We start from the raw sequence: 71,752 nt of genomic DNA, 5'->3' as shown, positions 1-71,752 counted from the left end.
GAAGGCTTGAATGATGTATTTCAGATGCATCCTGATTAGCATAAGCCATTCACTTTGCAAAAGAATAGCAAGAATCCCAGAAGTGTAGATAATTTAATAGTTCTGTTGTTCTCTTTATCCTGCCTTTCATCAGCAGCCTGGCCAATCTTTTTGTTTATTTAGAAATAAGGTTGATTGCTTTACTGCCATGTTTTCCTAACCAGGACAGTGAAACTGAGCATTTGCAACCCCCAAGTTCTCGAAGCAGAAATGCTTCTCTCTCTTCTGTCCCTTTCTTTTGTCTCCACTTGAGTGTAATGTGATTATTTTTTAGGGGGTGTTGGTGGTGTTTTTTCATAGAACAACTTGCTCCATTTAATTCTGTGTAGCACCCAGCACAATGATGCCTTGGTCCATGGCTGGAGCTCCCTGTCACTACAATGAATGAACAGCTGAAGTAAAACTTCATCTTGTTAAAGGCTTTATTTTCTTAAGGTGGCATAAAATCTGCTGTAGGTTTTGATTGTTGCTGTATTACTGCGCATATAGAGATAAGTCTTTAATTCTACCATTATCAACAGTCCAAGTGTATGTTCATATATGAACACTTTTAGCTGTGAATGAATTATCTGTTCTTCCCTCTCTTGGGGCAGAACTCTCTGTTGCAATTCTTGCTTTATTCTTACTGACAGCTTTCAAAGAGCTGCAGAACTGTCTGACGGGAAGACAAAGCCAATATAAGAAAGTTCTTACATGTTCAGACTTTGTATTAAACTAAAACCTGGCTCCAAACACCTGTAAATGATGAGATTCTCTGTTCAGTGAAGAACATGGTGTGTGTTAGGTTCTGTTCTGAATTAAAAAGAAAACTATGACCTTGTTCTTGGCAAACAGTCCTTGGATTATTAGATGTTCTCACTTTGGAGCGAAGTAGAAATGCTTTCTGAATACAGTAAGATGCCTTTTTTCCCCCATCTAACTGTGGTTGCACATTCCCATATTTCATGGTATTTCAGACACTCACTTTTGAAGAAGGCTTCTCAAAGGTTTCCTAATTGAAACAGCCCTATGGATTTTTTTTTCTGCTTGCTATTGTGGACGTTATAGTGGGAGTGGAATGTCCTTGGTTGCCAATGTTTGCTGCTAGGTATCCCCCTTCCATGGAGACCAAATGTTTATAATAGTGTGAGAACAGCCATTCTTGGTGATTGGCAATAAGGTTCAAGGCTCTCTTTCTCCTCTTCTATCCACTGAAATACAAGAGAGGACTTGGATCTCTTGGCTCTTCATAGAAGTGTTCCAAGTTGCCTATTGCTGGGGTTATAAAGTTTCAGGAAGCACTAGGGGATTTGTCAAAATGATTTAGTCCATTTTGTTGAATCTGGGCCACAACCGATTTCTGTAAGCTGCTTTTCTGCTTTCAGGAATTCTTTGCTTATCTTACTTTCTGATGAGTAGTTACTTTCTAGATTAGACTTGCATCTACCTCTTGTGCCTGATTTTCTCCGTGTGTGTCCCATATATGGCATCATCATATTGTAGGCTTTAAATCATTGTCTTTATGAAAGAACAGGCACATAGCTGCCCTGTGAGTCCAGTTTGGCCGCAGAAGCTTCTCAGTTGTTAAAACCTTGTAGACAGAGAGTGTATTCCCAAACAGCTCTGGAATGCGGTGCTGGCCACAGGAAGAATTGCATGCTGCAGCCTCCACGCTGTGACCGTACCTTCAGCTTTTGCAAAAGTATTTGATGCTGAAATTGTATCCATGTGAAAATACTGTGCTGTATGGAGAGCTCTAAAGTCAGCAAAGACCCAAATCTTGCGCATTACTTGGCTCTCCAGAGGAGCCTTGAAATGTAATTTTTGAGACAGCAAAAAAATCTCAGCAACTTTGGGGAATAATAATGTAAAGGAGCTCCTAGGAGCAGTTCATTTTTAAATATGCAATATAATATCGGTCTGACTTACCTGCTATGCCTGTAAGTGAAAGCTCTTCAGGGCTGATGAAGTTTGTGCTTACCACAGACTGGTTTGGGTTGGAAGGGACCTTAAAGCTCACCCAGTTCCAACCCCTGCCACAGGCAGGAACACCTTCCTCTAGAGCAGGTCGCTCCAAGCCCCATCCAGCCTGGCCTTGAATGTAATTTTTTAAGTAAGCATATATTTGAAACTCATCTGTGTATAAATGGTCATTCAAGGCAAACCAGACATTGAATATAAGCGGGAGATGGTGAATGCAGAGTGAATAGGTGAATTAATAGGAACTGGAAAGAATTCATGAACAAAACAAGAAACTGAGAACAAAACAAAAAGGCCTGTGGAAACAGAGTTCTCCAAGCCTTAAAATCATGTCTTAATAGAGAGTGGTTATATGAAGGAAGAGCGTGTGTTGGAGTCTCCTGTTGTGCCTGGCAATCATGAGTTGTGGTCGTCCTTGGTGAGGGTTGTCGATGTGTCATGCTGTCTTATGAGCAGCTCCCACACTGGCAGGTTGCTGCTGGAGAAGCGAGTGCTCGCTCTCGTTCCTCATAGCTGGATCATCTCCTGTTTTACTGGCACGCAGTCTGCATTCTTGGTCCTGCAGAAGGGGCTCACAGATAAATACTGCCATTCATACTGGTTGCTTTTCTGCTTTTCCATCCTCTCTCAGAATGACTCTTTTCTAGTTTAGTTATGTCTAAGCTCAAAATAACCTTTTATTAAAAAAGAAAATACTAAATATCTGAAATTCTTTGGGAGTTTGGAGAGGTGTTTGGTCATTTTCCTTGCTATCCGCTGTTGTACTATATAAGGTCCATCAGTATTAGTTAGGATATAGAACCAAGACTTTGTTTAAATCGTGAAGATGTTCACTGATGTAATAAAATTGGTTTTTAAAGGCCTTGCAATTATTTGTATTAGCAAAGCACTTACAGTGTCTAATTGCAGACCAAGATGTTGAGTAGTTCTCTTATATGAGTGTCTATGAATTAAACCAATTTAAATTGTTGTTTAATGAATTAGTTAGTATTTGTAAGGCCTTGTCTAAGAACTGTATCAGGGGAATGTTTACTGTAAAATGCTTTTGTGTCTCTACACATCTTGGTTTTTGAAAGAATTACTTCGTCTTTGAGGATTATTTACTGTAACCCTCAAGGAAAGTAATTCCACATTGCAGCGACTTTGTTCACTTCAGGGTTTGGTGGACTTTTCCTGCTGTTCTAATTTGGGTGGTTCTATGTTCAGCTGAAACACATTTTATTGCTTCATACTAGGACTAACCCCTCTTGTTGTGGGGCTTGGGAAAAACAGGGTGAGAAAACCTATCTTCCTTGTTTACCCATTGTCTTTTGGAAAAGAAACAAAGCTGAAGCCTTCATCTTTCTGGAGAGAGAGAACATAAACCCAGAGTATGATAGCCTGCAGAGGTGCACGAGGAATCCATGACCTGTATTTACTGAAATCATCACAAGTGAGTGCTGATATTTATATTAGGTAAAACCCAATCTGAAACACTTTTTACTGCAGGATGATAAAGGTTGAAGAGACTGAGAGCAATTAAATAGCGTGTTCCACCCTTCCTTTGGGTAGGATCAGGGATCAGGAGAGAGTGGGCTGAAAAGAGTGCTCCAACGTTATATGAAAACCCCAGCTTTTGCTGGTGCCAAGTGGGGATGGGGTGTGGAGCACTCGGATCTTAAAAAAGTAATAAAGCATCTTAGCACCTAAGGGGAAGAGTGGATTTGCTGCCTGGTGAAACACTGGTGTGTGTTTGATTTGGGGAAGGAGGGATGGCAAGAGGAAATGTGTCTGGGAGGCCACAGGCCCTGTCCCAAGCTGCTCAGGTGGCATTTTGAAGGGGTGTTTCCATGGAGCAATCCCAAAGGCTGACGTGGAGCCGGTGCCTGTGGAGGCAGAGGGCTCCGAGGGAGCACTGAGTACGTGTTGCCTTGAGAGGCAGGGGACAGCAGGTTTTCCAGGCGGGTGAGTCCTGGCAGTAATGTTCCTCAGGCTGTGGAGAGCTCGGTACATTTCCTGCTGGCATGGACTACAGCTCTGCAGGAGAGCTGGGCCAGGATTAATGATCTCAGAGTTGTGTTTAAGGAACAATGCGTTACCTGTGGTTTCTGTGTGTGCAGAAATTCATCTTAGCACATCTCAGTGCTTAAGTGGCATAAGATCGTGATGTGTTATTAGTTGCTGACACTGCTTCATCAAAACACGAACATGCAGGTTTCCTTCATGAGGGGAATATTGTGTAGCTCTAACTTTGCATTTCTGCAACTGCTAGGGATTCGTATCTTGCAGAAGTACCTTCTCCAGCTGTGGAAAATACTCAGAAAGTTCCCCTGCCTTCTGGCCTGAGTTCTGGGCTACCGACATCCTCCATCAAAACCATTTTGGCAGGATCTATGCTTAAAATATTTGCTGCTCCAGTTACGATGGAAAATCTTTCTAGTAGTGATGAAGTTTGTATTAGCAAGACGTTTTGCTGGTATGGTTTACACAAGGTTTCCTAAGTCATACACCTAAACCAAATTATTTCCTAGTGTAACTGCAACTGCTTTAGAGTGGTTGCTGGAATAGCTACATTGAAAGAAGTCAATTTGCTGAGTGACATAGTTGTGGCAACAAAAACATAAATGGAGGCCAGGATTTAGCACATCAATGCTGCACTAAAGCAAACGTAGTAGTATCTTCCTCCCAGTGTGGTGATGAGGCTCAGTTAATCATCTTGCAAGTAATTAAAGGTTTCTACAAGGTGCACATGAAAGCCCACGTGGTTATGATAGAAGAACAACACCAAACCCTACTTTTATAGCATCTTTGCTTTCTAAAAATTCAGTGGTCTGGATCTTCTGTTGGGTTTTACCGTTAACAAGATAAAATGCAGATCCGTCTTTTTAACCTGTGCTACCCACTAAGATCCCAAAATGGGCTTGTTTTGCGATACTGAGTTGTCCCAGCACTGCGTTAGGTTTGTTCCCTTCCTTGAGCTACAGTGTCATGGAATGAGCGCTGTTAGGTTGACTATCAAGTGATAAGTTACTTGCATTTCAACTGTTTATAAAGGCAAACAAAAAGCATCCCTTTAAAAAAGAAACCAGAGGGGGGCTGTGCCTGCTTGCTTTGCGTGTTCTGTGACCAGTCCTGTTAAATTCTGTGAAGCTGCTCTCTGAAATAAGGAATACTCCTCCATATGGGAGCTTAAAATAGTTTAAGTTGTGGTAATGCTAGAAAAAGCCAGAAAATTCCATGCTAAAGTTAGGCCTTCGTGATTGTTTTCTTCTCTACACCCTTTCCACCTGCGGTTTGTATTTATGTCAAGATATGTATTTTCAGGATGTCACAATGGGGATAGGAGGCAAAAATACCTTAAGGTAGCATGAAACAGATAATCTGGGGGTTGTATTTCTATTGTTTTCAGGACTTAAGATTTAGGTTTGAATCTGAACTTTTTTTTTAATGCAGATGGTGATTTTAATCTTTTTGTTTATCTCACTAGCAATTAAAACTGCCTGATCCTATCAGTAGGGACAAATGATGCACTGTCAACGTTTTGCTCCCTTCTGATAATGCACATGAAACTGCTTTGCATGTTTGAAGATTACATTTTACTCTCACATGGCTTTCATTATCTGAGAGCCCTGAGGAGAGGCCTGGACTAAATCAGTGAAGGAATGGAGAAACCACACAATGCAATGAAAACGGTGCTGAGGCATACTTGGGATAGTTGAGGGACAGGGGCTGCTGACGACAGAAGCAAGGCGCTGCCTGAGTGCTTGCAGCAGCAAGAAGTGGTGCTTTCTTAAAAGGCAAAACAAAACTTGATGTTGAATTAAAACTGTGGCTTGGACTTACAGCAATTCCCCAGTTCCACAAGGATAATGACTGGAAGTCTGTGAAGTTTGAAGCGAGTCAGTCTTGCTCGGTATGTACTGGGAGATAGTGCTCTGAAATGAGACCTGGTGTGACTGAATGTGGGTAAGCTTGATCTGGTTTTATCAGGAAGACGTCTAAAAGGTGAGTTTGTGGCCTTTATGGAGTTAGTGTTTCATTAACTGTGCAGAAATTGCAGTGCATGCCATGAAAGGGTTGTCTCTGCAGATGTGAGTAGTGCTTGGTTGTGCTGCAGAACGGTTTAGCTGAATGGTGGGATGTGTTCATGTAGAAATATTCCCAATACAAACAGCTGGATGAATACACCTACACTGGTTTTGCTGTTAGACCAGTATATTCAAAGTAAACCCTCCTGCCCCTCTGACTTTTAAAATCCTATGGAGGAACTTGAAATTCCATAGCATTCTTATCAAAATGCTTAAAAGCCATGAAACATTCCTGTTTGTACCAGGCTCTGTAAGTGTTTGTTCTTCTCTTTTTTTTTCCCCTTTGTAATATAAAACCTAAATTATGTTGGTGAAGATTATAGGTACTTCCCTGTGAAGAAATTGATACTTTATAGTGAGGGAGCAGCAATTCAAAGGTCAAGTAAGGTCTTCTCCGTTTTTTCCTTAGAGATGTTATTTAGAGGGGTTCTTCCTATGTTGACGTCTTATTTATCTCAAGCCAGACCAAGTGACTTGCTGCTTTTTCTTCAGGCCTGCAAGGCTTTCTTGTGCCAACACCATGAATGTTTGAGGAGGGTGGCTGGTGGCTCTTGGTGAGACATTCTAGTCCTTGCTGAAAGTGGACTCCGTTTGGCTTGGAGAGTTCTTAGAAGCATGATCAATGTTTGGCTGTTCAGGTGACCTCTCACTATAGTTGCCTGATGATCTAATAGAGTGGGTATGCTCATTGTTTGCACCCCCCAGGTGACATTGTTCTTGTTTTTAGTTAAAAGAAGGAAGTTTTTCTTGTTTGCCTCATGACTCTGTCCTCCTGGTATGAAGATGAGTAATGCTGGCATTGCTCCATGCACCTGATCGCTGCCACCCTCCAGGATCACCTGAGCCACAGTCAGCAGATCTGGGCAAGCAGGGACTGGATGGTTGAATGGGAGCTGGGGAAGTGTTTATGGTTGGAGGCTGAAACCCACTCTTGATCAGAAGCAGGTGCTAAAATGCTGTCACAACTTTGGGATTTGTTGTGTGCCGCCTTGCAGGTTTGGGTGTTGGCACCAGATGTTGGGAACCTTTATTCCTAAGTACTATCCCAGTGTGTATTCACTCCCTTCCTCCTCTTTGGGTAGGACTGAAATGAACCAAAGAGTATTCAGTGATAACCTGCACTATTCATTAAATAATTTTGGACCTCGCCCTTGTGAGTTGTGTTCCTGACCACTTCAAAGTGAGCGTATGTGCACAACAGCCACGTTTCCAGTGGTCTTATGGACACTCATGTGAAGTGAATTTTGCAGGATCAGGCCATCAGCCTGCTGGGTTTTGCATAGGCCACGCAGCAAAGGCATGTTTCTATTAAACAGAGGGTGGCTCAGCATGGGAGCTGGTCTCTGCGATTGCCCAGGGACTTCACAGCCAGCCTTTTCTATGCTATCTCTGTTTTGTGTTCCCTGCCTGTGTTAGAGTGTGCAGGTATGTCTGAAGGTAACTGCACCTAAAAAACAACTGAAGACTTCATCTAACTGATAGCATCCCATCATCACCTGCTGCCAACCAGGATAAGCAGGATTACATGTACATCGCTTAAGTAAACACAGAATAACTTAGCAAAATTCACTGCTTGAGTGTGAAGTCTGCTATTTTCACTGCATTGTTTTGTGTATGACACAAAATTTAGTAGTAAAACTGAAAGTGTTTAACTGTTCTCCAGCCCTTCTGAGGTGGTGAACCTGTTCCCATCCCACCTGATGTGTAAGCTAATTAGCTCCTTGGCTAAGCAGTATTTCTGGGCAAGTAGGTACAGGCTGTCCTCACAGGGACTCTTGCATTCCTTTTCGTTTCACAAGCTCAAGGAAGATGCTTCTCTTTTCTTGTGAGGTTATTATTGCTCCATGCAGGTTAATTGAGCTATAGCATTATAGCCACTCATCAAACAGTGGTGAGTAGCTCACTTGTCTAAGCTTGTTTATTTTTATAATGCTGAAAAGTATTTGCATGCTGTACAGAAATGTGCTGCTTTGGTTCCTTCCAGACTGGCAGTATTATAATTTTAAATTCTTTATTAATCTTTCTTCCTCATGAGGGACTGGCAAGGTTCCTGTGTGTAATTACATGATGTTGAAGACAGAAGCCTCAGCTACTGAATTTTTACACAATGCCCTGCAAACATGGGTCTCTTCTTCCTTAAATAGTACCTATGCTACCTCCCTTTTTGTGCCCATTCTTGATCTCAGCATGGGTACATGCAAGTATTTGCAATTCCTGTGTTAGTTCTACCAGTTCTAGACAAATGTTTTGCTCAAGAACATACAGATGGAAACTTACCATGAATAATTTCAGTCTAGAAGTTAGAAAAAGGTAGTGAGATGATAGAGCTACGGTGCATAGGAACAAGCTGTGAAATCGGTTCAGCCTGGGAAATCTCCCTCACAGTGTTTTCTTGGAACAGAATTGGTCTAAAACTGAATTTTCCACTTGAAAAACAAAGTGTCTGTGGGCTTTGTGGTTATGGAGAGTGCACCATCCAATCCTTAAGCCAGTCCAGTTCTGCAGAGTTGTTGACAGTCTGAATTCAGCCATATCCATCATAAGAGATTTAGGCTAAAACCCCAAATAGGTCTGCTTAAAATACAGAACCTGTTCCGATTTCCTTCCAGCTCTATCATAACTTTTCCAGTGCACCTCACTAATTTCCATCTTTGGCACACTGCGAATTGAAATTGCTGGAAGAGCCTAACACAAATAGAATTTGGTGTCCAAATAAATAACACATGGGCTGCAGTACCGACTGTATTGTTCATTTTTGTGTCTCATTACACAGAAAAGTTAACTCCCTGGTTCTGCCATGCATTTCCAGCTCGCTCAGAAAGCAGATTTCAGGCATGCTGCCACCCAAGTTAGTTGCACAAGATTTTCTTTGTTAATTAGAAATAATGGGATAAAACAAAATAGGCTTAATGTGAACAGTTGGTATATAAAGAAGGTAGGTTTGCTGACCGGAATATCTTCATATTGTATCTCTGTCCACCTTTTGGTTTGGATTGCCAGGCTGATTCCTGCTTTACATCCACACTAAAATTAGTAATATTCAGTTCCAGCAAATACTTTTGGTGTGAACTTGCCCTCCCTTCATCGGTTCAGCAGAATGAGCTTGTACTGCTGTGAAGTGAAATGCTGTGTGTGAAATGGTTGCATACAGAATTACTTCCTCGAACATTTGAAGGAGTTAAACATGCACAGATTGAATCTGTCTGTTGAGGAAAATCTTTAAGGCTGAGAGGCAGAATCTCAAGCTGGGTTGTATCTTTGTATTAAGAAAATAAACACACACACACCACCACCCCCTTAGATTTTTCCAGTTGAGACAAAAGAAATCTTTGGGTGGAAAGGCAGCATCATATTGCATAATAAAAGTCTTTTAATGCTCTAATAAAAAAAGTTGGTTAGGGCAGCTTTGCTTGGAAAAAAAAAGACATTAAGAAGAAGAGTCAGTGATGATGCTGGTATGAGGGGGACAAGGAATCCTCCACGTGTGTTGTGCAACACTGGGAAAAGAGGCTAGAAGTTGCTCTCGTTATCTGGTATCTTAATGCCTGGTTTAAAGGTTCTTTACTGCATATTTGCTGGCAGCTGTTTTCAATATATCCCTCTCGAGCTAAGTCACCAGTTAAGAATTTGACATTAGATGTTTTTTTCAACCACCATCTTGAAGTACCACACCACACAACACAGCCTTGTTCTCTGCTTAGATATTGTTCATGTGCCTTGAAATTGCTGTTGACACCTCAAGTATTTAACTTGCAGATCGGAGATAATTTTTTTGGGGTGTGGATGTGTGCCATAAGAAGGCAGAGACAGAAGTATCCACGTCTGCATTCCTTCACTGCATCTGTTCCCTTTAGTTTTTTTGCAGCATTCCAGGAAATTAAGTTAAATTATCCATCTCAATGAGTATTTTTAATTTCACTAGATCTGCTTTAACTGCCTGCCCTTAGAGTACAAGCACGCTGTATGCACAAGTATGTTCCACTTCTTTTGCATCTTTTGCCTTTTTCGTTAGGACACCTTTAGTAGTTGTTTAACTGCTTCTTGAATAACATGCCTAAATACACGTTTCTCCTGATTCTCCCCTCAATGGTTAAAGTTTCTTCAGTGCTTTATATTCTGAAAGAGAAAAATAACATAATCAAAGAATGCTTTGGGAATTAGAGCTGTGCTCTGCAGTATATTTCTGGCATTCAGTATCCTTTTCTTCCCCTCGCTTTCCCAGTCTGTAAAATAAAGCTAATATTCATACACTGATCATTCTCACAGACATAGGCATAATATGTTGAAGTTTATAAAGCATTTAACCATATCTCTATTCATCAAAGGATTTGTGCTGTTGTAGTTTGAAATCTATGGCACCACTGGAAAAGGAGCCATAAGCACAGGGCATCATCATCTGTGCTGCAGCTTTCATTCTTAGCAAAAAATAAAACAATGGAGTTAAAGAATTAGCGGGTTTTAATCACTGTTTCACTTGGAGGCACAGATGGGACAAAGCATTACTTGGCAACATTTAATCTTGGAGCAGAAATTGTCATGATTAAAGCAGCAGCTGGAGTAGATTGCAGGGACAGGGGGGTGCATTCATTCCAAAGGGACCAAAATTGTTGGGTTCTGGGAGAAAATGAGAAGCTACAAAAGCAAAATCTGAAACATGGGCCAAGGTTTATTATTCCTGGGGTCTCATCTGCTGATTTAAATGATGTTTTCAATGCTTTCCTCAGAATTATTTTGGAAGCGAGGAGAGTGTCAAGTGATCTGGCCTACTGAAGAGGAGACCGAAGCCATCTCTGAGGGGAGATTCTGGACTTGCATGAGGAAGGCTGTGTGTCCCCCCATGTGGGAGAACTGCTGCTCTTTACCAAGGAAGTCAAAGTGAAGGAAATAGGTATGTGCCACTTCAACTAGGATTTGAGAAGAATCACATTAACAGGCCAGTTAACAGGGCCTGAATTCCTAGTTGAGGCAGCCTGGAACGAGGTGGGTTTTGACTTTCTCTTCATTAATGGTTGCAGAAGGGTTCTGTCTGCCTGATGTGTCTGGGCCTTGTATTCACAGGGATAGATTCCTGCAGCAGGCTGGTCCAAGGGAGAAAACTGGGTGGTTGTGGAGACACAGAACAAAGCAGACCCTTCAGGTCTGACTCCTCCAGTCCATCCCTGGTTTTGCCATGGAACCAACTGTTGGGAGCAAGTTACCTTTTGCTAAGGGACAATGTTAAACAGAAAAAAAGGGTTAAAAAAAAAGTGCTAGAATGCCAATATGCACTCTGCTGTTAAGGCAGCACCTCAGCTTAGCCAACAAGTAAAGCATGATCTCTATTCTGAACTGTTCTAGCTCAAAAGTAGCTCTGCTTTTAGTTAAGTGTCTCAGAGGTATCATTAATTTTGGATATTTCATCTCATGCAAGGCCAGCGGGCATGAGTTTCCATGACAAATTCCTGACTCCACTGGGAGACTGAGTGAAGTGAAATCACTGCTGGTCACTGACATAATCTGTACTTAGGATGTGCTTGACATTGGCGCTTTGTATTTCTCTAGTTAATAGACAGTGTTTTTTCCTGCCACTCAGAGGTCTTTTTCTGTTCCTTAGGTCAGACAGCTCTTATTCCTCCTCTTGCATTTGCATGCATTCAGCTGATGATATTTAGATGTGTGAAGATTTGATTGCCTTTGTATAGCAGGAAGTTGTGGAGTCCTCACTTGCACCAGTACGTTGTGTTTTCTGCAGCAGGGAGACTAGGTGCTGATCTCACTTAGGATATTTCATAACTCTAAAAATCTGCTGGCTGACAAGGTATTCATTAATTGCTTTAAACAATCTAAGCTAAGAGGTATCTTTACTTCCTTTGAACCATATACTATCTCAGTGGGCCTCTCTTTTCCCTCCTCCCCACCCCCTTAAAACTGACAAATTGATGATTTCACCCTTTAATCCTTGTCTTGCCTGCAAATACGAGGAATGTATTTCACTGTTGGTAGCCCCAAATGTAAAGCAAACAGGTCTTAGGCGTTTTTACTGTCATCCTGGGAGTTATAGGTCTCCTTTTCTGCCTGAAAGCAGCCTTGCTGTCTGAGGTATTCAGCATACATCCTACAGCTTGCAGTCCATTGATATTCCTATAAACTCTCAAGTCACCTTTCATCACCTTTCGAAGCTTTGCCCCCTGGCATGCAAGTCCTTCTTAGGTCAAGGGCCTTAATGACCCCATTGTTATGGGAACCTTTGGTAATCTAACCTGCTTTTTTTCTCCTGTATTTCAAGCCATTGCTCTTAAATGTCTCTTGCTTGATCCACTCAGGCGCTAATAACCGTGTCTCCTTTCCTTAGGTCAAGGGCAGCTTTTACATTCCACCCAAAAGGCACCACAGTTTGAGATGAGGAATTCAGAAGAGCAAGCAGCTACGACAGTTTTACAACGCCTGCTGCAGGAGCAGCTCAGATACGGAAACCCAAATGACAACCGTAACCTTCTTGCCTTACACCAGCAAGCCACAGGAAATGCCCCCCCTTTCAACAGCACTGGGAGTCCAGCATCTCAGAACGAAGGGCTGAGCTCCCAGGACCACCAGCTTGTGACTCATGCTGCCCGTCAGGAGCCCCAGGGCCAGGAGATACAGGTGGACAACAGCATCATGGAGAAGCAGCTCTCCCCACGACTTCAGAACAGTGAGGATCTCCCAACCTATGAGGAAGCCAAAGTGCAGTCACAGTATTTCAGGGGCCAGCCACATGCTAGCGTCGGGGCAGCGTTCTATGTAACGGGGGTCACCAACCAAAAGATGAGGACTGAAGGGCGGCCCACAGTTCAGCGGGTGAGCCCAGGGAAGGTCCACCAGGATGAAGGACTGAAGGACCTCAAGCAAGGGCACGTCCGCTCCTTGAGCGAGAGGCTGATGCAACTGTCCTTGGCCACCAGTGGCGTCAAGGCCCACGCACCTGTCACGAGCGCGCCGCTCTCTCCCCTCTCCCCGCTTTCTCCTCAGCAGTCCAGCGACCCTTATAAGAATTCTGGCTCCAATGAGTTCTACAAGAACTCAGTGCAGGCCCCTTCCCAGCCCAGCATGAAAGGAATGGAGCAGCGGGGTCCTCCTCCAGAGTATCCATACAAAAATATGTCCACCCCATCTATGAACTGCAAACCTCAGGACTCGGGACATTTCTATAGTGATCATCGCATGAGCCAGCAGGGAAGATCTGATGGGCCAATGATGAGGTATCAGCATCCACCTGAGTATGGGTCGGTCAGGTAAGCAAGATCTTAAAACAAACTCCTTGACAGCCACACACGGAATAACAGGATAAAACTGACTTCATCGCCCTCACTCCTGGGGCAGGTTTTCTTTCAGCACAGATCTCGTGTGTATTATGTGAGATGACATACTGTGTTCAGCTACAGACCCTGTCTGGAAGGACTGTAGCATGTTTCAGTAGCTACCTACAGAGGCCTGACTCTTTATTAAAAAACCCAAAACAAACACAAACTAAAAATACCCCAACAAACAAAACGAGTCAGCTTGAGTTTATGGCATGGGGAAGTTTTAACACTGAGGCTCTGGAGCCTTACAAAAGGTTTGCTACAAAAGCCAAAGTTAGGGTGTGATTCATCGTAGAAACTTGTAGTTACTTATTGCAAGACTTAAGCTGTTACTTAATTACATCTGCCCAGACAAAAGAGGTTTTTTTAGCTTTAAACTGCATCTAAATGCTATGTAGGAAAGGAGAAAGTGACTGAAAGCAACAGTGGTGCAGGTTAACAGCCATCACCTGAGCTTCCTTTGGAGTTTCTCAGATGTTATATTCAGTGGACCAAAGTGTAGGAGTGGGAAATGGAGCTTGCTTTGTGCCTCATCCCAGCTTTGCTAGCTTAGCTTTCACTAATTTTCCTTGCATCATTTGAAATCTCAGCCTGTTCTGGTTTCCTTTAGATAAGGAGCTAGATTTGGCTTAAGCCAACACTGATGTCCATGTGGGTGAAGGTGAAGTTTTATTCAGGTGGGCTAAAAATATGGCTTGGCTTAACCTGTTCCATTACCATCTCATCTCTGTTCAAGTGCAGGTGAGATCTGGTATAACGATTTTGCCCTCATTTTGAAGCTAAAAGGATAATACAAAAGAGCAAGAGGAGAGTGTTGCTACACTGAGTAAATGGTGAGGTCTCTGTGCATTGATATTTGCACATACTGTGTTGTCCTTGGAGGGGAGCACGAAAAAGTAACTGGTCTGTATTTGAGAGCAGAGCCTGAGCTTTGGGGAATTTGAATCTGCTCAGAACCTTCCTAGTCGTATGGGGAGCTATTTTCAGAGTTTGTCCACCATTGTTTGTGATCTGAAATGACTTCAGCATACAAGCCTTATGAAAAGGCCCTTTGATCTGGCTAAATAAATAATAAAGAGGCCAGGAAAAGGGGAAGTAAAGGGTTTGGGGGAGTAATGATTGTAGAAGCTCGTTGCAAATGTTTTTGCAAATGCAAAGGTCTCGAATCTCCGTGCACACAGGAAAGGGAAACAGATCCTTGATGGTTATACTGCATCAGAAATACTCATAATATTACATATAGTGAATCTAAGACGCAGCCTGCTTGCTGTTTAAGGGAGAGGTATTTGAAAGCACGCCAACAGTCAGCTCCTCTAGACAGGGTGATTTTTGTCTGTATTGGATGGATCCTGGCTGCTTTGAAAGAACATGGTGGGGGAAAAGGAGGGGGGAGGAGAAAGGTTCAGCTGGCAAAGTTTCCAGTAGGGGAAGCAACTGAAATTTGTCTTCAAAGCATTGGGAATCTAATGAGGTTACTTTTTAACCTAAATAGCTGCACGGAGGAAAGGTTTCCTTTGCAAGCGAATGCTGAAGCAGTAGAACAATCGCAAGACTAATCCATAAATTACAGAGCAGCGTAGCAAAGGAAGGGAGCAAGTCCTCTCTTCCCCTCCCTCTCCCACACACTTTAAGAGAAACTGTCATTGAGACAAGAAACCTTCTGTGTTACTAAAGGTGCAGCTGGGTGATGGTGTGTGGATTTTAAAGGCCCACAACTTCCAGAAGGACATTTGCGTGGCTCCGGGCACCACTGACCAGTGTCTTTGCAGCCTCGCTGGGGTGATAAAGTGTTTTCCGAGGCTCCAGTTTTCCCAGCTCTGTGTTTATGGGGATTAATTTGGGTTGGTAAATGTGTGCATTTTTTGAACTGTGTGTCAAGGAAACAAAGCCCCTTCTTTCTGCTGGCGAAGCCGCACCCTTTGCTGCGGGTTTTTCCCCTCATTGTTCGGGGGAATTTGAGGGTGACCTAACCGATGCGGTTTAAATAAAACTCGTTGAGCAAGATAAACATTGGGGAATTCACAGCATTCTCATGCTTCACCCTCCCCAGTCTGGGAAAGGAATGGGCTGTGTGGTAAGTTTAAACCAGTCTGCAAACACTTTGCCTCACCTGCTCCTGGGCGGTGTAAGTTTGGGAACACGTATGTGTTGGTAATGATGTTGGTTTAATGTAAATACCGGGCATGCCAGAGGCATCCAGGCTGCTGTTTGGAAATTGTAAAGACAGTTCAGAAGAGGGCAGGCTGTGAGTGAAGCTCCGAAATCTAGTTCTCTCCCTAATAGCTCCACTGCACATTAGCACTGGTGATGAAAACAAACCCGCAAGTCTAAGAGGGGAAGATGGGTGCCTTGGGCTTGGTGTCTGCTGGGGTTGCAGGGTCTCCTGTGGCAGAACAGTGGGAGCTGATGCAGTTTTGGGTGCAGAGGAAGCTCGCTCTCTCTCTCGGATTCAAACGCCGTCCTCTGTTGGGAGCCCAAATGACTGAGCTCCTGCTGTGGTGATTAATCCTGTTGACTTCACAGAAACTTTTTGAGAAAGAGGTCTGTAGAATTTGTCCCATAATTAGTAAATCACTTCTGTGCACTGCATCCCCTCAGCAGCATCAAAGTGAGGGATAATCAGGTATGACTGGGAAGCAGAACAAAAATGCATTGGTTTGATTTCAGCTGCCTAATGAAGTGAAGTCTGCTCCCTCCTGCTGTCAGCGTGTCCCTGTTCATGCGGGGGGCTGTGAAAGAGAGGGGAGCTGCAGCTTCTTGAACATGAAACAGGCAGGAGAAGCTGGGAAGGCAGAAAAAACTTTAACAAGCCAGAGACCTTTCCCGATCTCTTCCCGTTTCTGCCCTCCCCACTTTGCTGCTCTACCTGCAGAAGTGTGTGACTTATGTTTGCAGTCCTGGCAGCTTCAGAACTCCCAATGGCTGGGATTGCTTGCAGAGCTGCCATAGCTCTGTCTTCATGACTTAAAAGCTAACGTGACCCTTGTAGTTGTAGAACCATAAATCCAGGTTTGTACTTGGTGTGTGTTTCTGGGCCGTAAGGGAAGCAGAGATTCTTGTGTGATACAGTCTTCAAAATGAAGAGGCCCTTACAGTTATGTTTTCAGACTTAAAGCCCCGGGGGAATTGTTGCTCTGAGGTTTTTTTTTCCTGCGTTTGGGGTTTTCAGCTCTTCAGGACACTGAGGCAAATGGAAGGAGATTGTGTAATTTTGTTTTCCATGTATTTTGAGAGTCTTTCTGCATTCTTACATGAAGTGGTTAGTTCAGATGGAATTTTGATGACTACTGCAGGGTTACTCAAGGACTGACTCTTTCATGGAGGGAAGTTGCTGCTACCGTGCTATCAGCAATTCTGTCAGGTGACCCCAGTAGTCATTTGGACCTTGAAATGTTGCAGTCTGACTTAAAAATACTGGGAAATCCAGTTGGGTTCATTCCTTTACCTTTTGGAATCTCCCAGTCCGAAAAATTGGTTTACCAGAGAAATAAATTCTGCAATTCTTATGTTAATCTGAGGAATCTCAGAACCAGGTGGTTTGAACCCACAGAATAAGACAAAAAGTGAAGCAGTGGGAATGCTAAAGAGTTCTTTGAACATGTATGTACAAATTTGCATGGAAGATCTTAATGAGGTTGCTAGGATTTTATGTGTTAGGATGTTGTGTTACCTGATTTTGCTGGGAATATAAACACATTTGGGACATTTTGGAAGCTCTAGTGCTTTTGGTAATGCAACAGAACCAGAGGCTCCCAGCTATTCTGTTTTAGCTTGAACCCACAAGATTGGTGTCATTTCAAGACTGTGAGAGGGTTTGGATGTGATAGCCAAGATGCTGGAAATCTTGGAAATGTCTCTTGTTTAGAAATGCTCAGCTATGGTTTCCTAGAGTTGTTCTTCACAATAGGTTTTAAAAAAAGTCATTACCAGGCATGTCAGTACAAAGACTGTCCCTTCAGTATTTAGCTTCTGCTGTCGTTTCCCTTTGGACATCTTTGTGCTCCTTTCGTTAGCTCTCAGGTTCTGCAGAAATGGCAAGATTCTGCCCGTGTGTCTCTGATGAGATGCTTTTAGTCAAATAGCTCAAATTGTTAACTTTGGCATCTAAACAGTCCATCTAAATAGGCTTGTAACACTAACATACCAAGATCAAGTCAGTCTGAGTAACTGCTTCAGGTTGTTTTCAGACTGGAAGAGTATTGGTTCAGAATTGGAAATGTGGTTTGTTGCATCCATGAGGCAGGCTGGCAGTGTATCTCTTTTGATCTAACCTCTGTAGGTCATCAGAGATTAAATGTCACAGCAGGGTTATTCCCTAATTGATTATAACATCAAAACAGATGTGTCAGGTAAAGAATAATCTCAAGGAGATGAGTGGTTTCTGGAGATGCAGTTTTAACTCTGCGCATAACTGGGTGAGCTAGGAAAGGAGCTGGAAACCATCTGAGACAAAGCAGACAACCTTGAGCATGGCATGTGATGAGTTTGCCTCATTCTTCATTATGAGAACTGTCAAATAAGGGTAATGAAGTAAATGCAATGATAAGTAGGGCTGGCCTCCCAGGAGGGGAAAAACCAAAGTGCTGCTGCTGAACTGCACATTCCTGAGGAAATCAATTGCACATCTCTCTTCTGCATCACCCCTGAGATCCTCATGCTGCATAGGGTCATTTCTGGGGAAATACAGCTTCTGAAATAATGTTGCTGGTAGGGGCCACAGTCACCTGAGTGTGAGGAAGAGAGAAACAGTAACTAGAGCAGTAATTATTTGTTTTTTCCTAAGTGACAAGACGAGATTTGTTTCCCCATTAAGGAATTTGAGTGTGAGCTTGGAGGTTTCTGTGCACCTTCGCTGCTGGAAGGCAGGGAAAATGAGACATGAGATGCATGATACTGAAAAGTGAACCCTGTGTTGGGCTGAGAATGTCCAAACTCCTCTGTGCGCTGCCAGCCAGATGTGAGTAACGCAGACATTTCCTCTTTGGATCCCTATGAAGAGTTGATACATTCTTTCTGCAGAGAACAGGAAGGATGATGCTGAGTGAGAAGCCCGTTGTGTAACCCTTGAGTTCCCAGTTCAGCTTCTTGCTTGCTGTTTTCAACTGTTGTGCCATTAATGCTCTTGGTGTGGTGAGAGAGTTGTGCTGTACTGTACATCCAGCACCTCTGCTGCACTCAGCAGAGCAAGCACGTAGGGAACACAGGCAACCATGGGGGTATTCTGTAGCAGCCATGGCCGGGTGGAACAACAGCATGTACTTTCCCAGCTGCAGGGTTGAACTGCATACCACAGAGTGGGGAATTTCATCAGAACAGGAGTATTTCAGAACAGGTTGAACTGCCAGGCTGGGTCTGCATGAGGCTGAGGTCTGTGCTTAAGAAGAACCTGGCTGCAGCATGGAGAGGGAGTGACTTAGGAGTAACTGTTAGAATAAAGAACATCCAGAGAAGTTAAAGGTTGACTATCTTTGGAGGAGGAAGCAAAAACCTGCTTCCTGAGGTCATCCAAGCACAATACATCCACACAAATCTTCTAAGAGAGGTTTCATACTTGGCTAATGCAGCACAAGTTGAGCTGGGGATCCCCAGCGCCTGGGAAATGTGAGCTGGTGTAGCTTGGAGTTAGTTGTGTGATAGACTCAAGCAGGTTTCAGATTCCTAGATCTGTCTTTGATATCCTGCAGAGGCTTTTGTTAGGAGCAGTAAACAAATCAACTGCTTGTTGGTTGAATGAAAGGCCTGGTTCTGGTTCCTAAGTTGGTTTTCAGACCCTTTAACTGTCTCATTTGACCAGGCCGCAGCTTGTTGGTTGATATTTCAGAAAGCTCACATTAGTGGTGCTGGCGTAGAGCTTAGCCATCCCCTTTAACTCTGTATCCTGGATTGCAGAAGAGAATGCATTGTTTTCTTCATGAGAGATGACACATTTCAGGACAAAATGGAAGAGCCCATTCCTAACAGTTTAGTTGTTTTATCCACAAAATGTGGAGAAAAGTTATAAATATAATTTTGGTCAGTAGCTGTTGATGGAGTTTCTTTTAGTGTTTCTGTACACCATAGACCGAAGAGGAAAGACCTTTGTGCATTTATAACATGTGTTCTGATAATGATTTGATTTTGAATTTTTTTTTTAGAACAAACTTAAAAAGATGAAGAAAAGCTCATATATGAATCTTTTGTGTGGGAAGGTCTGTGGAAAGGAGCTACACGGGTCATCCCACACCTTTTCACTGCGTTTGTGCACCATCTTCTGCATGACTTTGATGGAGCTCCTGCTCTCTGTTTTCCAGGCAGAACCCAGATGTGCAGCTGCAGTTACAACAGAGACCGCCTCACCACCACAGCCCAACTTCTTCCTTGACATCCCTGGGATCTTTGACTTTGCTTCAGTCTCCACCGCCATCCAGGCTGTCTCCTTCCCAGCATCAGCAACCTCTGACTCCAAGCCAGGGAGATCCTGGAATTCTGCCACGGACCCAGCAGCCATTCTTGTCAAACCAAGTCCACCAGGGGGACTTGTACCGACTATGCCAGCCCTTCCTAGGCCCGCAGCAGCAGCAAGGAGATTCTTATTCAGTAATGTCCCGGGCTCAGCAGATACCTTCCCCGTATCAGCAGATGCAAGTAGATCCTTTTGCCATAGTTTCCAGGGCCCAGCAGATGGTGGAAATCCTGTCAGAAGAGAACCGGTCTCTACGACAGGAGCTGGATGGATGTTATGAGAAAGTAGCCCGGCTGCAGAAGGTGGGTATTTTGAGATATCAGGCACTTTCCTGTGTCTAGTGTTGTCCATAATTGATTCATCTAATCTGCAACTGTTACATTCCTTGCCTAAGGGATTGATTACCTACTTGAAAGTCTTTTACATGCAGATTGATTAGTCTGTAGCCTGTCCCCTAAGGCAGCAGCTTAACTTTGTCAGAAGATAAAATCAAAGCCCTCAGTTTTATTCTGATAGTTTACTGACCATGCTCAAAAGAGCATCCTCATCAGCTGTCTTGAAGAGGCTGACTGCTTGGCTTGCTTGGTTAAATTAAAGCTAGTGTTCTTACGCCCAGGATAGCAGCAGGCTTCATTTTCCCATCAGTCTAAAAGACTTCAGAGACTGCAGGAAGGGCTTGATTGGAATGACATGAGACCATAGTCACTCAAGGAGGCAACAGGGGACATTGCCACAAAACTGGTTGGCAGGACTCTATGCAAGGCAAGTACAAGGCTGCTATGGCTACGTTAAAGACATTTGGATGGTAGGACTGAAACTAACACTTCTTTTGTTGCCCTCTCAATGCCACACAACTTCTGTGAAAGCTTAATATCTTGGTTTGGATTGACCTATTTGCTACCTTTGGCTTTATGAAACAAGTAGAAAAGGTGGTGCTAAAACGTTTTAAAAGAAATATCCCGGTGAGACCCATCATTAACATGCATGTGTAGAGGTATTTTCATTGTAGCCTCATAGAAATAACTTCTTGATGACCAGTGGTTTAAAACTGGGCAGTAGGTCAGCTTTGCTTGTGCGTTGCAGCTGTGAAGAGGCTGATGCTACTTGCAATTGAGGACTTTGTGGGTCTTGCTCTGCTCTTTGCAGTGAGCAGTCTCCAGGGTCATAAAAATGAGTGGCTGCCTAAAACACTTGTTTGAGTTCAGGTGACCAGTCTGGCTTTTCACACTCATGATTCCCTATGTTACCTCTTTCCAGGGACATATGTTCATTTTGGGTTTTTTGTTTTTTGAAGGTCTTTGGCCAGGAAATGCTTTAGAGAAATGTTTGACAGCTTCCTGGTAATGAAAGAAGGGTAAAAATGCACTTTCCTCCACCCTCCTGTTGATCACTTGCTGTGGAGCGCTGATGGAGTTTGCTGTTACGTGCATCCATGCTTCCATAGCAATGAACCATCTAGTAAGGAGAGTTCGAACTGAATCTCTTTCTGCTCTTAGTGATCAGAGAAGCTTCACGCGAAAGGTTAGAAGGAAGGATAAAACATTTTACTGCAAATGTTGCCCTCCCCCCATTTAGTAAATTGACTATTTAAAAGAACAACTAAGTTGTAGAAGTGTGAACAGCGGACATCAGGAGATTTGATTATGGCTTTTGGGGCCTAACAGTTGCAGAGCTGCAAAGCTCATCAGTAACACAGGATTTGACACTAGTGTTTTTGTAGCATAGTTTTGTCTGCCTTTCTTGTTTTATTTTTCTTACTCACTTAATACCACACTAGCTATTTATATAAATGCTTTTTGCCCAGACTAACAGTAGTGCCAAACTGCCCCTATCTTAGAAAATAATAGATTACCTTTGCACTTCTTCAGTTTGCTTTATCTATGCTTTTGTATTGGGTAAACAGGACTAGAATCTGGAAGGAGAGTCTAGATCTTTGAACCATTGGTGTCCTTTATGCAGAAGGAGCCATCACAAACCTGAGGCTGTTGTTTTACTTAATGTATAGGTGTAGGTTTCTTCAATAAAGAAAACTTGAGAGAAAATGATCTCCTTTCTGAACCTGAATAATCATGAGTGATAAAATAGTAAGTTTTTGTTTTCACTTCCACTGCAGCTGGAAACAGAAATTCAGCAAGTTTCAGAGGCATACAAAAACCTGGAGAAATCATCCTCTAAACGTGACGCCCTGGAAAAGGCCATGAGAAACAAACTGGAAGGAGAAATTCGTAGGCTTCATGATTTCAACAGGGATCTAAGAGGTGAATAAAGTAAAACTTGTCTTCTTCAATGCTGGAATGTTTTTACTGTTGTACTTCCTTGGGACAGTGTTCTGCTGCAGAGTTCACTGTGTCTGTTGACAACTAGACTGTGACAGGATACTCAGGTATGTTCAGCAGCCTGAGATTTTAAGTGCGTGCTGCAAGTATGGAAATGACAGGTTTAGGAGGGTGCTGTAGTCTCTCATTTCCAGCCTGTTTCTCATTGAGAAGAAACATGTGATAAGCCAAATAGTATAAACCAGATGCAAGCCTGGAATTCTCTCTTGTCTTATATCCTAGACACAATTTGTACAATTTGTTCCATTTATACAAATGGAAAGACGTTTTGCTGACTGCCTAATCCCACACCAGGCATGTTCACTTTATTTCCTGTCCAGTGACCTTTTTGCACTGACATACAAACTGCAGACTGCCTGTTCTTCCTGAAGGTCTTGTCAGTTCTTATCAGTGTAGGCATCTGGTTTTTTGGATCTCCCTTCCTTTTCCAGAGTGAGATGTTATTAGTGTCTGGTTCTTGCTAAGAGGCTGAGGCAGTATGATGGCTGACAGTGAAGAGTGATGTTGAATAGTATTTGACCTTAACATGGGTAAAAGTTTTACCATTAGCTTGAAAGGTGAAAACCGTCTGCAATTTGGGGTGTTTAAAGGGAACAGTCAGGTTTCCAAACTAAACTTATTTTTTTTGCAAACACTTTCTGATTGTCCTACATGTCATCTGCTCTCACTGCCCCATGCCTCTTACTGAGACTGTGTTCCCAGAAATTGTTGGGTGACGGAACACTGGAACAGGCTGCCCAGGGAGGTTGTGGAGTCTCCTTCTCTGGAGACATTCAAAACCCGCCTGAACACATTCCTGTGTAACCTTATCTAGGTGTTCCTGCTCTGACAGGGGGATTGGACTAGATGATCTTTTGAGGTCCCTTCCAATCTCTAACATACTGTGATACTGTGACACTGTTCTGCATCCAAGAAGTAAGGCCAGTGCTGTTGAAAGGAACAGTACATGAAGGCCTGCATTATATAATCTTATTCCTAATAAAATACAGCATAAACATTTCATTCTCACTTTCATAGACTGACATAAATTCCTAACAGCCTGCTGCAGCAGAACCAGTAACCTGGCCTTAGGGTTTTCCAGTTTCACCTAAAGTCAAGTAACTGGACAACAGTGATTTAATCTTCTAACTATTCAGATTTTGTGGGAAATTAATAGGGAATCTTTTAATTGCACAGTGAGATTTATTTGGATGGAAAGAATAAGGTGTCTTTATGTTTGTAAGAATTGAAAAAATAGACTTTTTATGTGTTGTAACTGTTTAAAGTAATTTCTTTGGGATTTTATTTAACCTGTTTTGTCTCATTGAGAAGATTTTCTGAAGGACATAGTTGGAAACATTTCAAAAGTGGATGCTAGCTTCTGGTTTTGGCTGTGTAGAATTAGGAGGTCTGTTCCCCTAGTCGGGAATTGCATTGGAAATGTCCTGAACAGATGTGACATAGTCCTTGAAAGTTTTTAATGACTTAGTGTTCCTTCTGTTGAAAACTTCTGCAGAGCGCATGGAGACAGCCAACAAGCAGCTGGCAGAAAAGGAATTTGAGGGGTCTGAAGACAATCGGAAAACCATCTCTCAACTCTTTGCACAAAGTGAGTTATGAGTGAGTTAGTGAGTGGGGTCAGTACCAATGCTCCAGCTATCCTGGGAGGGATAACAATGCAGCAGGTTACAGTAGGTCAGATCTGTCAGTTTTCTACCAGGATAGAAACCAGGGCAGTGACAGTCCAAAACTGGCAGTGGAGAAAGGATTCAGAAATTCCTTTTCTGTCATGTAAAGTCCATTTGATGCCTTTTTTTAGATTTTGAAGCAAACGTAGTTTGCAATTAAACTGCCAGATTAGTGTTTCCCCCATAATATACAGGATAGCTTGGCCACCTATTTTGTCCCCTTTGAAGTTAAACCTTTTTAAGCTGACATGAGTCCTGGCATGAATTAAGGCCAGCGAGACTGGAACCTGGTAGGCCTCCTATCTCTTTCCCCTTTAATTTGCCACTGCACTATCCAGTTCTGCAAACATGAAGGGGATGAATACTGCGTGCAGTATGCTGAGCTGGGTAAGGGTCATGAATTCTGTCCCCAGCAGTGGATTTATCACAAGGCAAACCAAAATGACGGATGTGAAATACTGCTTCTCCTTTGTACTGAAATGTCTTGAGGCTGACGGCGGCGAGCCAGCTTTTCTCTCATCCCATGGTGTACTCCACCCTTCTGACAATGCTCACTTTTCTCCAACTGTTATGTAAAAAGGTAATGAAACAAAATTGCAAAATAGAGATTTTCTGTGGTGTAACACACTGCTTTTACTCTGTTAAATGCTGGTATCCCTCTCTTGTGTTTTATTTAGCTTATTCCTTGTGGATTACATTGCAAGCAAATGGCTGTCATCAGGGTGGGAATTCAAAACTCATGGTAGTGAAAAGTCTATGAGTTTAGTCTCATATTTGAACTGGTTGGGTGGACTTTGTGCTTCACAGATTCACCCAGAGAGATGGGGAGGTCAAAGCTGTGAGGCCTCACACTCAATTGCTCCTTGTGGATGAACATGGAAACCATAGTGCTACATTTCCTTAGTCCCAGCATTTCTATGGGTGCTGTAGGCACCTGTCAAGTGAAGCAGTTCTCATTTGGGGAAAAGTCTGCAGTAAAACCTCCAAAAGCCTCACTACAAGCACTTACAGATGAACAAACAGACTGCAGGCACTGACTGATACCTGCTGGCTTAATGCCACCCTGTCTCATCTCTGCCATTTTCTACAGCACATTTTAGTGTGCTGACACCGTCAACAATTCATTTCCTGGGTGGAGGAGAAATACTGGGAGAGATGGGGAAAAGAATAGGTAGGCAGTGACATTAGCCTTTGTCCTTGTCTCATGTCACAGGCTAGCTCCTAGTTGCAGTCAGGGTTTGAAGAGTTCTGTTGGTGGACAGGTTCATTTTGCAACCTGTGTGTGGGCTGCCTTCATTCCTTAGCAGAAGGGAATCTTTAGCTATTCCATGTTGCTAAAGCTTTGCTTCTGGCTCTCTGCTGGCAGAAGAAAGGGAATAATTGTGGTCCTGTAAATATAGTTAATGCACATGCTTGCACAAACTGTGTATTCCATATGCAATCTGTCCTAACACCCAGGATCTAGTTCCTGTTTTTCAAGCTTTCCACTCCTTGTCCTCATTCCTTTGTCGTGGGATTCTGGTTTCTGGAATGCAGTTTCTCTGATGTCATCAGTGATGGGTGTAGATCACTGCAGGGAGTATTTTGTGGTTATGTATCCAGCAAGGGTGTTAATGTTATCATTATAACTGGTTGGCTTGAGCTGGGAATGACAGCATATACAGAGGACATCAGCTCTGTGTTGTGGCTTTGCTTTACACCCCTGTGTGATAGTTCTCCAGTCCTCAATTATTTTATCATTTTTTTTTTATGAAGCAGTTTCCCTGCTTGTGAAACACAGCAGAACTGCTCCCACTTGATCCAGCTTTCTGCAGAGCAGCAGCAAAGGACTGGCCGCTGTGCTTGGGTGCCTTTAAAGGGTCAGACATGAGCTCTCAGTGCTGGGCAAAAGGCTTTCTTGAGCTACAGGTTTGCTTTAAGCAGCAACAGAACAGATATGTGTGCCTCTGGCCCAGGGGGTCGTTTTTAAGTGCTGTAGAGAAAGACCGAAGAGTTCTCATTTGCTCACTTGCTTTCTGTCTTCTCTGATGGTACTGACAGCAAAGTGGGACAACTGGGTGTTACTTTGAGGAGGACAGCTACCCCAGGCAGAACAGCCTTCATGCTTATGGGGTCAGCCTGAAAAAAAGGAGCACAAGTTTTTCAGGCACAGAAGTCTGCTGTCTCCTCTCTAATCTCTCTGGAATTAAAACCACCCAGTTTGTTTTCTGCTGCTGAAAGGACCTAAAGAGGTGCCAAGTGTCGCTAACCATCTGTGTAATCAGAGCAAATTACCTAACTGTACTGAGCGATGCACCTTCGAGTCCTTCTCACTAGTACTTGAAGGTACCATGCTTGTTTTTCAGGGTTACAAATCTTCCTCTTCCTTGAAAGCCCTGTCCCTGTTTTTTTCCCCACTTAGTACTAGATTTGCATTCTCTCTCTTGTAAGAGGTTCCAGAAGGATCTTTCCTTCACCTCTGGAGTGAAAGACTCCTGAAAACTGGGTAAAGACAAGTGCTAAGTGATAATTCTCACTTTGTTTTCATAGACAAGGAAACACAGCGGGAAAAAGAGAAACTGGAAATAGAACTGGCTGCTGCACGCTCCACCAACGAGGACCAACGGAGACACATTGAGATCCGAGACCAAGCCTTGAACAATGCTCAGGCCAAGGTGGTGAAACTGGAGGAAGAGGTAAGGGTGCTGGGAAAGAGAAATTAGGCTAGCTTCGGTTCCAATTTGCTTGCTTCAAAGCTGTTTGTATCGCTCAGCTTTGTGTTGATTAGCTAAGCCACTGAGCTGTGCACAGGTAAGCCACAAATCTCTATTTCCTTGGAAGGGCTTTCGTCTAAGCAGGCATGTTTTGTTTTCTTTTTGTTTCAACTGATAAAAGTGGGCTGGAACTGAAATCCCAGCCCTGGCAACCTCCTGAACTTGGCAGACATTCAGATCTGGATGGACTTGTAAATAATACCAAATGAATGCAGCTTGTCCCCTTGCCAGGTGTTCCACTTACACCAGGTTATCGTGGAGCACAGTGCAGATCACCGTCTGTGCCCAGCATTTGTAATAAGCTGGGCATGACCTTGGCTGTTTTCTCTCACTTTCCTCCCAGGAGGTGAGAATGCATCTGAGCTGCTTAGTGGGGCAGCTTTCACAGCAGTTTCTTTTGTAGCCACTCACACATGGCTCTCACCTCGCTGCCCTTCTGCGTCACAGTGTCTGTCCTCTTTCCTCCCGCCTACTCCTTTCCTCTCAAGGCTCCATTTCCCTCACCCAGCCTCTGCTTCCTTTACTCCTACTCTTCCTCCATAGAGAGCCTCTGGAGGAAATCTCGTGACCAAGCACACTTCCTCCATTGCAGATTTGTTCTCTCCTCTAATTCTGCCATCTTCTTGCCTACTAGCACTCACCATCACCCTCACTGTGCCTCTGTCCGCCTGCATCTTGTTGGCTTCATCACCAGGCTGTGGTCCATCACTGAGGAACCAGGTTCTGTGCAATACAAACGAGAAAAGTAAAAAAAGAACAGTAAGAGGAATGCTTCAGTGTCAGTGTGCACATTCAGCCTTGCACACAGTTGACAAGTCCATTGATTTCACTAAAATTGCAGCATCACCTGGCAAGGCTGACTGGCACCTTTGTTGCTCAGGGTGATAGGGAGCATTAGGTTATAGGGTAATTTAAATGTGACATGATTCTATTTGGCTCTAGAACCATTTTATCATTTGGTCATTGATGTACTGGATCTCTTTGGCTTTCCTTCAGATTCCAGCAGCTTATTGCACTAAAAGTCTGATGTGTAGCTGATTTTAATTACACAGAATATCCATATGGCTTCCTTGGAACTATTCACATGCATGGCGTCAACATGCGTATTGTGCTGTGTTCAGCCAGTACACACAGCACTTGGCTAGGCTGAACCTCTGTGTAGGTACTACTGTTGGCTCCCTCAAATGAAGTTGAAGCCTTTAGGGGTAATAGTAATTGTACGTTTTCTTTTCAAACATCTCTTGTTTTACTAGAAGAATTGGGTTCAGTGCTGCTGCAAGATATTTCTGCCTAGCCTAGGTAGAGTAGTAAAATAGGTAAGTAACTGTGGGGCTAAGTTGCATGATAGCTTAAAACCCATGCACATGCTGATAGGGAGTGAAATGCCCTGCATGAGGGCTTGTGGTCATTTGCATTCAACCTTTGCTCGAATCCCAGGGTGTGCAGGAAGTGCCACCCTTCCTGTTGTAGATAAATATGGAAGCGTCTCAGTGAGGGAGCAGGAATTAACTCTGCTTTTTCCTAGAGGTGAGATGGTTTAAAGGAAACTGAAGAGGTAAAGAGTCACTTTTGCGGGTTTCCCAAATCACTTTTTAATGAAATGCTTAGGATTATAAAGCATTTTTTGCCTCATTAGTATTAAGTTGTGGGAACTTCTCAAATCCCCAAGCTGTTTGTTGACATGCTTTCCAAAAGACAGCCCAGCAAGCTGTTCAGTGCTCAGGACACCATTTAGAAGGGACTGTAAATGTAAGCCTGGGTTAGTGACGTTCAGTGACCAAGATACATGAACAATTTGTCCATTTTTCATGTTATTCCTGCCAGCTCAATCTGAGTTACCAGTCCCTGTAATTGTCAGGAATTACCAAACTAGTCCTGTAGAGGAGGGTGGAGTTTTTTACACTAAGGTTTGGCAGCCACTCTGGCCCAGGGCCCAGGGGGGGTGCATATTTCAGTTGCTGCATCCTGTAATGTAAGTTTTCAGCTGGGTTTTTTTCCTCTTCCGTTCCGACTTCCTATTAAGCAGAGTTATGCTGCCTTACATGCACCAGATCCTTCATAAAAAGAGTATTTCCATTCTAATGGGAGCTATAAGCCATTAGAATAGCTGAATTTATCACTATATCACTATAGCTGAATTCAAATGTTTCATTGGAATTGGGACTTCCAGATTTTTTTAAAGTCCTTTCCCTGAACTGCCAGTTTGGACAAAACAACCCATTTACAAAATGTAGGTACTTGTCTACTCCTATGTAGCTTTGAGAGCTTTTATGTATGTTAGATTAGAGCTTTCATATATATTGGATTTTAGCATCCAAGTTAGAGGGAACAAAGAGATAAAGGGATACTAAATGGGACAGAGAAAGGAATAATCTTGGAGATACCAAAGTGTGGTGTGAAGCAGTTGGAAGCAAAAGTAGACATTCATAGGATACTTGGCCTTGTTTGATAGCAGGGGTGAAATGACTCTTCAAATTTAGAACAAGCTGACATTAAAGTGTTTAGTAGTGCTAGAAAGAATGAGTGATCATATTTTAAACAAAGTTAAATATGTCTATGAGCAGACTTGATAAGTACGTATATGTTTTATATGTAGTAATTAAACTCTGCTACTTCTCTACTCTAGGTAGATACCCAGTTATTAACCCCTATTTTCACTGCTCCATTTTCATTCTTCCCTTTAGTAGATGTTCCACAGTAATGTGTATCAGCAGTTTGTTGAAATTATTCCTAGTGAAGTATTAATCTGTGTTTTTTAAGGTCAAAGCTTCAGATAATTTTCATTACATGCGACAAATTTGAGATAAATTGAGTAGATTTGAGGTAAAATGCATGTTGGCTTAAAACCATGTCTCACAGTCAGAAATGGTTAGTGATAATGATGCTTGCAGCGAAAGCAATGGAAGGTTCTCATTTTGGAGCATGGATTGCCATGATGGTCTCAATTCTGATGCAGAAGTTTGAATGGCTGCAGTGTGCAGCAGTTTGTAGCTGATGAATGGTCCACACTCTCATGTGTGATGGGCCACAGTCTCGTATGTGAACTTTTGAAACTGTCACATCACCATGATTTAACAACATGTGCTGGCATACACCTTGAGAGCCTGCGGCAAGCAAAACAGATGGTTAAATTTCTCCTTCCTCTGGTCCAGAGACAGAATTACTGGGTTGCAGCAAGGCCCATCCTGACCAAATAGAGACTCTGGGTGAACACTAGCTTATTGTGTCCTTTACCAGGCTTGTAATATTGGAGGAGGGAGTTTGATGTCAAATACTTTATCTAACCACAACTGCTGGATGCATAGGGTGCAATTGCTACTGTTTTTACACTTCACAAAGGAAAAAGAAAAAGGAATTTCCAGAACTTTTCTTGAACTTGGCCATTTCTGCTTACCCTGGTTAATTCATACCATGGAAGACCAAATTTCAACTTAAAAAAGTTAGTGGTTTTTCTTTATAGCAGGGTAACTTGCACTCCTTTGCTGCACCACTTTACAAGCCACTGTTTTAATGAGTGCCTTAAGGAGACAGCTTTGAAAAATAGTGACTACCACAAGGAAGATATAAATATCTCTTCCTTGCCATCTTCATGCACACACCTTGGAATGAAAGGAGGAGCCAGACATCCTTTCTAACGAGTGCAAATTGGGGGCAGAGGGAAGGGAAGAGGTTTGAATGAAACAAGTGGCTTGTATTTAGAAGCTCTAAGATCTTTCAGCCATCAGAATTCAACATAAACCAGGTGTAAGAGCTAAGGTACTGTATTCATTTCCCATTCAGCTATTGTACAGAGCAATAGCACGCTATTTCTGATAACACTGAGGGTTCTGTCTATGGGGAGATACAGAAATGTTCATTTCCAAATGACATCTATTGTAGCTTATATGCTGTGTCTAAAATACCTTCACAACAGAGCTCTGGCTTGTGGGGAAGAGACCCAAAGGAGAGTTTGTGTGATTGAAGCTTGTCTGGTTTCTTCCAGTTGCTTGTCTGGATCTGTAAAAAGATGTTTCCACTCTCCACGGCTTTGTCTCACTTAAATGCTTAGACTCTCAGAGCTACATAACTCCTTTTAGGACAGAGTTGCTTCTGAAGGGGACACTTTTGGGATGGCTTATTGTTCATGGATGGATAGGATGCTAGGTTCCCTGTAACTAGTGTGTGTGTATCTTTAATAACCTGTGTAGCAACACAGAACTGGTTTTTTATTGCCGTGTCGCTACCTCTTAAATGCTGCTTGTTAGTAATTTTCCAGAGGTGGCTTTGGGAATCATAACTTATTTTAACACAAACAATTGGAAAGATGACTTTATAACATTCCCATGCAACAAACAGTATTCCCTAGCAAGAGGATAGTGTTACCAAATTGCTTCAGCATGAGTTCTTGCTGAGGCCAGTGGTGCCTTATCGGGCCCGAATTCAAATGCACTGAGGGTTCAAAGGCATCCTAGAGGAATATATTCCAACTGCAAGAGGGAGAGGTGGTTTAAACGTGCTTGCTGCCTCTTTTTTTTACTGCATTTCTGCCATAGCAGGCAAATTCTTGTGGGGAAACACATTTTCAGCTGCATCTGAATGGATTCAGCTTTAGGATAAACCCAGAACATAATGAAAACAGCCTGAATATATTAAACAAAGGACTTTGAAGACATCAGAAATAGTGGGTGGGAGAGAAGCAGATGCTGACGAGTGTTACCAATTTGCTGAAATGGGAGCTGTCCAAGATGAAGAGGCTAATGGCTGGGTTTGTCAAAATGCCTGGGAGAGTTCGTGAATCATTGCTAGCTATGCAGGAAGTCTTCTTCCCCAGAAAGCTCTTTGCTGAGTAACGCATCTGGAAGCAATGAATCTCTTTTAAAAGATCTTCCTTCCCCCTCACTTGCTATGCCCAGGACTGCTTTTGTCCTGCAGGGACAGCTCCAGTGCAAAGGGTGTTTCAGCCTTTCCCTTGTTTCTAGTGCCTTGACAGTGAAAACTCATTCCTGTATGCCCCTGTTCCCTGTGCTGTGTGAAACCTCCATACCCTCTTCAGAGCCTTTCTTCTTTTGAGGACCACTGAAAGAGATTGCAGGGTTTGTCAAAGCCAAATGAAGGAACAGGATTTGTTTGGCTTTTAGAATGCTAATTCTAATGGCGAGCAGAGCGCAGCAGTTGGCACCAGCAGTTGATGCAGGCAGTTGGTGCAGGCAGGGCAAGCAGGGTGGGGAGCACAATGGTGAGCACTCACCTCAGGGCCTGGTCTGGGTGCTCTGCTCTGGCTGCCCTGGCAATGGTCAGCATCGGCACAAGACAGAGCCGATGAGAGGGGAGGCTTCAGTGCAGAGCTCGAAGTGCAGGAAGTGCCTGTACCGGTCTCTTGAGGTGAGGATGCACAATGGGCAGGGCTGCACTCGGTGGGCCCTGGTGGAGGTCCTCCTGCAGCGGGGGCTGAGCTGCGGGATGCTGTCAATAGGCTAAGAGATACCAGGGAAGCTGAGAGGGAGCTGGAGTGCTTGCTCCAGGCCCAAACTGTGCAGGGACCACAAGTGCCCACTTTAGCACATATAGAAAAGGAGGAGGGCGTTAATCCAGGAAGCTGGGAGCCAGTAACAAAGCTGCAAAAAAAAGGAGGAAGAGGACAATTAGGAGCAAGGGGCTTCTTCCAAAATCTGATGACCCCACCCAGAACTGCTTCACAGCTCTGCTGGGAGCTACTGAGCAAATATACTTGATCAGGAGGCTGGGAAATCTTTCAGGGGTATTTCCTGCATCACACTTTATGTACTAGATTTCTGCAGAGTTCCAAGCCAGTCCTTGCCTTTTCTATTTTTCTTGTCCTCCTGTTGCACAATTCATGTATCATAGCAGTGGATGTGAACTGGAGAGTGGCTGCTCTTGCTTGCAATGGTTTAATTAGAAAGTTGTGTTGATAGAGTTAAAACCTGACTTCTGATACTTGATTAGGGTATTTTCCAAAGCAGTGAGGGATTGACATGGATAAGATATGCACATGATTAAAGTTGTGCCATATGCCATAGGAAATGCTGGGAAGGGATAGAGTCATGCTGAAGTTCTCTGCTGCACTTCCAGACATGCACTGAGGTCATTTGAGATCTTACCCTCTTAAAGAGGTGTTATAATAAAGGTATTATTATGAGAAAATCCTCTGCATTTTCAGAGCACCCTTCAAGGCAAAACAGTTACATTATGGGAGCATGAGCTTGCATCTTACTTAAATGCAGTACCATCAAAAAGAAAATTATTGTCTTGTCAAATGTATTTCAGATTACATACTGAAGAGCATGACAGCATCCTTGTAAAGCTTCAGGAATGAACTCTTATCTAGAGCACGTATTCACTGCCAGGCCTGTTGCAGAACAGAGAATTCCAGTGTCCTTTGATGCCATCTCACCCATGGTGGATGCTCCTGTGGCCCTTGGCACTGAGGAGTCAGTTTTGGTTCTTTGCTGGAAGAGAGAGGGTGGGGAATCCATGGCCAATGACCAAGAACAAGCCTCAGCATGCTGCTTTTTTTTCTTCCTCCCATCTCATTTATGGCTGCAGCACCCTTGAAATACTCAGGAAACTGTTTCCAGTTCCTGTCTTAGGAAAACACAATCATACGCTCAACTTATGGTAATGAAATCCCTCTGTGCTTGGAAGACTTATTCCTGATCCTCTTTACGTTGAGAGGACAGATCAAGTCAGACGGATTTGGGAAAAACCAAATAAAATTAGATTTCAGTGCTTCCACTCCTGGAGAATCCTGGTTCACAGAGAGGTAAATTGCTCCTCACACATAGAGTGTGTGCAGAGGTGGCACAGCTGGAAATGAGTGGAATTGCCAGAATATGCAGTGAGTTGACTTGAGTGCAGCAAATGCATGAAATGAAACAATCTCATATATAAAGGCTAATTATGTTAAAAGACACATTAGGAAAGCTGAGTTGTCTGGAGCACATACATGCCTTTATAGTTTACTAAACATCTGTGTTCCAAAACCCTGAATATTATTTGAAGGATTCCTGAATTAATTCTCATTTTAAACCATTACGAATACACACAACCCCCCAGTTTTCTAACATTCCTAATTCTTCCTGAGCTGGAAGATGAAGTGTATTTTGTGAAGGGGGAATAAAAGTTGTCTTTATGAAAAGCCACAGAACAAGCCATGCCTGTACTTTAGGTCTGGTGCATGAGTTAGTCATGTGCAGGCAGTGCTGGTAAGTTGGGCAACGGCTTGTGTTGCAACATTTCACCTGCAGGTTTGGCTGATGGGAGCACTTTCAAAGTGAATGTTTCAGTGGAATTTCTGTGTCCTAATTCTTTCTTGGCTGGGCTCTTGGTATTCTTTGAATGCAGGCCAACACATTAATCCTCACTTAGGCACACTCTGGTTTATTAATTATGAAACTAGGAAAATGTTGTCGGCGGCTACTTTTGCAAGGAGAATTTTACCTGTGTGTTAAAAAACTATTCAGAAATGTCAATACTTTGGGGTAGGTTAGAAGAGATTAACTATCTGTCTGTCCTGCCTGAGGAGTGGGGAAGGAGAGATGATTTTCCAGAGATTATCATCCATCTCCACGCAGGATATTTCAATGCTAGCGAGTTTATGAGGTTGTTCCTTGCTCTTGTTAGGTCACTAAGCTCATACGCAAAGCAAAGATACCGGGTGCTCTCCGTTTCTAGGTTGTGCTGCTGACTCATGGTTTATCATTTTTGGCTAGTTACAGAACTACTTTGAGCTGCTGTTAATCTAAGTGTAAAACTATAGTGCATTAATTCACGCATTATTGGAGTCTGAGAAAGCTTGAATCAGTGTTTTTAAGCACTGTGATCTGGAATAAAAAAGGTAATTATAACATTTTTATTGATTTCCTGCGGAACAGCAATGGAATATTAAGTTGTATTAAAATGTTCTTGTCCCTCCCATTCCAAACAAGCTTGAAATCTTGAGCAATCAAAGAATAAAAATACCTTTCTACTGTACATGCACTGGTGGGAAGGCCTTTGGCTGGATTACTCACTACTTATTGTAACTTTTATTATAAAATACTAGTTTGGGGAAAATCCTGTAGGGCAGCAACATTCATGCTGTGAGATTAGATGCCTGCTGACTTCATGAAGAGAAGAAAAGGATACCATGTCTGGCATTAATAGTTTGGAGATTTTTCTGTCTGTGCTGTTCACATTGTGCTCTCTGGATTGTCTTAAGGAACAGGAGTGTGAAAAGGGAACATTTGGAAGAAACACATGATAAGACCTTTTTGGGATGAAGGTATGATACAAGAACAGCTCATGTAGTTCAGATCAAAACCCAGCCAGCCCAGTAGCCTGTGTCCACCAAAACTTAGAGCAGATTCCTAGGAATCACTGTCATAACAAACAACACTACTTTCCCAGAATACTTCCCGCTTCCAAGAAGGACTTCCTGAGCCAAAAGTGGTGTCTTTTGTCTTTAATATCCCTCAGTGGACTTTTCTTCCATGAAGCTGTTAGTACCTCTTTGAACTCACATAAGGGAGTCTGTGTTTTGCATTGTGGTGCTGCTCTAGACTTTGGCTCTGATTGTTGGGAAAAGTTGCCTTCTTCCTGCTGTTTTTGGGTTTTGGGGGTTATGACAATCATAACCAAAAAAGCAGTGACCCCAATTTGCCACAGAAGGCCAGCTAATTGTGATTGTTCGTATTTTCCCTAACAGAAAATTATGTCCATAAGTGTGCAGTATCCTGTGTATTAGAGCTGGGCCCTGGGTGTGTATTATTATAATTATTGATGTAGTTATTGTTATTATTATTATTATTAGTTTGGTTTAATTCTGCCTGAACTGTGGATTAACCGTGTGAAGACAGTTGTTGGCAGTCTCAGCATGGTGGCTTTTATTGCTTACTTTGAGGCAGAATAACAGCTTGGTTTGCAGGATGAATGATGGAAGAGGATGAAAGGGCAGGAGCAAGGAACGAAGCAGGACCATGTCATACTGGGCTAAGATTAATGTCCAGATAGCTAGAATAAACCTTGCTGCAGTGTGGAAGGATCATAGGCCATGTCTAGTGTGTGTTTTGATCCTGTTCGTTATTTTATAGGACTGGAACAGGATGCTGCAAGGTTGGATTCAGTTTCTGCTTAATCTCCTAAAAACACTGCTGGCATTTTCCAGTACTGCACTGAAAAGTGTTCCCAACTTGTGGGCCAGCTCTGAATGCTGCCTTTGCTACTTCAGTAACATCTGTCAAGTCACTGAAACACTCTGTTATGAACCCAGATGCCCTTTCTTAGCCCATCAGTACTCTCAGTCATGTGCAACAGATAGTTACCTCAGTTTCCCCATCGTTACCATGAGGTCACTGAGGACAAAAAGAACAAATACACCTAAGAGTGTACAGGAGAAATGGTGGAGACCTGTAACATCCTGAGTGTAGAGTCCAGAGCAGGAGTTTAAGGCACACTGACAGCAGTTGTCTGGAAATGGTTCTTCCTGGCTGGTGCTCCTGTACTTGGCTATGTGTACAGAGCCAGAACTTCATTCACTTGTTCTTATTATTTAACTGATGTTGGATTTTCTTCATTTGTTTCAGCTGAAAAAGAAGCAGGTCTATGTTGAGAAGGTGGAGAAGATGCAGCAGGCCTTGGTTCAGCTGCAGGCAGCGTGCGAGAAACGGGAACAGCTGGAACACAGGCTGCGAACCCGGCTGGAGAGAGAACTGGAATCTCTCCGGATGCAGCAGGTACCTGCTGTTGCCCTGTGCCACACTAGGTTTCTTGTAGGATTGTATATGACACTACACCACACATAAAAGGGCAGTGGTTTCTTCTATCTTGTAATTGGTAGCTAGAATCATGGGTTTGCTGGTTGTTGTATTGCTTTACCTTGACTTAATTTTTCTATTCCAACCAGAAAAGTTAGGTAAAAGAGCAAAGGGGATCCGTCACAGCCATTTAGCTGAGATGGTGTTCTATTTTTAAGTAACCTGGGTATATTTGCCTTTAAATGATTTAAAAGATTTTGCTCACACTTTGAGATTATATATAAAATTAATTAACTGGTCTGAAAAGAGGCCTTTCAAAAAGCTTTTGCATTTAAAAAACCCAAAGAAACCCAAACAGCAAAACCTATTCTGTAAATGCAGTTGAGGGAAATGAATGGGGAGCTTCACTTCGAGCTGTGAGTTAAACTGCCTTTCTTGGGAGCAGTGTTTGATGTCTTATGACATTTGAGTTTCAATATTTGAAAAATAGAAGGAGCCTTTCTTGCATTATATGAGCTTGTTGCCTGGTTTTGACAGAGTAAGGCTGAACTATCCCTGCAGATGTTTCAGATTAAGCTCTAAAGGAGGTGATTACCATCAGCTAGTTTGGCCAGTATGGAATAGGCCACTGCATTTCACTCTGGGGGTTCTTGCCCCAAGCCAGTGGTGCTCTGGACCAGCCTCTGTCCTTCAGACAAAAAGCAAACAAACCAACCCTGAGCCTCACAGATGCATCTTGACACTGCTTTTTCCTTTTCCTTGCTTTTGGAAATCAGCGTCAGGGTACATCTCAGACTGCCAACGTCTCAGAGTACAACGCCACGGCGCTTATGGAACTCCTGCGTGAGAAGGAGGAAAGGATTCTTGCTCTGGAAGCTGACATGACCAAGTGGGAACAGAAGTACCTGGAGGAGAGTGTGATGAGACAGTTTGCTTTGGATGCAGCTGCAACTGTGGCTGCGCAGAGGTAAATAAGGCTTTTCATAGTACTGGGATTATTTTCTTTTTCCAGTTGAATGTCATATTTCCCACCAGGGAATGTTTTCATGCCACCCTCCCATTATACCTCGCCTTGTGGTCTGAGCGGCTTCTCAGACTTCTGCATGCAAGTGGAGCTTGGCTGCTTTTCCTGGGATCTGTGCAATTGCCAACAATTAGAGACTTTTTTTTTTTCCAGGGGAAGATTCCTCCACATGTAGGAGCCATTTTCCAGACTAGAATGGTTCTGAGCCATTCCTATAAGCTGTTGTTTCAAAAATAGGTGTACGAGAAGGGGTTGGTTTGTTTTGGGGAGTTTTTAAACAAGATTCAGTCCTTCTGAAGTCATGTGAGCTCTGGGGTAAGCTTGGTGATTCATAGAACTCACCCTGAATGCCTGACCTGTTCTCCAGCATGTTTTTGCAAATTACTTTGTGGTGTTGTCCTCAACATGGTTATAACCAGAAACATCTACTAGGAAATTCTGCTCCAGACATTCTGCAGTGTATGGAGAGCACTGCTTGTGGGGGTGGAAGGGTGTCTGAAATCTGGTAACAAGCTCACATTCCAAGACAACTGAACAGAAATACTTCCTATGGCTGTAAAGAGGCCCAAGTGCTTCAGCTAGTTGGTAAACAAGAGCTGCTACTGGAACATGACTCTTTAGCATTAGGTGTTGCTTACATATAATTTCATGCCTCACTAGTTTCTGGTTCTTGATGGCAGATTTTGTTTTAGATTGTTTATGAACCTGATTGGAATAGGGATGTTATCACATCTGGCTGCCTCGCTTGTAAGATCATACTAGAATACAGGAGTAAAGCTGCAGATCTGCTGTATTAGTGTTTAAAGAATTACCTTATATTGCTCCGGCAGCAGGCTGTTATTTTAGGGTATTGATGCTTCTTGTGCACTGTTTTCCACCTCCCCAGAGATTCTCTAAGGGCTCTTGCTACTGCTACTGCCTGTCCTTAGAGGCCATGTCATATTTTCAGTGTGTGCTGATAAGTAGGGGTCTGGTCTCTTGTTTATCATGGAATGAGAGGGGATGTGTTAGGCCTGTTCAGGTTTTGTTAAATGAACGGTCAAGAAAGAGCCAGCCTCTTCTAGCTGCTTCTCTTCCAAAGGAGAGTATTCTATTAGTGTCAATACTTCTGTACCTTTATGTTTTGGTTAGTGGACTGAACAACTATCACAGTGTTAACACCAGGCACTGTATGGAATCAGTCTAAAACTGTTTTCAACCCACTCGAGGTTTTTTGGAACAAGCTGGTTAGGGTTGCTTGAGAAACTTCCATGCCTAGTTCTCTTGATACTCAGATTTCCTGTGGATACTGTTGGAATGGGAAGGGGAAAAGCTTTATATCTGAAGCAAAGTTTGTGCTGTTTCAAATGAAGAAATGTGCTTAGTGTTCTATGCCATTCTTCCTCCTCCCTGTGTCCTTGGAATTGCCTCATTGATGGGATTACAATAGCTCAGTGAATCAGTTAGATTATGGACTGTCGTGAGATCGATGGTAGATTGACTATTGCTGTAATGACTTGCATATTTTTGTAATCCTTCTTTCATTAGGACTGAAAGTGGGATTTTTGGAAGACACTGAGCCACTCAAAAAAGTGGATATTATTGCTTGTTACTTTTGAGTAAGAATTTTGTGCTGCTAGGAGGAAAACAGCAAACTTAACTGCTTTTTCATCTGCTCTACTGCTTGTTCTCAGGGACACTACAGTGATCAGCCACTCACCTAACCCTAGCTATGACACCTCGCTGGAAGCTCGCATTCAGAAGGAGGAGGAAGAGATCCTGCTTGCCAACAGGAGGTGTCTCGACATGGAGGGAAGGTAAAATGCAATTTGGTCCTATCTGGCTTCTTTAGGACAGGGATTTTAAATTAATTGTCTGTCTAGACACCTCAGAACCAGAAATTCTTGTGTCTTCACCAATAGCAATGATGTAGGATGCCAGATGCTCCTTTGGCCAGGGAAGTATCTACATGGCCATCCAAAACCTGTCTTGATACTGAGGGCTAATGCAAAAAAGTCTTGTCTCAGATTTTTTGCATTTAGCTTGTTGCTCTTCTCTCTTCAGGGCATCTTCATCAGGCTCCAGCCACATTTTAACAGCCTCATAGAACTATTTTCCCTGGGGTTAGGTCCAGTGCAGACTCCCCAGAGTGTGTTAAGCTTCTTTCTGTTGGTCTCATGTCCTGCCCATAACATTCAGCTTTGTCTCAAAGCCTCTTGCATGGCTCTTTAGAGCAGCTTCCAGTAGCCAAGGGTGGGAGAATATCTCAGTGCTGTTCACTCATGCATGTGTACAGGAAGTCTCATGCATGATCTCCTCTGGTGGGCCAGTGAGCAGCCAGTATTCAGAGCAACAAGTTCACTGGCATCCTCTCTCTGCCTCCCCAAATGCTGAAGGGAGTCCCAGTCCCAGGCATGGGGGCACTGAGGCCTCAGTCCAAGGAGACAGGAGTACAGGTACATTGTTTTTCTTTGCACTTCTCCAAAGGATTAAGACTCTGCATGCTCAGATCATTGAGAAGGATGCCATGATCAAAGTGCTGCAGCAGCGCTCCCGGAAAGAGCCTGGAAAGACAGACCAGCTGTCCTCAATGAGACCTGCCAAGTCACTGATGTCCATTTCGAATGCTGGCTCTGGCTTGCTGTCCCACTCCTCAACACTGAGCAGCACTCCCATCCTGGAGGAGAAGAGAGAGGACAAGAGCTGGAAAGGCAGCCTAGGTAAGTTTTAGATAACAGTGGCAATTCAGATATGCAAGTCACTGCTTAGAGGGGAGACAGGAGCAGCAGAAGGAAGAGGGTGTATTGGATGGACAGATCAGCATGCAGTAAAGCTGACTGCAAGCAAGATGGAACACTTTTATCACAACTGGCTGTTTTAATCACTTTTGGGAAATACGATTTCTGATGTCCAGGTTCTGTCATTCAACTATATAAGCCTTTATGCCTAATTTGATACCTGACTGTAGGGGTATTTGAGTTGTAATTTTCAGAGGTCCCAAGTGCTTGCGTTTGTCTGGCTTGTTTCAGCTATCTGAATATGTAAAGTCTCCTTGAATAGGAGCAAACATACTAATCAGGATTGCTGTCCTGTAGTAACCTGCACTAACCCGGCTCCTGTCTGGAATGGCTCAACACCATTATGCAGAGAAACTGATTTGTTGCAAAGCAAATCTTAGATGATTTTTTTTGTTCTGAGGAGAAGTTAGGCCCAGAGGCCGTCCCTATAAGACTAAAAGACCCTGAAATGTCAACGAGAATCTGTTGCAGCTGATTTCATTGTGCAGATTTACCCTGCCATAGATGGGCCACTGCTTGGAGACAGGGAAATAAGGTGTTAGTGCCCACTTGTGTATCTTCACATGCAGGATGGATGAAGATACTGCTATTCTTCATGTACTTCAGCACCCAGTGATGAAAGATGCTCTAGGAAGGTAAACGAGTACTGTCTCCTGAAGCACAGAGCACTTTCCAGACCCTAGAGCAAGTACTAAGAGGAGTGCAGAACTGATACCAGTTAGTTTTCTGGGGTTGTGACATTTTCTTCCCTTTTTCCACAAAGGTGTTCTGCTGGGAACAGAATATCGCTCTGAATCCATTCCCTCCACCCCCTCTCCTGTCCTTCCTTCCACACCATTGCTGTCAGCCCACTCAAAAACAGGCAGCAGAGACTGCAGCACCCAGACTGACCGGGGCAATGAACAAAGCAAAGCTGCACCTTCCGCTGCAGCCCCCACACCAGGACGACTCCCCAGTACCAACCTGGCCTACAGCGCAGACAAAACAGGTAACAAAGCTCAGCTGCACTCCAGAGGGCCCCTGCCACTGACTTAACCATCAGTTCTGTTCAGTGGCACAGGCTCTGCCATACCTTCTTCCATTCAGGAACACTGGGTTTAGTTTTTGTGAGGACAGAAGGGTTTCAGAGGCAAGTGTGACAATGTTCTGAGGAGCCTCAAATGCTCTGAAGGGAGATAAAAAAGCCTGAAGTGGTAGCATAAGCATGGACACACTGAGTGGAAAGGTAAAGCGAGGTTTAAGAACTGGAGCAGGTATATGCAAATCCCAGGGTAGTCTCCGAGTCATTGTCTACTCTGAAGTAAATTGTGAGTAGCATGAGGGGTTTAAACAGTGTATGAAAATGGACTGTAGAAACTGGCCATTGCATTTCAGTGGGTATTCAAAGCAAAGTAGACTCTCATAAGGGGGAGGAAAGGTAATTATTGTGACAAAACTTTCTCATAATTGTACTGTCCCAGTCTCAGGACTGACCTCAGCATTGGCCCAAGTAGATCCACTTGACAGTGGCTGTCACAGAAGCTGAATTTGCTTCCCACAGAGCTCTGAGCTGGCAAGAGCTGCTCATTTTCCAGCCCACTCTGCCAAATCAATGTAGATTACACAACCGTGCCTCTTCTAGTTACAGACACGTTACAATTATGTTGTTCTTTATGGAAGAGTGAATTTGGCTGGTCTGCTGTGCATTTTGCCCATGCTGAGCTATTTAATGGGTATCAGGCAAGATAGGGGAACAGTTTTTGTGGTGAAAGTCTATGCTGACGACATTAGTTTAAATGCAGTCACTCCATGCCATTGTGTGTCAGTGGGAGATACCCAAAGGAAATTTGATAAAGTATCTTTATCTAGCTACATGCATGAAGAATTGAATGTTTTAAAATGAAATAAGGAGTTATCAGCTATCTTTTGGCCAATGATAGAAGATGACTTTCAACGTGTTAATGTCATTATTTCTGACCTCATTGAAGTTACAGCTTTGATTGTCTAACTCTTGTTTTTCCTCATCACGTAGATGGGCCAATCTTCCACTCCAGCACCCTTGAAAGAAAAGCCCCTGTTCAACCCATGGGGCAGGACCTCCCAGATGGAGAGATGGTAGAATACCTCATCTGAAAGGCTGTACCAGGATCTGAGCTGGGGTACAGTAGCAAGATATTCTTAAAAGACATTTTTATTGGGAAAAATGTAGTACCTGAGTAATAAAAGAACACTCAGCTGTTTGCTCTTGTATATTATGTTTCAAAAGTATGGACAGGTTAATTTATAATTTGTTCTAAATTATAAAAAACCCATAACACTTGTTCTTTGGAAGTTTCCCCATTATTGTTTAAATACTGTATCATGTAACATCTGGAGAAAAAAAACCCAAGAACGTAGGTGCACTACATCAGATATTTCATTTCAGTGTTTAAAGTCTCTTAAACAGAAGTACCTCCTCTCACAGCTGTTGGTTAAATATCTAAATTGATCACAGCAAGGTGAGCATGATGCCCTTCTCATGAGCAGAACCAGGAACTTACTGGTTGTAGAATACAGGTGTGTTCTGAGAAACTTATAAATGTGAGCTGTGATCAAGGGAGATTTCTCTTTACACTCAGTGTAAGAATTCAGAATAGGTATTTCACACCCATAGGCTGGACAGTTTTCCATTTTCTTTTTTTACTTCCCAAACTGTGCTATTTCTTTTTTAGAAGAAGACTCCGGTGATTAATGTCGCATTTCACAAGTTTAGATTCATTGAAAGATTTGCCACTCTTTTCTACTGAAGTACTTTTTCAGTAATTTATGCAGTGGATAGTAAATAATATCTTGCATTTGTGTTTTACATAAATTAAAAAAGGAGAGTTTACAGGCTCAGTCCTGATCTGTTAGATCAGATTTCTGCTATTATAATTCCATTGGCTTTAGTGGAACTACTCCAAATTTACTGTAGTGCAAATGGCAAGCCCTGTTGCTTTTCAGTGTTAGCAACTTAGTCTGCTGCATCTGTGGAGATCTTTCTCCACAGCAGATTTTTCTGTGTTTCAAACGTCCTTTTTATGTCCCTCCTTCTTGAAGAGAGTAAATTCTTATTCACATAGCGAAACCTCAGAGGGAGAGCTTTAGAGAGAAGCTCTGTGTAAAGTTTCAGATAGCAAATTTTCTCCTTCCAAAATGCTTTGTTTCTTCATCTAACTGGAGAGAGCAGCTTAAGGAAAGTCCCAGTGGCATTACAGAAGAAACTTACACATTCAAGTCATTGGGTTCACTTTCAGATTATTGAGAACTAGCACAGATGCAGCAATGCTTTGGTTGCAGATGCTAGAAGGAGATATTAAGACCAATAGAAGTAAATGAGTATTTTTTGTTACCGTCTTTGCATTTTATTAAAACACTTCAATATTAATCTCTGTTTAAAACTACTTTTGTTTACTTGAATGTTAAAATATTTAATTAGCATTGGGAACCTGGCAAGTCTCAGCTTTCTTGTACAGCATTAGAGTAGCCAGAATTTCATTTCAGATCATTTCAACCCAGAAAATAAGGAAAACCAGCAATTAATCATCAGTGAATATCCTCAATTCCTGCTTAGTTGACACTGCTCATATGGTGTCCAACTGAAATGGCCTTACCAGATGAACAGATATACCATGAATTTCACAGTGGATGGTTGGGAGGTGAAAGGAGGTGCCTTCTGTCTCCTGCATAGGTGACTTAGCAGTGCCTAAAGATCAGCCATGAGTTGGATTCTGTTTGTCTTCTAGCGATAATCGCTTAAAACCCAAGGAAAACACTTCCCATCATTTTTAGCAGATTTGCTGCTTGATAGTGTTTTTCGGACAATATTCCTAGACCCACAAAAGCTCAATATGGCAAAATGGTTATGGTAAGATATGAACTAAGCCTAAATAGCTTGGCTTTACCACTGACTAACAGGCAGCACAAACTGTTCTTGCATCACCACTACTTCAGACACTTCAGAGCTGCACTTTGAGGCTTTGACTGTTTCTGCCATATGGGACAACATCTTTCTGGACAGTGCATTAGAGCTTCCTTACTTAAGTGTATCCTAGTGATCTGAATTAGTTCTCCACCCTTCTCTGGACAAACTGTTGACAGCCTCTTCATTCTCATCCCTGAGAATGTCTTACCTTTATTTCTCTTGTCTTAATTCCACCCCAATATATGAAGTAATGACACTCTGGATGATTTGAAGTGATGTCTCTTCCTCTTCCACAGCTGTTGGAAATGCAGGAGGAGCTTTTCTCAGTAGCTCAAGGTGTCCATCTTTCTGCCATTTCTGCATAACCTTCTACATTATACATTGTGGTTTGGCCTTAGAATGAAAAACAAGGGAGATCAAATGCCATTGAGAGGGGGGCAGAGATGTTTGAGGGCTTTTCTCTTCTTTTAATATCAGGCAAAATGACATTCCATCTTCACAAGTACTTCTCAGCAGTGGGGAAAAAAGTTTTGCAACTGTAGGGCTCTAGATAAACAGTTCCAGCTCACTTGCTTCACATTAATTCTAAGTTTGGATCCTCTACAGATAAAATGTGGTTTATAAAAGTGACTTTCCCCAATCAATATTGGCTGTTCAGCTGGGGTAGGTAGGAATAATCGGTTTTTCCTCCTTGCAGCTCATTATTTTCAAACTGACTGCCACTGTAATCTAGTTACCCAGAGGAATAAAGGGTATAAATAGTTTTTTGTGAATAAAACACAGATGATGGACAGCAACTGTCTCCTCCAAAAATGGAAACCAGGAGGTCTTCGACAAGATTGCAGGAGCCTTGGCAGCTCTCTGCCTGTGGAAGAAGATGGTGCAGTTTTACATTGCTTAGGTCAGGTTCTTTACCTTATTTTGTAGTTTTGAACCCCCAAAACTTTTGACATGGAAGTTTGAGGTCATTTTCCTGTGCTGATGAACCAGGAGCCATCAGGAATGTATTCTTTCCCTTGAGCTTCCTCAGAGCCATCCTGATGTGAATCTAAGAGCTGCTTGCTTTGAGGAAGATGTGTACTATAGTCTTCAGTCTCTCTGTACAGATTTGTATTTTGTTTTTAAACAGAAACTGCTTTAAGGAGACAAACTGCACACCTAGTTCCTTTGCCTTCTGTAGAGCTTATTTCTAGTAGAAAGTGATTTTAACACATTGATTGCAATGGCCTTGTTTCCAAACCAAAATCTTAGACTAAGAGTTTTTCTTAAACTCGGGTATTAGAAGCAGAATTGTAGCTTTTATAAAGAAAGCCACATATTCTTCTTTGTAGAACAAAACGAGAAAATCAAGTTTAGTTACTTTTCCTCTTTCCTTTCACTGCTTACAGAATGGCCAAACTCACAAGTCCTTCCCTTGGGCAGTTCCTTTGAGATTTCACAGCACACTGCCTGAGCTTTAGAGGCTTTTGTTCCCATCTGACCTGACGTCATTATGAACTTCAGATAGCTCCTACCTGGCAGCTCTTGTTGGGTCTAGAGCAGCAATTTTCTGCCTGTGGTCTGAGGGCTCATGAGGATCTGCAAGTTGCTCCTCAGGAGTCTCTGAAGGGTGGCTGAGGTCAGCAAGGCCCATCAAGGTGCTGAAATGATTTGATTCATGTGTGGTCTCTGCCTCTGTTGACAAGTGTAGAGTGAGAGCCTGAAAACTGGCATTACCTTTGCTTCATTGTTGAGGCTGCCTGAGGGAGGGGTCCTCTAGAGTTTTAGGCCAGAACCATTTCCAAGGACACCTCCTGCTCCAGGAGCCCACACCGATGACCAGTGGCACATGAGACACGCAACACCTGCATCCTGTGAGCCACGACACCTGTACAGTGAATCCCGACCACCATGGCCAGATGATGTGTGTTTTCCATTGCTTATGGAATGGTGGTGATGCAAACTCAGTGCAGTCAGGGCAAGCAAACCCCTGCTGTGATTTTCCCTCCCTCCCTGTGAGGGCTGGCACAGGATAGCCAGGATTCACTGTGCTCCTTCACGCCACGGCTGATGGTTTTACTCTGTGCCAGGGGCTGGGGGGCTGTGGGGAGGGGGGGTGTCTCTTTTCATGTATTTGTATAGGAACTCTTTTTTAAAAGCTAGCATTTTTATGTCTAGAAAGTAAAAATACATTGTAAAATGTAATTGTACTGTATTTATGAAGAAAATACATTTCTTTTCAAAAAGACCTTATTCTAAGTTGTTTTTAGAGTCTGACTTCCAACACCATCATCTCTAGGCTTCCAGAAGCATTGAAACCCCTCTGGTTTGCACATATACCATTAAGGCTGTGCTAAACTCCTGAAATGGAAGAAAAGGTGACCCTCTGCCATCCCATCTCAAGCAGAACTTATACTGAAGTATTTGAACACTTACGTTTGTTTAGCTTGGGCTCTGCTCAGGATCAGCAATGAAGATGCTGAAATAACTGGAGTCTGGAGCAATGCAGCTTCCAAGCCTTGCCTCTGGGGAGAGTCAGGGAAGCAGCTGCCCCTTTGCTTTGCCTGGAGCAGGGTACATCCGCAGGAGAGGCAGGCTCAGGCCTCCTGTCCCATCACTTGGGTCTCTTGCATGTGTAGAGAATGATGTTTGGGGGACAAATGGTTTCAACCCACGTTCAGCAGGGTTATGGTCTGGAAAGTGAAAAATGAGTCAAGAGAGTGATCTCTCATATATAAATCTATACTGAAGTGAATCATATTTTTTCCTCTATTTAAACCATCAAGTTGGTTTTGTAATTTGTGACAGAGCTGTTTTGCAACTCAGCTGTTGAAACAGCCCTAAAGCCTTTGAAGGTTACAGCAGCTTTAATTCTAGGAAAGAAAACAAAGAAATTAGTGTAAATAGGCACTGAGAGATCTCGTAAATGGCTATTGTTATGCTTGTAGCCAGCTATAAAAATATTTGGTGTGGTTTTAAAGAATGGTTCTTTTGTTTTCATTTTTTCCCCCACTGATTTACTTGCTTTGCAGTCAATTTTCTTAGTATGAAAACCTTATTGGTTGGAAAACAAACCATATGTACACCTTATCTAGTTCTTGTTGCTGCTTGATCTCTAAGTTTTTGACTCCTAATTGCAAGGCAAGGTAATTGTCAGCCTTCCCTTAAGGGAAGTCTTCCCTTAAGCATCATTTTTTATTCTTCCTCCTGCCTCATCCTGCAGCTGCACACAACTCTGCACAACCTCTGTGTACTTTCATGCCTTTTTTAATAACCATTAACAACACTTGCTTACCATAACTTCAGGCTGCAGTGACAGTACCAGTCATCTCTCCGCTGATGGCCAGACCATTGCTTAGATGTCTATGAGGGTGACTGCACATGAGTAACCTGGAGTCGTGAATATTTTCTACATCACTGTCTTCAACAGACCAATTCGTATGTTTGAGTGCATTTTGTTGCCTCCAGCTTATCTTTCCCCTCTCCTCATACTGTCGGATGGAAGGAACAGGGGTTATTGGGAAGCTGATTGAAAGTGGTCAGCCTTGAGTTGTTCTCACTGTTGACTTTTGAATTTGATCTTAACTGACAGACAATAGATGCAGGTGAGCTCTTAGGCAGAAGTTCTTCCCTGTGAGGATGCTGAGTCACTGGCACAGGGTGCCCAGAGAAGCTGTGGCTGCCCCATCCCTGGCAGTGTTCAAGGCCAGGTTGGACACAGGGGCTTGGAGTGACCTGCTCTAGTGGAAGGTGTCCCTGCCTGTGGCAGGGGAGTGGAACTGGATGAGCTTTAAGGTCCCTTCAACCCAAACCATTCTGTAATTCTGTGATAGTTGTCCTCTCTCCTGGTTGCTGGTGCCGTAATAAATACCAGCTTGACAACACCAGGGGCCAGTGGTCAGTTTAGCAAATGCATCCCCTATGCTTTCAGGCCTTTTGATGTTGTTTCTATAAATCTCTGGCATGCCAGAGAACAAACAAGACAACCAAAACCACCCTATCCAGACAAGGAAAACAGCTACAGAAAGCTTGCTAATAGCTGGCTTATTTAACGAGACGACTGTGACCCATCTGCAGACAGAGCTCCACAGGGAGCCGCGAGAAGCCACACAGGGATGACTTGGGGTTCTATGTCCCCTTACCTTTACTTGGAAGCATGTTGACCAGCTCACTTGGACATAGCCATCTGCCTGAGGCCATCCTGTCTGCTGGACAGATGTATTGTAAAGACATCTCCTTCCATCCCATCTCCTGCTGCTTGGCTTGCCAAGATCAGGGCCTTCAAAAGGCACGAAAAAGATGGCAAGGTTGTTTTGAGTTTTTCCATAATAGCACAGGACCTCTCAGAGGTAGTTCTCTGCCCCCTTCCTGCTTCCCAAGACAATCGGAATGGGAGCATTTTGTACTTTCTGGAGCATTTACCTGGATTTTGTAAGAAAGAATAATACAATATAGCAGCAGAAGATTGGCCTTTGAAGGTGCCTTTGAAGTCACACACACAGTGACATGTTTGAATGAGAATCACTTTGTGTTTGGAGGTAAACTTTAGAGGAAATTTTTTATTGATCCCATGCCAAGGGGAGTATTAACCTTTTAAATACAAGGCCTTCATGTATATATACACATATATATATATACACACAAATGCCCACAAAATATGAAAGCTGGTAATTTTGAGAACCTCACTGTACAAGATGAGGTGGTCTTTTTCTCCCTAGTAATTTTCTAAACATAAATGCTCAGGTTTGAAACTTCATTATTTCTCTACCCTTCTGTTGCTACACTTTAGAACTACTAAGAAAGAAACCCTCCCATCTGCTGCATTTCAGTTCTTTGCTTCACCATTTTTGGGGTGTTCTGGTTGCTCTTCCCTTGGTGATGGGCCAAAGCACAAGAGAACAGGACAGGGATTTGCCTCCTGCCAAAGGGGCTTGTGGAGACAGGGCTATTGTGGCTGAGCAGGACCTGGGCTTCCTCCTCACTGAGCTGCAGTACCCAGAGCAAGGCACTTAGCAGCACACAGCCTTTGTCCTCATTAGGTTTCAGTGTTAACGGGGCTCACCTAAGCTGCTTTTTTGCTCCACTTAATGCATCACACAGCATCACTGCAAGCACCTAGCAGAGTCTAAGGCTGGACCACTTGCACTTGTTTCCCATTTTAGAAGCAATAGCATCCGGATCACGAGAGCTAGCATCAGTTCTTTTTAAATACCCATTTCCAGAGGTTGGCAGGGAGAAGCCACATGCTGGGGCTGCCCAGGGCAGAGTCAGAGCCCTGCCAGCCAGCAGGATGCTACAGGGCAGCAAACCCAAAGGGACCCATCCCTTGCTTCACCTCCAAACACGACAGGGGTTTGTCTCCTTTGAAAGGGTTTGGGTTTCTGTGACCAGCCCCAGGGCTGGCTGTTCCCGGTTTGGGGAGTGGAACACTTCTGCCTATTCCGCTGCTTGCCAAAGCTCCCAGTATGACTCCCAGCAGCTCCTGCTCCCTGCCTGACCAGCCCAGACTCCAGCCCAGAGCTGTCTGCAGCAGAAGGAAGAAGAAACCACAAACTGGTTTGATGCTGGAGCCAGCCAGCATCAAAGGGGCAGCCTCTGGTGAAGGCTGTGCAACCACTGTACTGGCATCCTGTATGCTCTGGGAATGCATCCCTTCAGCTGTCCTGCTCTGGGAAAGCCCATGGTAAATGTGGTAGGTCAGTTGATGTTGTTTTCCAGATAAGCTTTTGTATTGATTCAACTCTCCCATCCCTTTGCCTTCCCAAGCTGAGAGCAGTCCAGACCATTTTATCATCTGTTTTCCTAGAGGGAAATACTTACCCTTTCATCTCAGTGCTGTGGTTAAATCCTGAGCTGATGGAAATACCTCAGTGCTGACAGTGAGGGAGCTGGTGCTTGAGCATCATTTGGGACCAGTGAAGGCTGCCCGGTCTTCCTCCTGGGGGTTCATCTGCAAATGAAACAAACCCTTCCCATCAGAAGTCATTTACAGAGTGCAAGATTATGGGCTTGGGTGTTTAAATGCTGAGGAGTTCCAGGAATGTCACTTCTTGGGGGGAGGAAAAAGCAGTTTCTGCCCCATCACATGTCCCATGTCACCAGCCAGGCAAGTCCCACACTGGAAGAGCTGAGAGGGCACCAGAGGCTTAGAAAAAGAGAAAACAGGAGGATTGGGAATTGCTTAATTAGAAACAGTTTTCTCCTTTAATGCTCGGCAATTACTTTGAGGTTAGTAGAACTATTAGTATTATTAATCACTGGATTTCCAGAGAACTAAAGTTAATAGTACCATAATTGGGGCACACCATACAGCAGCAACTGCTCAGTGCCAGCAGGCAACTAATTAGGGCTTCCAGCCCTTCTCTTTAGGCAGATCTTACTTCTTCTAAGTCTACACCATGGATAACTCAGCTGCAGAGGGTTAAAAGCTGAGGCAAGTGCAACAGCAGCAGCCACAAATTAGCAAGGCTGATTTCCAATGACTCTGCCCAGGTTTCCAGTCCTGCCCATCACATCTCAGGCCACTTACTTGCCTTCAGGTGTCTTTGGATGCATCCTAAGGCAGGCAAGGAAAGGTGCTTTCTGTACGAGGTCCTCCAGCTGGAGCCAGGTCAAGGTGGTGTTTTGGTCCTGAACAGGCTGGGAGGAAGCGTTTCTATGCAGGTTTGTTGGTTAATGAGGTTGTTATTGCTCTACCTGCAGAGAGTGAAAGGGGATTTAGATAGTGAAGTATTGAAGGCACCTCTCCATGATAAGGAGTGAAGTGGGGAGGGCTGCAGGATACTAAAGGAAAGGATATCCCAGTCCTTCATTTGAAGAGGGAGCTCCTTCTGGATGTAATAATTCTCACCAAATCTCAACACTACAGGAGAGCCTAGCTAACATATCATGCCATCACCCACCACCGACACGGCAGCCCAGCCTGCCATGGAACTGGGATGGAACATCTCATGGGGTGCTTCAGAGCCAAGAACTGAAAGAAAAGATGAAGAATAAAAGAAAACAGGTACATTCACTAGTCCCACTCACCGACTCTGGCAACACAGTGAGCTCAGGGTTAAGATGAAGGGTGAGCACTCACAGAACCCAGGATGAATGGGACAGACATGAAAGGCTGGTGCAGCAGGAACTCAGGAAGACACACCGCTATTCCAACACCCTCCAGAGCAGCTTGTCCAACTCTGTCCTACTCAGTCACACATAAAGCACCCTTTTCCTCCTGCTGCCTGCTTTGCAGAAGCCCAAACACTTCAGCCCCTTGCAGTCACCCCTCCTGTTTTGTGCCAAGCCCCAGCCTTACTCCAGGGCTGGTTTATAAATCCTTGGAGCCGCCCCTTTGCCAGCTGCTGGGAATCAGCTCTTCCCAGCAGGTCCATCCCTTCATTGCCCCTGCAATTGGGATCCCATCCCTACGGACCTCCCAGCCTTTGCTGCCCCAGCAGTTTTCACTCTCCCTGGATGCTGTAGGCTCTTGCTGGCCATGGGAAACAGAATCTACCTTCATTCCATGTAGAAACTTCTACACTTTGATGCCAGAGTGTCTCCAGAAATTGGAGAACATAGGAACATGTTTGCATCCTTACGCTAGAAGGAGATAGTAATTGCAACTTAATTGCATTAGTGCTAACTGCAAATTACCCGCCGGTGGAAAATGAGGAGGTTAAAGCTGACTAAACAATGCAAATTAAAGATGCAACAGGCAGCATGGCCACACATTATGAATAAACTTAGGTTTAACCTGCACAGAGAAAACAGGTTTAGGTCTCTTGTACTGACATGGTGGGACAGTGTCTGCCCTCCCCCACGTGGGTGCTGCTGAGTGACCCCCTCAGGTTACAGACCTGAAATCCACATTTAGCCCATCCCACCGCCTATTAAGATAATGAAACCCAAATTCCTGTGTGAGCTGAGATGCCTGGAGCAGGGGGGATCAGCAGCCAAGCCATGCCATGCGGTGGTTTAACCCTCAGGTGCTGCTGCTGAGTCTTCAAGAAAGCAGCCAAACCTAGATGGATTAAAAAAGCACTTTATGGAGGGGCTGAGCAGATCAGGCTTGAACCAACAGCACATCGTGTGTGTAGAAAAAGGCTTCGATGCCAATATAGTAATTTATTCTTTATAATTTTAAACCCAGGTTGCAGGCTGCCTGAGCAAGGCTTTGCCAATGAGGTGATGCCCTGCTGTATTCGTCCTTCCAATGTCACAAAGTGCTGGGGGGCCATTGCCCTCCTTCTCAGGACAGGCATGTCCATGGGTATTGCCCAGCTTTCAGGCACTGCCCAGTGAAAAGGCACATTTCCCAGTGTCCAGCCCATTGAATACTGGTCTCTCTTTAGGGAGACAAGACCTAGCAGGGACAGATCACCCAGAGGCCCCCCAGGCATCACTGGAGATGCCCGTGTGTGCCTGCTCTGCCTTTTTCTCTCTCTATTTTCAATATGAAGGAAGGGAGGAATGAAGCCATGTGTTTGTGAGGTCAGCGATGGACTCCAGGAAGTTTTGTTTGGGGTTAACATTAAACATTTCACTGGTGCTTCGTCTCTGTGTGGCTGTGCATTGTTGGTCTTCGTTTTAAGCCAATTGCAGTTATCCCACAGCACTGAAGGTAAATAAACCTCCAGCAAAGCATATGAGCTGCTTTTACAGCTAAATTCATCCTCCCAGCTTAGTTATTTTCCCTTTGCATAAGGACCATTGGGGAAAGCAAACAATGGTTGTCTTTGAGGCACAGAGCTCTGCTGAGATCATCTTTATACGGTTGATTACAGTGGGTTTTAAACCCAATCCCAAACTTCACTGGAGAACCCAAGTTCTTCCTGTAGAATTTCCTAAAGCCTCTAAAGGTGGGACTGCTCCAGGAGCGGAGATTTCCCTGGAAAGGTTCCTTTGGTTGGGCTGCAGCTCCAGGGTTGGTGTTTGAACCAGCAGGGACCTGCCCAGTGCATGTTGCAGGAAACACCCATTCTTGGTTCCTGATCTCCACAGAAAAGCATCATTTAGAAGGAAACCTCCAGCCTGGGGAGAGAAGATGCAAAAAGTGGCTGTGCTTCCCAAACAAGGGGTTTGTGACTGATTCAGAGCTTTATTACCAGAGGCTGCCTGGTCTCCTGCTATTATTTGTCTCATACTTCGGTATTCTTCTGGCTTCTCATTGTTTTGGCTCCTCCTCTGAACCTCCCTTACCCCGTTCCTCCAGCTTTGCTCTTCTTGTAAAAAATGCCCAAATTTCCAGTTTTCCAGGTTTCCACTTGCGGTTTCCTGTGCAAGCCATGGGCTCCCCTCCTGCCCCTGCATCTCAACCCTGAGATGGGTCCCCACCTCCCTTGGGACAGAAGCAGCAGCAACTCAAACCTCATCTTGACTCGCAGCTGTTGGTGCTTCTCCGGGTAAGCACCTAAGTGGTGGGGATTTTGGGCAGCAGCATGAAAGTGGTTCAAGCCGAGCACCAAAGTTTAACAGCAGCATTTGGGCTTTCAAGGCCATTTCCACCTGCAGCTCAGCACAGTCTCTGCCTGCAGCAAGAAACACAAAGGAACCTGCTGCTGACTTTCCTAGATATCATTGCTTTAAGAACCCTAGTATTTCATGCTTCATAAACATAGAGAATAAGAGGCAAGTTTCATTTATCACCTAAATAGCGCTATCAGTGTCCGCTCCATGCTTCAGGCTGGATTCTGGCACTGGTGATGGACACTGCTCTCGGTACAGGCAGTAAACAGATCAATAGGAAAATGCAGCCCGGTGCGCTGGAGGTGCGACAATGCAACCACGGCTTCCAAACCTTGCTAAGACCATCACTGAGTACATTTGTGCTTCTGAAAACAAGTGGTACCTTTTTGGGTTACACGTAGCTGTGAAATACTGGTCTGAGGAAGGCCTGAAACGTGGTACTGGCCCAGGAGAGCAGCCTGGGGCTCTGCTGCATGACCAACAATCAGGGAAATCTAAACTGCAATTAACTTAAAGAAAAATGATCAAAACAACCCCACAGCCTCCTGTCATTGAGCACAGCAGAACCTGGCAGTGGGAGAGGAGACAGAGTGCCGGAGGATGGATGCAGGTTTGTGCCAGTGTCACAAAAGACACTTTACAAGTGATGCAATACTGAGATGATGCTTTTTTGGGGGATTGCATCTTTTCAACCTCATCTCTTTTGGATCATCTTTGAACTTTGCCACCTCTTGATGCAGAGCCCAGAAGCCATTCCTGGGTAGAATGGGCTGCTCGTGGCTCAAGAACAAGCACAGAAGCTTCTCTGGACAAGGCACATGGGCTGCAGCCACATCACCGGAGCTCAGGCCAGCTTCTCCCTTGTCCCAGTGCCGCCAAATCCAGCCAAAACCACTCTTTTCTTTCCCCGTCTGGCCCAGCACAACCTGACTTGTTCCTGCTCTGGCAGGAGGATTGGACTAGATGATCTTTTGAGGTCCCTTCCAATCTCTAACATACTGTGATACTGTGTGATACTGTGAAGTCAGCACCTTTGGTACCACAGCAGCCTCCTTGCCCCATCGGGCCGGGGCACAACATCTGAGGTGGCTTCCATGAGGCATCACGGCCACTTCCAGCCACCCCCTGCCCGGTGGTGCCCGGCTCGGGCTGTGTTTGTGAGGTTGAGGACACTGATTTCTCAGTAACCTCTAGATGGCAATCGCTTGCAGCGCTGCTGAGGAGCCTCTCCCAGGCTGCCGACATGGAGCGCTCCGGCTGGCAGAGCCGCCGGCGGCATCACCAGCGGCCGTCCCTGCTGCGCCCTGCCTGGGAACAAGCGATGCTCTGAGCCTGATGTTATTTCCCAGCATCCTTTTTTGTGTTGTACCTGCTTGTTCACCCTGCTGCGGGGGTTGGCACCTCCCTGGTGCCGCCGCATCTCTCCTGGGGACCCGGCTCCTGGTGCTGGGTGCTGGGAGCAAGGAGGAGGAGGGCATCAGCCCATCATCAGCCTCAGTGTCAGTGTCCAACATACCTGGAGGAGAATAATCATTAAATCACCCATTTTATCCCTACCTGGCTAGAAAAGGCTTTTCCCATCACAGCTGAAATTCAAAGTGTGTGTTTAGGTGCAGGGTGATTGACCAGGCAGGGAAAGCCTTCCGGGATGTCCCACTGCAATGGGTGAGCGTGGGACACCCCAGATTTGCACTCCCCCCCAGCCAGGAGCTGCTCACCGTGTGCTCTATGTGTGCTCTGTGGTGTGCTGTTGGGTTTTGCTGTGGATGGGTGAGGCTGAAGCAGTTTCAAGCCAGGGGACAATAAATATCACCTTCCCTCAGGGTTAGGCAGAGCATTCATCACAACACATCACCAGGAGCAGTGACATGACCAAAGCAATGCCGTGTGCATCCTGAGCAGTCCCCAGCAATGGACACTGTGACTTGTGTTAAGAAAGGAGAGTGCTTCCAGCCCAGGGGACCACCCACAGCAGCTGCCAGGCAGACAATATGGCAAATATTGCCAGTTCCCTCTGATAAAATGTAATCATAGCCTATTTCAGCCTCAGTGGCGGGAGATGGAGAAAAGCAAGAGCCACCTTCCAGCTTCGTTTCTGCATGCTCACACTAAACACAGCCACTTGTGCTCTCTAATATCCACCTCTGCATTCTGCAGGTTACTGAGCTGGTGCTAGAGCTGATAGAAGACAGTGGGTTTTCACATGAAGACCTTCCATTTGCTGTAGCTGCTGCATCCTCCCTCCAGCTAAGGACAAGGCTCAGCTCATCCCACAGCCCTGCTCATCCCACTGACTGCCCTCTGCCTTCACTTTCCCAGGTAGCAACCTCCCTGCACATCTGGGTTCAGGCTTTCCAAGGGAGGTGCCTGGGCTCTCCCTCTGCCCCGCAGCAGCAGCCGCTGTTTTCACCCCAAGAGAACCATTTGCAGGTGAAGGGGTAGTGCTGTCAGTCAGGGTGGGAACACCAACAGCCCTGGTACACATCACCCAGCACAGCTCAGCACAGGAAGCAATTACCCCACCCAAGAAAGGGGGATGCTCATTCACAGCGGGTCAGAAGCAGGATGAGCTGCTGGTGTGCCGGTACCAAAGAGCTTTCCCAGCATCTCTGAGGGACTGGGATTCCCTGGTGAGATATTTGCCCGGTGCTGAAAGTTCTCTGGTCACCAGGGGCTGAGAGCCACACAAGGGAGCAAGTAGGAAATGATGAACCATTATAGAAAAGCACGAATCACTAGGATAATAAATAATGCAGTAAGAGATAATTCATTATCTCTATTTACGTTGTGCTGCCTGGTTATTGATTTGGATGTGGTTTCAGTCTAGGCAGCCCCGACTCCTTCAGGATTTCATTTGTGTTTTTCCATCTTCCCTTTGTTAAAGGCCCCTGTGCTGCAGGTCTGTGCAGGACGTGCAGTCTCCTGCTCCAGGAACCAGTCCTGTATTTCCCTGGCACAGGCCATCCTATGCCAGCACTGGGCAGTGTCAGGGAGAGAAAAAGACTGAACCCTGGGAATAGCATCATGGACGTGGCCGCAGCCTATCCCTCGCTGGTGTGGTGATGTCAGAGATACCAGATGTCTCTGTTACTGCCCAATTTAACGGTGTTTAATGAGGTCACTTCCATAAAAGAGACAATTATTTCCTGGGAGCCGTTTGCTAATGTAATTAAGTCTGCTTTCATGCCTGGTTCTACCTGCTGAGAGCAGGGCTCTTGTGAAATGCAGAGCAAGGAGGGACGGGACCAGCAGTCACCAACCACCACGATGTCAGTCCGTCCAAAAGAGGGGCTTTTTGGTTTCTCTTTCCCATGAACGGGTCAGGTTGGCTATGGTTGGATCCGAGCAGCAGCCTCTGCATCAGGAGTTGAGTGTCCCAGTGCTGCTGGGCTGGGCTGGAGCAGGGAGGTTGGGGGTGCCACCAGCTCGGGCTCAGCTGTACCCTGGTACCCATCTCACCTGCGGTACCCCTTAGGGAAGCCAAACTCTTCACTGCTCAGCTTTGCTAGCACTTGTTCACCTGTGACTGCAGCTGCTGCTGGTTTTTCATCCTATTTCCCTGCAGAAGAGATAGAAAGGCTGTTCTGGGGATGCACCATGCGCAGTGTCATCTGTAAGTGTAAAAGTTGGGGTTTCAGGACTTGTATCTGGTATCTCGGAGGCAACGGAGCCTGGAGGAGCTGCTTCACTTCTTTCCTCTCAGAAATTGACTGGGTACAGATGGCACTCTGAGCATCTTTACTGAAACAAATAGGAGAGGGCAGGGCGCCCAGGGGCCATCCCGCTCCTCTTCCCAAACCTGATGGGCAAAACACAGCCGGGAGCATCTGCCAGGGCAGAGCAGCCGTAGCGACAGCAGCTCCAGCAGAGACAACGGCTCCAGCCCCCCCTGCTCGAGCGCTGCTTTAATTAAAAAATAAACTGTCAGACACCATAAAAAATTAAAACTTGAACGCCTTTAACATCCATCTGCGAGTGTCTGAGCAAGGCTGATGAGTCAGAGCAGCTGCCGCCCTCGGAAGGCTCCGGGTCCCCATGCAGCTGCCCCGGTCCTGCTGCTGGCACCCGATGTAGTGCCCCCATGGGGTGGCATGTGGGGAGCATGATCGCCTCCCAGCGTGGCTCTCAGTGAGAAACAGGGAGGCCTGGACCCCTCCTGCAAGCTCAGCACTGCTTTAAGTGCTTTCATTTAGTTTAATAGGGATTTTTCAGCTCCCTTTAGACAAAGCAGATGTTACTCGGTTGTCCTGTGATCATGCAGCAGGGCCAGTGCAGGGGGAGATGTTGGAGAGCAAATAGGACAACAGGTAATGGGTACCAGGACTGGCCCCACTCTGTTTTGGAGTTCACAGTGATGGGGACAGCCAGAAGTCCTACGGGGCAACTTTTCATCTACCTCTTCTTGCTCTTAGTGCTTTGGTCCTTCTCCCACACCAGTAACTGGGGCAGTTTATTGCTGCTTTGCAAGGGGAAAGGTTCAGACCATGGCAGCGCTGCTTCCCTGCCGGGCCACCACTGCATTATTTATGCTGAAAAACCAGCCCCATGCCTGCTGGGGAGGGAAACTCCCCAGGCTCTGCCTGGAGCCTCAGGCTCTGCCTTTACAGAGCTTTTCTGCACTCCTTCTGCTATCGCTGCTCCTGGTGCAGGCAGACGTGCCCCCATCCAGCACGCTGGGTTGATAACACTTGCTCAACTCCCAAGTGTGCCGCTGCTCTTGTGTGATTATTCCTGTTAATTACTTCCTTCGGAGCAGCAGCCAGATGCAAAGCTGCCAGCTGTGAGTGCTGCTTGGCTTCTGCCCCTGCATCCGCAGCCGCTGCCTTTGGAGAGGCCTCTTGGAGCAGTGGTTCTTGGTGCTGTGCTCACGCAGTGATGCTCCGAAGCTTTCCTGGCAGCCTCTTCCAAAACATTATTCCAAAATATTTCCCTTCCCTGCCATTTTCCTGGATATTTGGGTGTTGGACGTGCAGGGATGTGTTGGTCAGAGCAGAGGATGCAGGAGCAGAGTTTGATACCGTGGCTGGGTACCAAACCCCATGGCATCTGCCTCAAGATGGGGTGCTCTGCCCCTGGCCATGCTGGACACATGCCTGCGAGGAATGGGATGCAAGGCCCAAGCATGGCAGCAGAGGTCCCCAGGCTGGTGTTTGGGAAAGAGAAATCCCACATCCAAAGGGCCCCTCCCCAGGGCAGGAGGAGGAGGAGATGATGCTTTTTCTTTCCCCCACGACCATCGTTTCAGGATGCACATGAATGGCCGCGATGAGGCTCTCTTGCTTTCCATCCATAGTCAGCTTCACGAAGCCCTTTTCCAGTGGTTTAGATGGGAATAGCTGTGATTATGGAGTGAAAAATGTGAATACTCTGCAGTATTCTCTGGAAAGTCACCATCTCTGTGCACAGCCAAAACGCACTCACAGTGGGAAGCGAGGATGTGGTGGGAGCGGATCTACCTTCCAGCACAGGCAGAAGGCACTTTGTCACCTATGGGGAGCAGGCACTGAGGCTGCTCACCCCAGTGGGCACAGAGCGAGGGACATCCGGGTTTGTGCAGGGGCTGGGATGTGCTTGATGCCCAGGTCCTCCCCATGTGTGCTCAGCCAGGGCAGGGTACCCAGCACTGCACAGCACCAGGGATGCTCCATGGGCTGAATCAGCACATCAAAGTCACCAGCACCATCCAGCTTCAGCACTGGCGAACACACCAAGGGTTTCCGGGCTGGCTCATACCAATATCAGGGTTGAGCATCACACAGCAATTGCTCCTTGGGGCTCCCTGATCTCCAGCGGAGGCACCAACACTGAGCTCCAGCAGCACAAATCACCCCTGTGCCACAGGGAGAGGGCTTATGTGGCCTTTGGGAGGTGCTTGTTCACTGACTGTCATTTGGAAGGCTCTCTGTACTCTTTTCTTCATTACAGCACTTTGCACTACATTTTATAATGCAATCTCTGGGAGCAGTGGTGAAGAGCATCTGTGGACAAACACCTCCCATGGCCACCAGCACTGTGGAGCAGCACATGAGCCCAGGGCAGCAGCTGAGCAGAGACATTACATGGCCCTGGATGGCTCTCAATATCTCATTCTTCCTGACTAGGTCCTCACTGAGTAGAAGAAGGGAAGGGCAAGAGGAGGCAGCTGTGTCTCTGCAGATGCTTGCTCCATCACAGCACAACATCAATCACCACCAACCAGGATTCCTGTGAGCCTGCTGCTGCTGAGCTCCCCATCTTACGGTGCCAGAGAGAATCTGAAATATGAGTTTCACTGCCAGTGTTTGGCACGTCCTTCCTGTGCTGCTTAATGCCCATCTCTCCCTGCAGAATGAGCTTTATGTGCTTCAGGAGGCCTCCCCCGGGGTTTCATGTTTGAAGGGAGAAGTAATCCCCTTAATTCATTACAGTGACCTTTAGGAGGAGCACAAGCAGCCCGGATGAGATGTATGCACACATGAGGTCTTGATGCCCTGGGGTAAGGCAAAAACTGAGTGCCACCATGGTTCTGATGAGCTCTGAGGGCCACAATGGACCAGACTGAGGAGCAAGTGCTGTTCAGACAAGTGAAGATGCTCACGCTTCTGCTCCTCGGTCCAACATCCCAGTGCCAGTTATGCCAAGGCAGACCCACGACCAGATGGACATAACAGTTTGATCTGCCCTGACACCAGCAGGACACCGCAGTGCTCACAGCACTGTCAAAGGGCAATAATCCTTCACACCCATTAAAAACCCTGTTTTCTTGGAGGGTGTGACTGCCAGCGAGTTCCTGGCAATCGCTCTGGACACAGGCTGTGCCAGAGCAAAGGAAAGCAAAGCCCAGCTATTCCCAGCCGTCTGCCCTGAGCTCCAGGGGCTGTCTGTCAGTGGGAGCTGGGGTGAGCATGGAACTGTGAATCCCATCAGCACAAGAGAAAAGCAGCGGATTGGAAGGTGAATTACAAATATAATACTTAAATAAAACAGATAAAGCCAAAGTCCAGGCGATTTCCCCATAACTTACACAGGCAAACCTCGAGGTTTGCCTGTGAGGACAGCCCAGGTTGGAGGCAGTGGCATCACCTCACCCCTTGTCCATCCCTGCAGCCTGTGCTGCTCCCAGATGCATCCCCTGTGGATGCTCCCTCTGCAGCCGTGCTCCCAAGTGAATTGCCATGGAAACAGAGAGCCAAGGCAAACAAAACATGGCTTTGAGCAGCCACTGAGAGGGTCTCCACAGGGAACAAGCTGCATTCATCCCTTCTGCCTTCATCCTTCATCCCAGGGGCTTAAAGCTCCAGAAACAGCAGGGGCAGGGCAAAGAAACCTCATCCCAAAGCTCCCTGGATGTGCTGCAGCCTTCCCTGAGTCACTGAGGGTTAATGATTCCCTGTTTCTGTGACCTGGTAGGAGTTTGCAGTGATTTCAATGTGCACGTCAGAGCGATGCTGCTCTCTCTGCTGCGCTGGTGGGGGACGGCTGCAGGACAGAGATGGGAAATGAAACTCATTAAACCACGAGGTCTCCACCGTGCATCCTGAGGAAGAGATGAGTCCCTGCGAGTCTGCTCAGACTGTTGCTCAGGCACAGGCACGGCCCTGTTTAGAGCTGAGATCTGGTCACATTCTCCTTTCCAAGTGGGGCTGGTGCCTGGCTGCAGTCTCCTGTCCCAGCTACCCACACTCCCCTACCCACCTTGCTGGTGGCTGTGGGAAGCCTGTAATGGGCCAGCTTTCACCAGGCTTGTGGCCAGGAGACAAGGAGATGTGTCTATTGGATGGGAAACAAGGCTTCTAAACGATTCTTTAGTAAATCTCAATATTCTATTGCCCAAAACCTCATCAGAGTCAAGAAACCCTTCCCATAGGGCACAGGCACTCCTCCACTATAAGGTGCCCAGAAGAGGAGGCTTCCCAAAACATCAGTTTCTATTCAATCAGGAACTCCTCTGAAACCTGCCCCTCCTTGTCCATGCTGGCTTTCCAGCTTCTGGCCTCTTCAGGCCATTTAGTTGAGCTTCATCACCACTGCAGAGCTAACCTTGCCTCCTAGGCACTTAGGTATAAATAATCTTTTACTATATTAATTGCTTTGCACAGAAGGATAAGACATAAATTATAACCCAGTGGGATATAATTGCATGTTCTTAACACGTGTGCTTCGTTGCTAATTATCCCCATTCTCCCCAGCAGCTTAAAAAGCAGAAGCATTGAATCGTGGCTTCCAGGGAGTAAAGCTGCTAAGGCAGGAGAGCGAGCCCCTTCTTGCCACCAAAGGGGGATAAAATACTGTGGCAAATACAAAAATAGCCCCTTCTCCCCCCACATTAAATCTGTTGGATGCTGGTGCCTGCAGCTCTCCCATGGACCCAGCGATGCTCACAGCAGCACTGAGACCTTCCTCCCATCCTCCCTTCCTGAGGCTTCACTCCTGCCTCTTTCTGCTGGCAAAGCAGCTTCTCTTGGCCTTATAAATACATACATATATATATATGCTGAAAGCTTTTTGACTTAACATCTGCTAGCAGGACTGTAGCTTTCCAGCAAGTACCCTTTGCAGCAGGGTGGGTGATCACTGACCCTGCAGAGCCTGCAGTAAAGGAGACAGAAGTCAGTCATGGCTATGAATAGTCCCACAGCATGACCTGCTAGCTATACTTTGTTCACCCCAGGAATTAGCCAATATAATGCTGTGCTTCACATTCTCAACCTGGGCAACAGCACCAGGCATCACTGTAGGTGCTTACCATAGCCCAGGTAACATCAGCAGACTTCTGATACCAGCAGAGATGGCCTCAGGATGCCAAAGCTATGTTCAGCTCCGGACTCCAAAGCTCAAGGGCTTTCAAGTCCATACTGGTGTCTCTGCCTACAGAAAGTGTCTTGTATCTCAGACCAAACTGAGATGGACATGTCACGAGAGGACAAATTTGTATCTGCAGTGGGCAGCATGTCCTGGGCTGCAGGGACCCAGAGTAATGCTCTAGAGCCCAATGAAGCTTCATTGCGTTTATTCAGCTATAATATAAATCAGGATCTTGTCCTTAGGACAGCTTTTCATAGACTTTCTCACCTATTTTCCACACAGCCTCCTTCTGCTTCCCAAAGCATTTATTTTCTATTAGGACAGCCCATAGTCAGCACATCCCTCTCAGTTTGCTGCAGGGCCTGTTGGCTCCAGCCCCTATTTCTAGGCTGGCTCCTTTGCAGCACAAACAACACCTGGAAGCTTTTTTGGGCTAATCTCCAGCCTCACGACACTTGAAGTCCCTGACTGCTCTAGTCTGGTGATGACTTGCAGAGGGCAGAGCTGGCTGTGCTCACAGCAGGGTGTGAGGACCACTCTGAGCCCTGATTTTACAGTGCAAAGTGGGGCAGTGCCCAAGGGTTAGGCAGAGATTTGCAGAGAAAGGCAGTAACCGAGCCCTCATTCCCTTTCCCTGTACCCATCCACATTGCTCTGCAGCTCTGCAGGGTTCAGTGAGGAGCAAGGGATGAAAGGCAGGGAGAAGCCTGCGGAGTCAGGGCAATGTGCTTCCCGAAGCCGCGCTCGCCACAGTGCACGTCTGAGCCTCTATCCAGGGACTTTCAAACACCCAGCCCAGATCCCCGTATAAAAATAGTTGCAAGTGTTAATTGCAGGCAGTGTCAGTTCAGGAAGCTCCTACCGAAGCCTCAGCTGAACCTGGGAATGAGCAGATAATACATGATCCTTGCGCAGCTTGCAGGAAAACAGGGCTTTTGAAGGGGATGGATAGGTGGGGGAACAGGGAACGCGTTGTTTCTGTTCTTTTCACGGCAGGAATACAGTGCATTTGCAAGGTTATCTTTCTCTGAATGGCAGATTTCCCCTCCTCTCATAACTCCTTTATTGGTAACAGCTTTGTCGTGCAGCTTTCCTTGACAGCGTTTATTTTTAAGGACATCTTCCATCACTTATCTGACATATCACAGGGATACTTGGACTTTCCCTACGTGGTGTGAGAGGCATTGCCAGCCTTACCGAGAAACTGCTGCTTTCCAGGGTGGACACTCATCCCCTCCTCGCTGCAGTCCCTGCTCTTGTTAGCAGCACAGCTCTAACGAGCTGGAGAAATCAGCTTCTATCATCAGTCAATCAGAGAAAACATTTTAACAGCTCATAAGATCACCTCTCCGTGCTAACAGCACATCCCTGCTCTGCTGAGCCTGCCGCTAGGAAGCTGGGGGACTTTTTTCCCCCCTATTATCCAGATTTCTCCCAGCTCTCTGTCCTGCATGTGGAGAAACGTAGCTACAAGTGGGCTGATAAACAATGATACTTTACACTGCAGATTTAAAGATGTGAGTAAAACACCCTCATGTTCATAAAGATTTATTTTATGGTACCATGGTATTTTATGGTATTCACGGGCCGAATGCTGCAAATGGACCTCAGGAGCAGAAGGTTCCTCCATCCATGGTGTAGTGTGAGGCATCCCTGCCCCATGGCAGGGGTTGGAACTGGATGATCTTAAGGTCCTTTCCAACTCAAACCATTCTATGATTCTTCTATGATGTTACCCCAGGTGCAGCTTCCCAGGGGAAAACGCTGTCCCAGAGGTGCCAGTGTCCCGCAGGGGGAAGGTGAGCTCCAACCCAAAAGGGATGCTCATCATCCTCCTCCTCCTCTGGCCGCAAAGGGGATAAAGCTCCCATGGCCATCGGGGTGGTGGCGGGGTGCCACAGATGACAACCCACAGCGCTCAGCAGCCTCCCCTTCACACGGGGTTTGGAGACGTCTGTGTCTGAGTCTCACTGAGCACATAATTGCCATTTCAAATAATTATGCCCTGAGTTAAAATAGCTCCTGAGCAGCCTGCAAAGAATTTCATCTTTAGCGCCTGTCTTCCTCAGCAAGGCTAAGCTGCACAGGGCAGAGCTCACACAAGGCTGGGAGGAGAACACCCCGTCTGAGATAGGGCTGCACATCTCCCAGCTCCATGAGCCCCACAGCACAATTACGACTGCAGATACAAACCAGGGGGCCACAGCCTGGTTTTTCTGGGGATTTCTGAGTTTCCTCTGTCACATTTGGGTCCTGGTGGCCTCATCCACACTCAGTGTGTGCCTGGTGTAGTGGCCACAACCCTCCCTCCCATGCTGCTCGCTGCTGGAGGCTGTATCCAGCATCCCGTCCCCTTTGCATGGTAAATGGAAGAGCATCAGCACATATCTAATTTGCTGATGAAAATGCATCGAAACACGGCATCACTGGCCATGGCTGATAAAATCCTCTTTCATTCTGTGATTTTATTATATCTATTTACTGATATTTGAGGAGAACACAAGATAAACAGTAAGTGATGTCCTGTACTGTGGCAAACATCTTCCAGGCAGTAAAGCTGCCGTGCTGCTTTCGCCCTATTAAAAGAAGAAGTCATTAGCATACCTGGATTCATTACAAGTCTAGTAAAAACCTTCAGAGTGAGGGGAAGCTTTGTCATTTAGCTTGCAGGATTGCCTGAGAGAGAGGTTAACTAATGCAGGTGTGATTTAACTCGATGAAGGTACCTTGTTAGAGGCTGTCTCTGGGGGAGAGCTCTGTACCCGGGATGGCTCCGGGGCTCTGTGTGCACCAGTTTGGGATGTTCGGCTCCTTTCTCTGCCTCTTGCTGCAGGGAGAAAGGTTTCTGTGACCATTTCTCCAGGCCCATCTCACTGCTCATCCCCAAACACCCGTCCTGCTCCCGCCGACCGGCAGCTCCATCCCTTTGTCTGCCCAACTGGTGATTTATCTTTGATTCTTCCCCGCACACCAAGCGCCTGCCGGGCTGCCAGGGCTGTCCTTGGTTCCTGCACGGCTTTGGCTTTGTTCAGGGTCTGGCTGTTGGAAGGACGCAGCAGGCGCGTCGCCTGAGCTGACACTGTTTGGGAACACTGTCCAGGCGAAACCCGGGCTCCAACAATCCCTATGGAAGAAATGTCTAAAGAGTGTGAGACCGGCGCTATACCAATTGTTTTGGTGCTTCTGAAAACTAAAGCAGTTCTTATCGTGGTTTCTTCATTCCAAACCATAGTCCCATCAGATGCCTTCCGAGCTGTGGGAGCAGGGAATTGAAACTGGGGGTTTGGTCACTTGCAGCGAAGCAGAAGCTCCCGCAAAGCTCCAGGCATGCAGCGAGCCCTGGGAAGGCTGAGCAGGGTCTATTGCTCTGGCTGCTGCCCATGGATATGCCATGGCTGCCCATGCATGCCCGTGGCATGTAGCAGGAGGTCCTGGTCATCCCCAGCTCTGGGTGCTGCTCCCCTGCTGCTCCCGAAGTGCAGGGTCAGGAGGAGACCCATGAGGTGCTGGAGCCTCTCCTGCTTGAAGTGAATGGTCCTTGCAGCAGGAAAGCTTCTGTTCTTTGCCTCTTCCAAAGAAAAAGAAAGATTCACTAGGCTTCACTAAGGTGTGCTCTGGTCAGATGATAGCTGTTGATTCCTATAATACACGTGCAGGACAAAGCAACTCATCCCATCACCGCTCAGCTGATGTGGAGCCATGCTCATGCGGAGACTCGTAATTCCAACTCAGCTATTGATTTCCCAACCAGCCTCATTTCACCCCTGGCACTGAGGTGGAAGCACCTCTGGGCTGGTGTGGGGCTGGAGCCTGGGATTTCCCACTGCTTCACCTGGCTTCCAGCAGTCCACGGCTCATCTTTCCTTGCGCACCGGGTGAAATCTGGTCATGCCTGGAAATGGCCGTGGGTATCCTGTCTGCACCTGCAGAGTGTGAGCAGCAGGTTATGGAGGGGATCCTGCCCCTCTGCTGTGCTCTGGGGAGACCCCCCCCGCAGTCCTGATCCAGCTCTGGGGCAACAGCGCAAGAGGGATGTGGAGCAGCAGGACTGAGTCTGGAGGAGACCATGGAGATGCTGCAGGAGCTGGAGCAGCTCTGCTCTGGAGCCAGGCTGAGAGAGCTGGGCTGGGTCAGCCTGGAGAAGAGAAGGCTCCTTAAGGGGAGACCTTAGAGCAGCTCCAGTGCCTAAAGGGGCTGCAGGAAACCTGGAGAGGGGCTTTGGACAAGGGCCTGTAGGGACAGGATGAGGGGAATGGCTTTAACCTGCCAGAGGGGAGAGATTGAGAAGAGCTATTGGGAAGTTCTTTAGTCTCAAGGTGGTGAGGCACCGGCACAGGTTTCCTAGAGAAGCCTGTGGAGGTGCAGGGAGAACGGCTTCAACTGCATGGAAGCTATGTTTCAAATTGCAAGCTATCATTAAGACTTCAAGCAGGCAGAAACGTTTCCCTTGAAAGCAGACAGGACAAAAAGTCCCATTTCCCCTAACCAGCAGCGGATGCCTGGGCTGGTGGAGGCATTGGGGGACAAACCCAGCCAGTGCCAGCACCAGGACAGCCAAGGCAGATACCCAGCACCTCCGTTCCTCTGCTGCTGCTTCTCGTTTACCCCCGGGAATTGCCTCGCCTTAAAAAACCCCTCAGGACTGACAGCTTCCTACCCCTTTCTAAGACATGATTGCTGATATCTGCTTTTTCCTGGGCAATGGAGAGCCGTGCAGAGCACACTGCAGGGGTGTTCAGCCACCCGCCACCGCCAGCAGACACCAGCAATGGGAAACTTAATGGACAGGAGGAATATTTGCCCCCTGAAGCTACCGGTGGGAAATGCCAGGGGCAGGCAGCTGCCAGAGCTGCCCAGGGCTTTCTCCATCAACATCACATCCCAACAGGAGGAGGCCCCTGGGAACCACAGCTTTCTCCCCTGCGGGCTTCCACCTTCCCATGAATTGGATGTGCCAGCCGTGGATCAGCACTCTCATGCCTTTGGCACGACCTGTGTTAGGTGGAGATATAGGGAGCATTGAGCCATGCTTTTTGGGAATGATGGGGCAAGGATGCAGCCAGGAAACATCTCCCCCTTGAGCACAGCCTCTCTGCTCTTGGCCAGCCTTGGACCCCACTCGCTCTCCCTCCCTGGTGCTGGCGGGACTTGCCCCGACCCCTCCTAAGGATTACTCCCCAGAGCACCATCAGGATGCCAGCACCTTCCAAACCCCTTTTAGCAGCTCCTTGGTTCGATCTGGTGCATGAGAGGCGCTGTCATTATTCCAGCTGCAGCAGCAGTACACTTTCCACTTTTACTCACCGCTCTCACAGAGACCCGTTCAATCCATCTATTGTGCGGGCAGGATTTCTCAGGAGTGAGTTCCATTTAGCTGTGTGTGAGGGTTAATTAATTTTTAATGCTAACAACCTTTTCTTTGTATCCCATGGCTGTTCGTCAAGTTCTGGAGGGGAGCAGGAACCCACCTCCCCACAGCAGCGGCTCAGTGCTCCACGAAGAACGTCTTTCAGCAATTATATGTGTGGACGTAATTTTCTCTGCTTTATAGCTCTAACCCTGTAATCTAGGGAAAGTGACATTTTCCACTGCACAATATGGGTTAGGCTTTGGTTCTGACGATGTTGCCTTTGCCAATAGATTTTTTTCCCAGTGGCATATGGCACGCAGTGTTACATCTGCTCCCATTTCCAAGAGATCCTCTACCCTTTGTTGAATTTTTACAAATGCTATCAGTCTAAATAATCCAGAAGGCTGCTATGGCAACACAATGAGAACTCAGATTCTCTTTCTTCCCTTTTATTCCCTCTTTTTTAAGCCTGGAGGATAAGGGAAAAGGACACTGGCTGTGTCTTCCAGCAGCCAACAATGGTGGTGTTGACGTCTTGGGATGGGGTTTGGGTCCTGATGAAACCCCACCACCCTCCCACATCTGTCAGTGTTGTCCTACATGCAGGGTAGAGCAGAGCAAAACACTTGATCTCTTTATATGGGTTGCATCACTCTGGTTTTGAAGCTGGATGCGACCTTTTTAGCACTGCACATGCCTGAGTGGGTAAATGAAAAGCTGCTCATTGCTGGCTGCAGGCAAATCCCTTTATCCTGCCCGAGCATCCCGCACTGTCCCACTGCAGGAGGGCACAGGGAGCACTTGGGCCACTGGAGGAGCAGCTTCCACCTGTTGGGGGAACATCTGAATTTCTGCAGATACAATAACTTCTCTAAAAGAATCCATCAGAAATCTCTGAGACTGAAGCCCCTTTGGACAGCTTTCCCTCTCCTGCTCCCCCAGATTGCCTGTTAACCAAGCCTTCCTCTGTTCGTAGCATTGCCCTCACAGCCTTCCTATCTGTTTTGATCATCTTTATCCCCATTCCTCTGCTGCTTCCACAGGAAGGCAAAGTGGCTTTTTCTATCAACAGCAATGGGAGTGTGGTCCTTCACCTAATCCTCCAGGACTGAAGGCAGGTATGTCACACAAAAACCTGTTCCAGCAGTTTGAGTGTGGAGCCGTTCTGCGTTACCTAGAGATAAAAATAAAGCCACAATTGTGGCTTGAATCAGGCAGCAGCTCATGGAGGAAATACAAACCAGTGAGGTGCAGAGCAGAGAAGGTCAAGATTGCCTCCATTCATTAAAGGCTCCATCCAAGTTGTGGCCTCCCAGGATCTCAGACATGCACATTCTGTTAATTTCTGCTAGGAAAAGCAGCCAGAGCTGCAGTCCCCCATTAGCAAGCCCCTGGGTTTGAGCAGTCAGCACAGGACTGGGTTTTTAAGGACAGTCCTAATGCTGTGTCCCAAACACAGCACTTGAGAGTTTGGCCTTACCTGTGGGATGCTAAACCCTTTAGAAACCCCACTGTAAAAGGAAAAACCCAGCACCCATCACGGGGTAAGGACATAAAAAAACAGGTACAAACAGACTTTAATAAAGTGACTAAAATGGTTTAGCAAGACTTTACCAAGACCTGCATTAATCTATACTTATCTCACCTTCACTGCACATGCACCCAGGGAAACAAGGGGAGGAGAATGTACAAGGCTTCTGGGTTAAATGATTACCACCGATGCTGATAATGACTATTTTTAAATCTATATTTGCATTTCTCATTAACACAGAAAAATGAGCCTGGGACGATGAGTTAGGGATAAGACTTGCCTTTGCTGGGAGCTGCGTGCAGCAGTGGCGCTGCACACCCAAAGTAGCCCTGCTTCATCCCTCACTCTGTTTGTTTTGTTAACAAAGCTGCAGAAGATGCTACAGTCCCCTAGCTAAACCTGGTGGACCTTGTACTGATCGCAACCCATCATCCCCAGGTAGAGCCATGCTTCGGGATGAAGGCTCACCAAGGAAAACAACATAAACCCCTTGGCCATTCCTGGCAGGAGAGCTCCTTGAGGCTCCCACTCATGCCATGGCCATGGTGGAGGGTGCAGGATCTTACACGAGTGTCCCGCAGCTTCTAGCTCAGCACCACAGGAATTCACCCACTGAAGCAACTGATTTAGTGAGTGAAGCAAAACCAGGGAGTGGTTTGCTCACAAAGGGCTGAGTCTGGAGAAGATGGAAACCATTCGGGTGATCAGGAGCAGATAAACACATCTGTGCACAATGTGTGAGTAGGAAGGACACTGCACTGCACACCAGGGCTCTCACCTGGACCTTATCTTCTTGGGATAAAGGTGAGACCCGGATGGGCAGCACAGCCGTGGTCACTGTCAGGGATGTAGCTGAGGGGTTCCCAGGGGCTGCTGTGTCCTGTCCCACATGTGTGTGTCCCAACACATGCTCCAGTGAGGAAATCCCTCTCTATCACAGCTACAAAGCAGGGCCCAGGATCTATTTCCTTAGTTTCTGGTAACAGACTTCAGGCAGTCAGCCTGGAGCAGGGGGATGCTTGTGCTGGGTACTCGGGTACTGCTGATAACGGCTTGGAATGAACTTTGTTAGCAAACCATTTCTAATTACCAGCACATTCAAGCTCCAGCTGTCCTGCTTTGGCAGCCAGGGACGTCGAGCTGCTTTTCCCTAGCACAGATCCTCCATCCAGGCCCTGGCCAAGGGGTTGCAAGAGGTTTGTATTCTCCTGCTACCAGGCACTAAATGTTTCCGATCTGCTTTGGAACACGCATGTTTGCTCCGGAGAGCCCTCAGCCATAAGGAATCTGTCAGACTTTCCAATTACAAAGATACTAAGTTAATAAATATTGTCTATAAAATCAGACACGAGGCACTGCAGTTTCATTAAGATCTAAACTGTGTAGTCTGGTTTATTACTGTCCTTTATAAATTATCCGCCCAACCCTCTTGGTTAGGTCTATAACTAAAGACAGCCCCTATCCAAATTTATTGCATTTCACATATTTAAGACACTCACGATAGACTGAATCATTACAATTTATTTCTTAGAGCTGCAGTGTGTTCTAGGGAGCAAGGGAAGCGAGCCTTTGGCCATGAGTGGGAGAGAAGCTGGTGGAAATGGGGCAGGAGCTTGTGGTTCAGGTCAGTACCTGCCCCTGTGCATGATGCGTCTTGAGACAGTGCCTGGAGAAATGGTGCTGCCTCCTGATGTGCCAGAGGATGCCAAAGTCAGCGAGGATGCTCTTGAAACACCCTCAGGAGAGTGGTAATTTCTAGTATATTTTGCATGCATGAACACCCCCCCCCCTATATATATATGTGCAGATGTATGTGGGTTCTGGGTAAGAGCACGTCTGCCATGAGAGCAGATTTGGCCATGGAGAGAGGGAACTGAACCCCCCAGCACAGACCAGCACCTTTCAGGGCTTTGCAGAGTGAGGGATGTTTTGGGTAAGCAGCCAGGGAGTGCCAGGCACAGTGAGGGGTGATGGGGGTCTGGGGAGCTCCATGTGCAGGACAGGACCAACATGGGGCACAGGTCCCAGCCATCACCACAAGGAGCCACCATGGAAACCTCACACGTGAGAACTGCTGCACTGTGCTTTTCTGAACGTGTTGGTGAATTAATTATTCAGAGCAAAACCATCAGCGTTTGTTCATCTCACATAAATAAGGATTGCATTAGCTAGGAGGAAAGGATTAATATGAATAGTTTTGTGCCATGACCAACATTTGCGTAGTGCGTGTGAGGGGGGTTGGTGCATTGTGGACCATCAGGGTGTGCGTTGGTGCTGAAAGTAGCATCTTCACCTCGTGGGGCTCAGCTCCGCCGCTCTCCATGGCCGTACGCTGCCTTAACCCACTCCTGGAGGACTCAGGGGGTTTCAGTGGGACTATTCAGGTCATGATGCACCTCGGTGAGCGTGGGCTGCAGCGTGCTCTCAGCCCACTGCTGAGGGATGTGGTGCCTCTGGAAATGCTCCCAGCCACTTCTGTCCCAGGGATTAATGACACGGCTTGAAAACAAGCCACTGCCTCCAGACAACTTTTAAAGCCTTTATAAAGATGTGGAGAAACCTGAAGCTTGGCAGTGTTCCTGCTAGCACCTCACCTGACCGTGGATCTCTGCAGTGGCTAAA

The 71,752-nt window shown here is 45.7% G+C and overlaps 1 protein-coding gene across 1 annotated transcript; it reads left to right on the top strand.

Annotated features, from left to right (window-relative positions):
• Positions 1 to 12,443: 12,443 nt before the first annotated feature.
• AMOT (angiomotin) lies at positions 12,444 to 42,226 on the top strand (the record flags this gene model as incomplete). The annotated part of the gene is made up of 11 exons (XM_080624941.1): positions 12,444 to 13,315; positions 19,675 to 20,128; positions 21,940 to 22,084; positions 23,658 to 23,750; positions 26,359 to 26,504; positions 36,143 to 36,292; positions 37,090 to 37,280; positions 39,011 to 39,133; positions 39,804 to 40,036; positions 40,878 to 41,102; positions 42,126 to 42,226. The coding sequence occupies 11 exons, from the start codon at positions 12,444 to 12,446 to the stop codon at positions 42,224 to 42,226; spliced, it is 2,733 nt and encodes a 910-aa protein (XP_080481067.1).
• Positions 42,227 to 71,752: the final 29,526 nt, after the last annotated feature.

Source organism: Psittacula echo (genome assembly GCF_963264785.1).
Source record: "Psittacula echo genome assembly, chromosome: 8".
Classification (NCBI taxonomy): Eukaryota; Metazoa; Chordata; class Aves; order Psittaciformes; family Psittacidae; genus Psittacula; species Psittacula echo.
This window is presented reverse-complemented; position numbering and strand designations above follow the sequence as displayed.